Source organism: Amblyomma maculatum, chromosome 11, assembly GCF_055883805.1.
Source record: "Amblyomma maculatum isolate TAMU_Amacu chromosome 11, ASM5588380v1, whole genome shotgun sequence".
Taxonomy (NCBI): domain Eukaryota; kingdom Metazoa; phylum Arthropoda; class Arachnida; order Ixodida; family Ixodidae; genus Amblyomma; species Amblyomma maculatum.
This window is the reverse complement of record NC_139354.1, coordinates 125,608,337-125,680,425: the sequence shown is the minus strand read 5'-3', so window position 1 is coordinate 125,680,425 and position 72,089 is coordinate 125,608,337. Positions and strand designations below refer to the sequence as shown.

Below are 72,089 nucleotides of genomic sequence, written 5' to 3'. Positions count from 1 at the left end.
GCCACAGAACATGAATCTACACATACAAGAAGTTTAGAAAGTAATGCGTGCTCTGCGCCTGAACGCACAATTTGATTTCAAACCTTTCCCGTTCTACACTGATGTCGCAGTTCAGACTCCGTCAGGTGTGTAATTAGCAGTACTTCGTGTGAATTTACAAAATGTATGGGCTCTTTTCGGTGGAGTGCCCATTGACCCCGCAAAGTGTGTCCGCCGATTGTGGAATTTTTAGGCGGCACGCTTTCACAGAGCCGCTATAAAAGGTTGTCGTTTAAGACTCGCGTTTCGCTCGCGAGAGCTACGTCAAACGAGGTATGTCATGTGAACTATCACATATTCTACATCACCGTTGAGATGCCGATCCCATTCCTAGATGCATTACGGGAGTCTCGTTCCACCAGTGACTCACAAATATTTCAGCTATATTTCAGGCGTTTCGAGCGCTTAACTTCTTGGCACCTCCCTGGGGTATCCCGCCATACTGGAAGTGAGCCTACGGTTTCAAGAGTTGGAGAAAATCATTGCCGGCTCTAAATACAGGTATCGCCAGTTCTCTGCTTCAGCAAAGGAATCCATAAAATAGATCAGATTGCACGACAGGTACAGACGAGAGCTACTGCTCGCTACGACCCTAAAGTGAATGCTTGCTTCCAAAATGTGACGAGCTCTGGTCTCTATCCCACAAGGTACGGACGCGCCGTCAAAATAACCAGTTCTCCCCCCCCCCCCCCCCCCCCCTACTAAAGAGGCTTGAGGTATACCTACCTCTCGATTGCTCGAATGCGACTGCATAAGCTTCCTTTGCACTTTGGGCTCGCAAGGCTGCGAATGTTTGCGGTATCCTGAACTAGGGACGCGCACGAAGATGTCGACATTCACCCTATACGCCGGCTCATCCCTTAATTTGCATAAAAAAGTATGTTTTCATCTGTCTAAAAGCGGAAAATTTGCTATATGCACATTATGAAGAGGCTACCACGTCCACTATTAAGAAGCGTCCTGGTTTTTAGGATGCTATTGATCCTAACAGAAATAATAAATGGTATACAATGGCGAGAAAACAAAATTGGCGACAGCATCCCCTGACATGGACAGCAAGGCGCAACAACATCAAGAAAGTGTGCGTATTATCTTTTTATTTTTAAGTTTCTTTCAAGCATGCTTTATTTATCATTCCAAGTAAATGAAGCCGACCGTCTCTTGTGGCAAGGAGCAGGTACGTACTTGTTGAGAACATTGTAGAAAATCGTCTCTCTCATCAATTTTTTGCAACTGTTGCTAACAATAAAAATAGGTGATCTATTAAAAGTTGTTATTAAAGTTTTAACTATAATATTCTGCAAGAACACATTATGTTTGAGAAATTTAGCCATAAACTATCAATGGCTTTATTGATACAAAACAAATTTGGTTGCAGATAGCAAGCAAATAACTGACGTCCGTAAGAATGGGCAAAAAATCTGGAATTTAAGGTCAATATTCCGATACAGTGCCTGAAAACATACGAAAATAATCCTCGAAATACGGGAACGGAGACAATCGTGGTAATAATTTTGTTCTTGAAATATTTGTTGATGCATTCTTGCTACGGTTGTGGAAACACATACGCCGTGAAGAAATTGGAGTATATTCCAATACGTAGTCGCAACACTCATTGATAAATATATAAAAAAAATGAGCATCTTTCACCGTTTGAAGAAAATAACGGTTATATATCTTGAATTATATAGATGCTCCAGTGCAGCGATTTTTAAAAATGCTCTCTTTCCTGCTAAACACAATTGCTTTGAAACTAAACTTCCTTCTTTCTTCGAACACGCAGAAACAGCTGAACCTGATAAGCATGCCTGAATCAAAAGACGTACGCTTGAGGATCGATCATATGAATTTCGTTAGTATTATATAATTCTTAAGAACACCTTTTCCTATTCATTTTCACATGCTGCACATTAGCGTTTCCTGCTGCTGCTGCTGCACCTCATTGTTACAGAGGGATCCTATGATTATGGACGGAGTAACCATTCCTACGGAGATATATGTTGCTGAAATTGTATCGTCAGCTGATGCCAATAGTACTAACTAGACGTTTCTAAAAAGCACCCGGACATACTCATCTATTGCATTCTCTAACGTCTTTTGGCAGTCATTACAGGGTGCCACGCTACCAGATGACAGGAAGGTGGGAAAGCTGGTTCCGGTGGATACATATTTTGATTTCTTCTGCTACCACAACTACGCACCAAATGCATTCATGTCCATTTCATGCAAGTTAAAAGGACAAACTGTTTTTCTGTCTGATCTCTCTACTTGAAATAACTCTTTTCTTCGCATGTATTCAGCAGTTTCCGAAGACTCCAGTTCTGAAAAACGCAAGTTCTCGATTTTACAAATGGTTCAAAAATGGCTACCATTCTGGATCCACCGTATTGCATTTTAATTGATTTTGCAAAGGCATCTGATATTTGCTACACAAAGTTCTACATTTGTGGCTGAGTAAAATTGTCCTAAATACTAATCTTATCATGTCACGTGATCATTGTCGGGAGGGCCGTAACGACTACGTTACAACTAATGACTGTGACACACCCGCATATCCTGTAGCATCCGTCATTCCCCAAGGCTGCATGCTATGACCTCTGGTCCTCCTAATGTACGTTAACGGCATTGCGGATTGCACTGTCTCACAAATAAGCCTCGATGTCGAACATTGTATGTTATATCGAAGCATACCATATTGCAAAAACCAGCGTCTCCCAGCGTCTTCCAGTGCGAAACCAGTATGATTTTCGCGCTGGTTTTGCACTGGATCTGCTGGGAACGCTGGAGGTCTGCGATATTCACTGGAGCAGTAACGGGAAGACACTGGCTGCACTGGTGCGATGGAAGAAAAACGCTTGGATTAGCCTTTTCACACTGGGTGTGTCGCTGGCATCCGCGATGCACTGGGAGAAGCGCTTATGTGCGCTGGGGCCGCACTGGTCCCAGTGGCCCAGTATAGCCGGTGCGGCCTGCGGCGTCAGCCGGAGTAGCATCCCTCAGGGGCCAACATGGCAACAGCGCACTCGCAATCGATCATCGGGGCGCTATATTAAAAATATGGTTCAAGCAAGCACTTTTTGCTGCGAAGTCGTTGCGCACCTGTAAGAAAACGAAGGCAGTATCTTTTTTTCTAGAGTTTCCTTGTTTTGGTAGGTCATTTCAAACGTTTCGAGAGAGTCCGCGACCGCTGCACCTCTGATATCTCATGACACACTGACGATTAACGCACAACTAAACTGGAAATAAATAATGTGGGCTACGATGCATAACAAAATTCACAGCTGATCTTAAGGGCACTGTAACACAATGATACTGCCAAAATGTTCAATTCGGGCTCAATCGCAAGCGAGCGTAGCCTGCACTACGGCCCAGTATAAACAGCTCAAAGAAAAAATAAAACGAGGAAGAAAGTAGTTTACCGAGCGATGAACCCATGAGAGAAAAACAAAAACATACAGCGCTTGTAATACATAATATTTGCGTGTTTTTGAAGCTTTTGCGCTCCTTCTTACTCTGCGTATAAGCAGCCGGGCCCTCCGTCATCGCACCGCTTCCCGAAAGGTTTACATACAAATAAGGTTTAGTTACACGCAAAATTGTGTCGTCGCAGCTGCGCTGGCCGGTATTAAAGCTTGGTCCCAATTTTTTCCTTGAAGGTGTATAATAAAGCTCCGTGTTCAACCAAAATTACGCCCACGGTAGCAGAGCACCAGCGAAGAGCCGGCGTTGCTAAATTTGCCAGCGATGTCGAACTCCACATGTTAAAATGTTTTCAGTGCACAAAATAGCGCGCATCGGTACACAGAACATCAGTTGCAAGTCGTGAGAGCTGGCAGAAAGCTCCAATAATCAAAAAGTTGTAATTGTTAGAGCGGCAGAAATGGCCTGTAGACTAAGAAACATGAAGTCCCAAACTTATAAATGGGGGTCATGACATAAAATACAGACATGTTTCAAAGAACTCCAGTTATCGGCGTGGCCAAGTGTTTTTTTTTTTTTTAGCTGGTGAGCTAGTTATTGAATAGATGGCTAGGGAGCGAGTTCGAAGCGCGCTTGGTTCGCTATCTTTTTTTTTTTACTTTTTAGGGTTTGTTATGTACCTAACTTGTTTCGTTACTTTTTACTTTGTAATTTTTGTCCCACGGCTTTTTTTCTCCGGGCCAACAGCGCCGCCAGTGCGGAGCGTGCCAGTATGCCGCGTCCCAGTGCGCCCAGTTTCCAGCGTCATACTGGGACCATAATCAGGTATGGCGCTGGGGCGCTGGGACCCAGTGGCACTGAGGTTTACAATAGGGTACCTAACCTCTTTTGCAGTCCTTACTTTGCAAGATGGTCTTGATAATATTTTCGTTTGTTTTCACACCAGCTCTGTTAAACTAAATGCTAGTAAGTGCGGAATAACGAGAGTAACACCTAGGCATAACCAGTCTTGATGAACATATTTCCTCTAACTCTGTTATAACATCTGTTTGTGATTATAAGCTTCTTTGCCTATACACTATTACCTCAAAGGAAAAACGCATGCTGAACATTTTAAGGATACGCTTACAGGAACTTTGATTTCTCTGGCCTCGAAATTTCCCTCGTCCTATTGACCATGTAAGCAGCTAGATACGTCTGTTATAAATAGAAACCTGAACAGGCTTCTTGTGGTTTCGTTACCCAGCCGACATCACTCAAGCAAGTAATCGAAGCCATCAAAAACTCTCTCTTCCGGGGTTCCCAGCGTTCCATCAAAGAGAGCAGACGTGTTTTCGAAGGCTCCTGTGAATGTCCCCGCAAACCTCGACCCGACGCCCCAAGCGGGATCCCAGTTCTTGGAATACCGTCTGCGTCTGGCCGGGATCACGCTGCAGCGGCTGTGAAGACGATCCTACCTTGAGATTGACGGCACGTACCAGGCCCGGCGAGCCCCGCTTGCCCAGCTGAGACGCCCCCCTCCGCTCCTAAGAAGATGCACGTTCAAGTCGACGGTAAGACCCTCGATAGAGGAAACTTTAACCCAATGGATGGACGACCATCATGAGTACCTATCATCCATCGAACGAAGCACAGCCGCGAAATCGTGGCTCCATCGACGAGACCAACGTTCACCGATTATGGGGAACGACACATCGCACCCCGTATACCAACTGAACCAAGCGCAGCTGCAAGAGACGCGTGGTGTTCTTTATCGCAATCGGCGCATGGCAAGCTTCCGCAACAGGCGTATAAAGTTGTGTTAAGGTCTCAAGGTGGACTCTACCTGCCAGAATTGCAACCACAGGCCCTTCTTCGCTGTGTGTGCGCCGCCGCCGACATCCAACCCAACAACCAGCTGCAACTCCGCATCCATCTCAGCACCAACACCTGCATGACACTCCCGGAACACTCGAACTAACAATGAAGCTCGCACACGTTAAGGCAAACAGCCACGCAGGAAATGAATACGCCATGGCAGCATATCTCGCCCCGGGCGCCGAAACCACACAAGTAGTTATTAACAATGTGTTTTGGGATGAAACAGAAGCCGAAATCATTGACGACCTATAACGTCAAAACGCCTTCGAGAAGATTGTCACAGCCAGACGCATGAGGCGTTCCAAATCTATAATGATCACTTTCGCCCGAGGACCAGTTCCCAGGAAGATTATATACTTTGGAGGAGTCCACCTGTGCACCCCATATCGGCCAGGACCAGAAGGATGCACAAACTGCCGACACCCTGGACACCGATACGACGGGTGTCCAAAGCCAAGGCAAACCAGATTTCCAAGATGTGGCGACGACCTTCCGGAGAAGGAGGGAGGCATGTGCACTCCAACAGGCATCTTGTGTGGAGGAGCCCACCTCACCGCAACAGGTGCCAGGCAAAGCAGCGTAGCAGCAAAACCTAAGTCAAGACATCGCCAACCGAGAGATTACGAGGACAGAGCAGCACAAGCGGGAGAAGTTCTTCACAGAACCGAGCAGCCACGCTCCGGCACAAACCAGACGGACTACGAACCGACCTCGCATGGGCAGACAAGGTCGCCCGCCCACAGGAACCCCAAGAGCAGGAGCTGGCTCGCCCACGGGAGGAGGTAAGACGCCTTCAACACCTGCTTCACAACCCACCTACACCCCCGCCCCTCACATTCCTCCATTCCTTCCCCAATTTAACAGCAGGCTCAGATTTCGCCTCGGGAGCACCAGAATCCTACCCCCCCCCCAAACACCCCCCTCCAAAAAAGAAGCGCATACAACAGGAATTACCTCTAACTGCACTCGAAGCTCACAAAGCCTGACTCGAAGCAAAACTGCAAGCAAAATTAGACCAACCTAAACAGCAGATAGAGGAGCGATTCTAATCATTAGCTCAAGAATAAGAAGCAAAATTCAACTTATTCTGCGAACAGCTTACCCCAAAGGTTGAATGCATAATCGAGACCGCAATCCTCCGCATCATGCAAGACGCCAGACTGGCCGCCACTCCACCACCCTCACCTCCACATGATTCTTCCACACAACCCCGCCACCATATCCCCGCCGTTGGCACTAGGTGATCAGGAGCATGACAGCTAATTCTTCCCATCCAACGCCAACCGAAAAGTCGTTATGCATTGGCACTGGAACTGTCGCAGCCTACGGCTAAAGCGTGACCTCTTCACACAGCTGTTAACACACTCATGCCCCCCAGACTAGATCCTCCTACAGGACACACAAACGTAGCCCTAAATATACCAGGCTATATCGGATATCTCGCCCTAAATAGGCAGAAACCGGCCATCACCACCTACGTTAAACGTACACTCCGACACTCTATCCGAGACTACACATATAGCTTGGCCCAGGTCACCGTCGAAGTCCTCCCCGAGGATATTACTAAGGGCTCTCTCATAGTAACCAGTGTATATAATCCGAACAGCAGCCCCGCGACGGTCTGCGCTAATCTCATACAACCCATCACGCAAGACGCGAAAAATACACCTTTATTGATAGGAGGAGACTTGAATTGCGCCCACACAGACTGGGAATACCACCGCATCATTGGTAGAGTACAAGCACTCTACAGCCAGGAACAGCAGTCACAGCTGACTACCTTCAACAATTTCAACCTGCCCACGCGACAGGGCGAGGTCGGCTAAATGGACGACAGTTCAGAGCAGACGCTATAGGGGAACGATCCTGAGTGTCTGAAATGGAAACCAACACCAAACACCTTAGACAGTGATTACTACATCATAGCGCTCAACGTCACAGGACCCAAATGGCGGAAGCGTACATATTGTGAGCACTGTGTGGCGCTTCATCTTCCACACGGCTGAACGTGCTGCTTCATCGTCATCCTGCTCCCTCTTGTAGATACACATCGTCATCGCGGAGTGTGTTTGGCTGCAGTGTGCGACCAAGGCTTCAGGTCTGCAAAAAAGCCTGATCTCCCAAGTCCAACCTTCACGTTACCTTACACGTGGTGGAGGTGCGCTTTGATTTCCCCGCTGCTTTGTCACCTGCATCCAACTGGAGCTTCGTTCTGGCCGCCCTTTGACCCCGACCACCATCGTCATGACTCAAGAGGGCCACTCCGCTATTCCGGCCTCTACCAACTCGACTCCAGCTCCCCTTGCTTCTTGGACCGTCAGTAACCGTCAGCGCGACCCGCAGATGTTCGCCGGTCTCCGCGGCGACGACGCTGATGACTGGCTCGACAGCTACGACCGGGTCAGTGCTTTCAACCGTTGGGACGATTCTCTTAAACTAATTAATTTGTCCTTTTATTTGACGAATGTGGCCAAAACGTGGATCCTAAATCATGAATCGACGATTCCGGACTGGGCTACCTTTAAATAAAAGTCACGCGAAATTTTCTGCGCTCGTACTGTTCGCACGGAGTCCGCCAAGACGAAGCTAGAAGCCCGACTTCAGCGGTCCAATGAGACCTATACCTTTTATATACAAGATGTTCTTGGACTTTGTCGGCGCATAAATGACACAATGCCAGAGGCCGAGCGGGTTCGGCACGTCCTTAAAGGTATTGGGCCACTCGCCTACAACGCCCTGGCCGTGCAGAACTCTACCACAATCGACGCCATCATATCGACTTGTCAACGCCTTGACGAACTACAGTCAATACGCCTGCAGCCTGATCCCACTTCATTTGGTTTCACTGCCGACGCTGACCTCCGTGCGCTTATTCGCGGATTAATTCATGAAGAGCTCTCGGCTCAAGGTAATTTGTGCCGCCCTGCATCTGAGCCACATCCTTCAAGTGCCGGCCTGCGTAGCATTGTCAAAGAACAGCTGGCCTCAATGACCTATTCCCCCCCAACATCGGTCGCTCCTACCATCTGTCAGGTGCCAACGTACGCCCAGGTCACGCCCTTGCCGCCCGCAGTTCGAGCACCTACGCCACTGGCGCCTACCACTGCTCATATCGCTGCATTGGCACCACCTACCTTGGCGCCGACATACTACTCCAACTGGCGCCCAGCCCGCCCTGTTTGTTATTACTGCGGGTACTGAGGCCATATTTCCCGCTTCTGTCGTCGCAGGCTCCAGAATGAACGCCGCGGCTACGACTCATTTGAAGCAGACTACCCTCCTCGCTTTTCCGGCTCTAACCACCGTTCATTGCCTGATAATCCCCGACATTCATCACCCCTTCCAGAAAGCCCCGCTCCGCCTGCTGGTTACAGGCCTTCAAGACGCCGTTCTCCTTCGCCTTTTCGCCGCTCAACCTCGCCTCTCCGTCAAGCTTCTCTGACGACCCCCCGCCTATCGTAAAAGTGACCACTGCAGTTTTAGGAGGGAAAACTGCACTCTTCGACCATTTCAAATATCCCCCAGAACGTCCCTGGAATATTATTTTAGTGTGGGTTGAAGGTTTATCTGTGGAGGCTTTGGTTGATACGGGCGCCGCTGTTTCTGTGATACACGCTGACTTGTGCTCCCGCTTGCGAAAAGTGAAAACGCCTTATGATGGACCTGAACTCCGTGGAGCTAATGGTGCGATAATTCGGCCTTTTGCTAAGTGTACTGTGCGAGTTTTTGTTGGTTGGTTGGTTGGTTGGTTTGTGGGGTTTAACGTCCCAAAGCGACTGAGGCTATGAGAGACGCCGTAGTGGAGGACTCCGGAAATTTCGACCACCTGGGGATCTTTAACGTGCGCTGACATCGCACAGCACACGGACGCCACTTCGTTTCGCCTCCATCGAAACGCAGCCGCCGAGGTCGGGTTCGAACCCGGGTATTCCGGACAGTAGTCGGGCGTCTTACCACTGCACCACCCCGGCGGGGCCGAGTTTTTGTTGATGGTGTCAGCCACCATGTACAATTTGCCGTGATGTCACCGTGCGCTCACCCAATTATTTTAGGCTGGGATTTTCTGTCATTTACAGGGTCATATACATGAATGAGAGTGATCCGTCTTCTGAACCTCCCGAGCCCCGTCATCGCCTGCTTGCCGCTACTAACTCAGTGTTGCCCCCTGGATGCGAACAACTTGTCGCGCTTACTTCTACTGACATTGATAACGGAGATGTGCTAATCGTGCCTTCTGATCGCCATCTGACCCGTGGAATCGCGCTATCACCAAGTCTTGTTCGGTTTGAGCATGGCACAGCGCTTGTCGCTGCTTCGAACACTTCCCCAGAGCCCATTGTGCTGACTAGAGACATGTTTTCCTTGTGCCCTGGACATTCACCCAGTGTCCCTCACCAGCCTTACCGCCCCCTCTTAGTCACCAGCAGCTACTTCCGATGCTTCTCTCTGTGTTCTTTTTGGCACCATCAATCCTGACCTTCCTGCAACTCACCGCCAAGCTTTGCAGGAATTACTTCGAAAACACCAAGCCTCCTTTGATGTCACTTCTCCGACCTTGGGCCGAACGTCTTCTGCACAGCACCGCATTATTACAGAAGGTACTTCTATTGTTAGCCGCCGCCCTTACCGAGTTTCCTTATCAGAACGTAAAATCATAGAAGATAATGTGAATGATATGCTCCGACGAGACATTATTCGGCCCTCAGCTAGCCCCTGGTCATCTCTGGTCGTGTTGGTCAAAAAAAAAAGGACGGGTCCGTGCGTTTTTGCGTTGATTACCGCGCACGTAACAAAATCACTAGCAAAGATGTTTACCCTATGCCACGAATAGACGACTCCCTCGACTGTCTTCAGGGCGCCTAATATTTCTCCACTTTAGATTTGCGTTCCGGTTACTGGCAGATACCGATGCACGAAGCTGACAAAGAAAAAACCGCATTCGCTACTCCCGATGGGCTCTACGAATTCAATGTCATGCCTTTTGGACTTTTTAATGCCCCCACTACGTTTGAGCGCATGGACGACATAGTTATTTTCTCTGCGACATTTTCTGATCATTTATGCCGCCTGTATCAAGTAATAACGTGCCTGCAATCCGCCGGTCTCCAGCTGAACACAAAAAAGTGTAATTTCGCCAAGAAAGAAATCAAGATCCTGGGCCACCTCGTCAGCCGCGATGGCATTCGACCCGACCCTGACAAGCTTGCTGCAGTTTTGAACTTTGCACACCCTCAGCGGACTAAGGAACTACGCAGTTTCCTTGGCCTGCCTTCATACTTTCGCCGTTTCATTCGCAATTTCGCTACCATTGCTGCACCGCTCCACCGCCTCCTTACCGACCGTACTACTTTCCGTCCGAAGAATGCGAAAAAGCTTTCCAAACCCTAAAAAATGCCCTCACTTCGGACCCTGTTCTCGCTCACTTCGACGACACTGCTGCTATACATCCTCAACACCGATGCCAGCAGCCTCGGTATCGGCGCCGTACTTCTGCAACGTGACACCGCTTCTCGGGAAAAAGTAATTGCGTTCGCCAGTCGAACTCTAACACCAGCGGAACGCAACTACACCATCGCTGAGCACGAGTGCCTCGCCGTCGTTTGGGCAGTTCAGAAATTCCGCCCCTACCTCTACGGCCGCCATTTCATGATCGTTACCGATCACCACGCTCTGTGCTGGTTATCAACCCTCAAACATTTGACTGGACGCCTGGGCCGTTGGATTCTGCGTTTGCAGGAATACCACTTCGATGTCATATTCAGATCGGGTCGCAAACATCGAGATGCCGATGCTCTTTCTCGCTGCCCGCTCCCAGAATCACCACCTAGTGCTTCTTCGCGCTTTCCTGCGTACACCCTCGATGTCCCAATGTCGTCCAGAGCTCCAAACATCATCTGTGCTACTCCTGCCGCTGCTCCAGATCGCTACACCATTATTTCACACCAGCGAGCAGATCCCTACTGCCGTTCCCTAATCGACCTTCTCACCGGTGCTTCTCACCCTCCTACTGCTAGGATGCGCAGGCAACTCCAAAAGTTAAAACTTGACAACGGCGTGCTCTCCCGTTATGTTTATTGCTCTGAAGGCGCCCGTTGGGTCCCCGTTATTCCGAGAGCGCTTCGCACCCGTATCCTGGCGGCTTTCCACGATGATGCTACAGCCGGTTACTTAGGCTTTCATAAAACTTACGACCGCGTAAAAACCCGTTTCTTCTGGCCAGGCCTCGCCTCAAGTGTGGCAAAATACGTCGCCTCTTGTCTGCCATGTCAGCACCGCAAACGGCCCACTTTTCCTCCTGCTGGCATACTACAGCCGCTACCTTGCCCTGCTACTCCTTTTGCCGTTGTTGGCATAGACTTATTCGGGCCACTTCCATTGTACGCACGAGGTAATCGCTCGAGCGTCACCGCCGTCGACCACCTAACACGCTACGCTGAGACCGCTGCCCTGCCTAATGGCTCAGCACATGAGGTCGCGACCTTCTTTTTGGAATCGCTCGTACTGCGTCATGGCGCCCCTCAATTGCTTCTCAGCGATCGTGGTCGGACATTTCTGTCGACGATTGTAGCCGAAGTTATGGAGGCCTCAACCACACATCACAAATTGACCTCCAGCTATCACCCGCAGACCAATGGGTTGACTGAGCGGTTCCGCCGCACGCTTTCTGACATGTTGTATATGTACGTCGACCAGGACCACCGAAACTGGAACGTTATACCTCCTTTTGTTGTGTTCGCCTACAATACGGCTGTACAGCGGACCACAGGTTACACTCCGTTTTTCCTCGTCTACGGCCGTTCTCCCGCTACCCTTCTTGACGCCTCTTTCCTTTCTACACATGCCAGTTCCCCATCCTCTCTTCCTGACCAGTTCCTTTCCAGAGTGGCCAAATCGCGCCGGCTTGCTCGCGTCAACACGGAAGCTAGCCAGGAAGACCGCAAGTCCCGCTATGATGCAACCTATCGCAGTTCGGTTCCGTTCCGGCGACGAGGTGTTACTTTGGACCCCATTACGCACTCCTGGCCTTTGTGACAAGTTACAGCACCGTTACATTGGTGCTTACACAGTTCTTGAAAAAACCTCCCCGGTCAAGTATCGCGTCTCCCCTGTTTACCCTCCTCCGGACTGTCTTTACCGTGGCACTGAAGTTGTCCACGTTCCACGTATGAAACCTTTTATTCGCAATCCTGCGGACTAATTGCGGCCAGGCTGGCCGCTTCAACTGCGCGGGCGAAATAGTGTGAGCACTGTGTGGCGCTTCATCTTCCACACGGCTGAACGCGCTGCTTCATATTCATCCTGCTCCATCTTGTAGATACCCATCGTCATCGCGGAGTGTGTTTGGCTGCAGTGTGCGAACAAGGCTTCAGGTCTGCAATAAAGCCTGATCTCCCAAGTCCGACCTTCGCGTTACCTTACAATATAAACATCGCGTTACAAACTGGAAACAATTTAGAGAGCACCGTCAGTTACAATCCGCAGAGCTAGAGTAACCACTAGAGGAAGGGGCCCAACGCCTCCTCCACGATAAAGACTCCCACACACAACATTGCATAACACAGCAAGACATCCCCACGCTAGACACGAAGAAGGCTCACTTAATAGATGCCGCCATCTTAAAAAAAACGTCTCACCATTCAGAACCACAATATGAAGCTTCAGCAGAAAGTATGCGATCTTACCGCAGAGATGGAGGCACATAACCACTAGTTGTGCCGACAAAAATGGGCGCAAATGCTTGAATGGTTGCGAGGAAAACTTACTAGCGCCAGCGCATGGCAACTGCTTAAACACCTTCTAGAGCCCCCACCGAGAGCAAAATAATCAAACGTAACACTATCATAAGCCTAACTCGCCAGCACAAAGATGACACGCAGTCACTGTTGGCGCAACTGAAGCATATATACACCACCCCGAGAAAGCTACAACAGCTACCACGCTAAGCTGGCACTACTAATACTATGCTAGACAGGAAGATCACGTTCGCCGCAGTACAAACAGTTCTCCAGAAGCTTCGAAACACCACACCAGGGGAAGGCCGTGTCAGCATAGCCATACTCCGTAGTCTTGACGACAGATCACTTCCTACACTCACAGACCTATTCAACCATCACTAGGAAGCCGGTACACTCCCAAACGCATGGACGCATGGAAAGAGAATCCTTATACCGAAACCGCACAAACCAATCACCCCGACTAACATGCGCCCCATATCGCTAACATCTTGCATCAGGAAACTCATTGAACACATCACGGTTGCACGTCTTACAGCATGGATGTACGAAGCCTCACAGTACCCACATACTATGCTAGGCTTTCGACCTCGGCTGTCCGCTCATGATGCCTTACTACAGATAACTACTGCCGTACTCGACCCGAGCTTGCCAGCCCACACGAAGGCAATTCTAGCCATTGATCTATAAAAAGCTTTAAAAAACGTCAAACACACCGCCATTCTACAAGCACTGACGGAATTCAACGTGGGTACCAAGGTACACGGGTGCGTAAAGGCCTTTTTACAAAACTGAACAGCTACGCTGCATGTCGACAACATCCACACACAACCCTACATGCTGGCCAGCATAGGAATACCACAAGGTTCTGTCCTATCTTGCTTCCTATTTATTATAATGCTTGTTTCCCTTGCTCATAGATTACAATCTATCCCCCACGTTCAGCACACGCTATGTGCTGATGACATTACTCTCTGGACCCTACAAATACCCTACAAATTGCTGCGGCCAGCATAGCTACTATCACACATGCCATCAGTTTGGATTGTTCTCCAGAGAAGTCGGAGCTCCTTATCCTCCTGTCGAAAGGTGAGAGCTACCACACGAACATTGAGATACACATCCAGGGTAGACGCGTCCCTCGTGTGAACACGCTACGTATACTGGTATGTATCTGCAAAACGAGGGGAAGAACAAGGAGACACTAAAATGGATGAACCAAACCCTCGCCGCAACCGCGTAACTATTAAGACAAGTCACGGGCAAAGCACACGGACTCCTAGAAGCTGATACGCTCCGCACTATGCCTACACAGTTAGTCGTATCCTCACTGCGACCCCTTATCTTAGACTTACAGCAGGCGAAACTCAACAGCTAGACGCCATGATTAGGCAAGCGACAAGAACGGCTCTTAATCTACCAGGGAACACAATTAAAAAACCTTAGACTGCTTACCCTGCGGCTGCACAATACAATACGCGAAGTGAAGCACACCTTCATGTCCATAACATATGCCCTGCTGCCACACCCACAGGTAGACAAATATGGCACAAACTCAACATCAGGATGCCTGCCAACGATCCAAAACTAAGCTCGCTTCCTTCTCACATCAGATAGTCTCTCCACATCAAACCGCTACCTCAAAATATGAACCCTTTGCGAGATCAAAGCCGTAGGAATGCATGGGCCAAAGCACTGCACAAGTTGTATGGGGACGCCGCAGATGCAGCTGCAGATGACCGGGGAGCTACGGCTGTAGTATACCAACCAAATACCGACCCCCCTCATTTTCAGACTCTACCAGGAACCACAGCAGAAGAAGTAAAGAGACCACCATCGCGATGGCCCTGACTGACAGTAGTACCAACTACATCATCAGCGACTCCAAAACGGAAATCCTAAATTATGCTAAGGCAGGGTACACCTCTGTTCCAAATGTGTGCTAGTCAATACTGCTCCACCCCCCTACCCCCGACGCGTTGAGCCCATCTGGATGCCTGCGTACTCCTGATATCCCGGCAACGAGGCCGCCGACTCTTTAGCCCGAGGGCCAAGAAACCGCGAAAAGGCGGAACTCGGGAAGGATTTCTCGAAGGAGCGCAATGCATACCTTCGCTGAGCTCACCGCACACTTCCGCGCACAAGGGCAACAATACCCACTACCACACTCTTCTCTCACCACCAGCATCTCTTGCGACGACTGCAAACGAGGACCCTCCCCACTTCCTCCCTATTATCTCACTATCAATCAATCCCGCCAACCTTCCCCCTCTGCCAAACCTTTCAAGCGACACTGACCCATATCCTACTAACCTGCCCGGCGTCTCCTCCCCGCGGCGTATGGGTGCCACTCCGGACTTAGGAAGACTGGGAGACTACAGTATGCTCCAAGGACCCGGCGAAGCAAAAGATCGCAGTTCGTCGGGCTGCCGGCGTCATGGACAGATTGAACATGAACGTTTGAGTGCGGTGGGGCCAGGGGGCCCCGAATACCCTTGTGAAAATAAATGTTTTGTCCTCCTCCTCTGTTTCGGAGATTCATCGAAAGGTGTGGGAACTCGGGCCCAAGTTTTTCCTCCACTCAAACCTACACAAGATGGAAAAGGTTTCCACCGCAAGGTCGATCTCAAGGCAAGTCCCTGTGGAGGATCGTTCCAGGTGCATTGTGGAATGTGTTCATGCAATGAAAATATCTGGTGGTGGGACAAAGAGCAAATGTTGCCTCAAACCCTTTTATTTTTCAAAATTATTTTTCAAATTAAAAGCTGAAATACTTTCTTCTTTTTACTCCTACTTAGATTTTATACCGCATGTACTGAAAACAAACGTTGACGTGGCAAACTGGAAAACTAATTCTTACGTAGCGTTATTTGTTCCAATAACCAGCACAAACGGGGCCACCTTCTCGCCTTTGTCGAGTGCATTTCAGCATCAAAAGGCTCCTAATTTTCTCTACTGTATCATGTTCATTTTATTTATCTATTTCATTCCTCAAAAGTCTCGTGGGAGGCATTACATGAGCGAGTGGTCGTTAAATGGTAAAGAAGTAAAACAAAAACTGTAGTGACATGTTTTCGATGAGCCGCTTGAATAATTTAGGGTCGATGATCACAATGCGATGTTTTAGATGAACCTTTTGAATATTTTAGGGTCGATGATAGTGACACCATCAATGGGCAGGCCATTCCAGTCCTGTGCTCTGCGCAAGAAAAATCACAGCTGAAAAGTTGTAGTATGCGCCTATGGGGATATACTGCATTAATTTAGCCGAAGCGGGTGATTCGGTGGGCTCGTTTCATGTAGGGGTTATCAGACGGCAAAGAATGGAGAAACGTAAAAGTTTAAGACGCGCACTTCTACGCCATGAGGCTAGAGAGGGTAAGTTTATTTGTGCAAGTTTCAATGTTTTGAGGCCGTGGTGAAAACAGTGTTTGGGTGTTTAAGGTTTGATCGAAAGGGCTTCGTTTCACGTATGAGTTGCCAGAGAACACGAGCCTTCAGTTTTTGGATGCGTATTTGCTCTTCCGGGAGGCGCATCTATGTTGGAGCTACAGGCCAGAAGTGTTGAAGTGTTGAAGTACAAAGAAGTGTTGAAGTTTCATTAGGCCCATTCAAAACTGGTAAAACGAGCAATCGCTTTTACTGTCTATGTGCTGCTTACTCAAAGCCGTTTGAACATTTTATGGCCATCAGCGTGCAGGGCCAGATCAAACGCCTGAAAGCCGAAGGCTACCCGAACGAACCAACTCCTGACTTCGGTAGCGAACACGCTGTTGTAGGAAGAGGAGATTGAGGAACGAGGGCAGTCGCAACAATCCAGAAGCCAGGAAGCAAGGCCTGTATCCGTTCCTTATATCCATGGATTCTCTCACCGTCTGAAGAAGGTTGCAGGGAAGTGCGGCGTCAGTGTCATTTTTGCCCCATTCTAAAGGGGCGAAAGAGTGGCATTGACGCATGCACGAAGAAGCATGAACCCTGATTCAGCCTCTATAAAACAGGGGTCATATACACGATCCCTCTGCCGTGTGGGCAAACCTACGTCGGACAGACGGGCAGACGAATAAATGACAGATTGCGAGAGCACGGAAGATCAGTCGGATCTCTTGTAAAGAGCAGCCATTTGGCCTTACACTGCAGCCGCTGCCCTAGCCATACCAGTCCGCCATGCACTCCTGCGGTGAGCAACACATGTATGCTGCGAAGCTTCAAGCAGCAGTTGCTCAGGGAGATCTTCGAGGCCCTTGAGATTTACAATGAAGGTGATAATTGTGCCAGCAGTACCTCGGTTGTGTGGTCATCCAAATAGCTACAATTTTTAAAGAACAGAGGGAGTCATGGGCATAGGGGATTCTGGCACGGCTCTAATGTGCACGATAAAGCAGAAGGGAAGGTTTTAGGCATGCGCTTAAGAGATGGCGTTATATATTTCTGTATATATTTATGTTGCTTCCAATAAACTATCAGCTGAAGTTCAGCGTTCGTGCCTTGTCTGTCTCCTCTTTTTGTCCTGTCTGTAATTTGGCGCAGAGAAAATATGCGCTCTACTTGTCTAATAGGGGCAGAAGCGATAGAAAGGCTAATTTGTATATGACCTAGAGCACGGTTAGCCAAATTTATTGTCTGGTTAACATGCTGTATCCATGTCAGATCACATGAACTATGTACACCGAGGTATTCAACTGATTCAGCTTTTGAAATCTGGATGTTATTGACGTTGTAATCGGGAGCAATGTAGTTACGACTATGGTGAAGGGGCAAATGGAGAATTTAGAGACATTTAAAGATATGAGCTAGTGTTACACCTAGTCCTGGATGCAAGAAAGATCCCTTTGTAACGCTAGAGTCCGTGAGATTTGTTATTGTTCGGTAAACGCGGCTATTACACAAATATCATTTTTATTTTCTGTTTGATTTCGTGCACCCACTCCTCCCTGCAACTCTGAGTGAGCCTAATACTAAGTAAATGTCATACAGCAAGATGAATATTATTTTTATTTCCAGGAAGTTCGTTGTGGTCCCTTTATTCGTTAAGCGAAACGTACAGACTAGGCGTTAGTTGCTGATGTCGCCGGACGAAAAGCACGTTCATTGGTCGACGGACAGCTTTTATGCGAAACACAGTGACCATTACAGCAGTAACCCTTTTGACCTGGAGTGGAAGGATTCTCTAGCTGCAAAAAGGAGAATAAATTTACATCGCTGACGATGGAATCGAATGCTTATAGCGCTACAGGTATCACGGACATCTGAATTAATAGCGTTCGTAAGCGTTCGTTTTTGCTTAATAATAAATACGGTGCTCCAAATGATGCTCCTGGCTGTACAAATCAGCCCCATTACAGGAATAATGTATATATATTATACAATTTATATGAATAAAAAACGTGTGGGACTTACAGCAAGATGACAAATCATATCTCTTTTAGCGCTGTTAGCGCTAGTTTGTGGTGAAACAATGAATGAAAAGGCAAAGGCTGCTTTTGAATGTGCTTTTCTTAAGGTTTTGCGGGAACCAAACGTTGATACTCAGTAAAAGTGTTAAAACGCCCTTTTTATACTGTGGACTGGAGCACTTTGTCAAAAAGGTAGCAATTAAATCCACTTCTTTCCATCTCAGTCCTTTACGGGGGAAAAATCCGGGCACTGATCCTTCCACAAACAGCGGCATGAACACATTATTCCTCTACTGGCAACGTTGCAGCTTCGTTGTTCCACATGATGGCATGGGCAAAGAAAGCATGCTACCAAACTTTAGCGCGAACCCAAAGTCATTGTGCTTGCTATAATATTGTTACGCGATGAAGATGACGAAGTGTGTCCTTCTCTTGCCTCGCGGAAGGGACAAGGTGATGATGAAGTGGGGCTTGTTTTGTGTTGCTGCTCACTGCCATGCTCGTTCCATCTGTGCTGTAAATATGCTGTAAATAAGTCGAGTTTCTACGTAACATCTTGGTGGAGGTGAGGCTGTGATCCCGGCGTCAGCCTCCGCATGATCGCACTCCGCAGCGGCCGCCTGCTTTCCTGCCAAAAGATGCCTTATGATAAAGTCCCCACACCAACGAAGGCCTTGCCATCGGTCATCCTCACCCACCCGCGCGATTCTGGCAGTTTCACTGGTACCGGCACTACGGATGTGGACGAATGGATACGAAAGTACGAACGTGTGAGCACCTGTAATCGCTGGGACCCCACCCTCATGCGAGCGAATGTTGTTTTTTTACCTCAAGGGCACTGCGCTCGCCTGGTACAAGACTCATGAAGACCAGCTGACCAGTTGGGATACTCGTTGGAAAGCCCCTTGGTCGAGGGCTTACCGCGCCGCGAACCCTCAAGCCCCGTCTCCAGACAGCTATCGAATCATACGTGGCCTAATTTCAGGACGTCCTTGCCCTTTGCCACAAAGTAGACCACAACATGTCGGAGTCCATCATATCGTGAAAGGCATCGCAGACGATGCATTCAACTTGTTTGTGTACGAAGACTGAAAAACAGTTGATGCCTTCATCAAAGAATGCCGCCGTTTTGAAGATGCCAAAAGCTGCCGCATAACCAATCATTTTCCCGACTTCCAAATACTGCTATACTGCTCCAACTTCTTCGTGTCAAGATTCGCCGTCCAACACCACCCAACGTCGACCGAAAATGTAACCCGTATCATCCGCCGCGAACTCGAGGCCACCACTTGCGCTACCAGCCGCCACATTTGGCCGGCGGCTTCCACTCAGACGTTCCCCTAATTCAGGCCGTTCTCCTCCAAGAGCTCGCCATCTTGGGACTCAATTCCGACGCCTGTCGCCGACGGTCACTCAGTTTATCCTTTCCTTTTTTCCTTTTATTATTCCTCTCAGAATATGACGAAAAAAATTTAAAAGAGAGAGGGAGCCCGGACCAGCAAAGCTTTGCCAGGCTTAGTCCAATATAAGACAAAATAAAAGGAGCTAAACTGACTTTCGCACAGTTTATCCTGGCCGATTTTCTCATAACCCCGGCGTTCGCAACCTTTATTCTGGCCGACCTGTCTATGCCCAGAGTCGGCGAAATCAGGCGAATGGCGCTCATCCGAAAACCGACTTATTTGTTTTACTTGCTCCTGCATCGGCCATATCGCCCGTTATGCCAAAATAGTTGGTTCCAGCTACAAAGGTCCAGCCTGCCACCCTCATCTGTCTACGATGACCACTCTCGTCCCTTGTTACCTCGTGACGACCCTTCAAGCACAGCTGCTGATACCGAGTCTTCACGCCTCAACCGATCACCCTCCCCCATCTCCGTCAGTCCCGTTCGCCCCAACGCCATCGCTTTTCATCTCCCAGTCTATATGGCCACTCTCCGACGGAAAACTGCAGCGTCTAGAGGTGATGCTGCAGTAGGGACCACGATCTCAAATCCTCGTCTAGCTTTTCGTGCGCGTCGTAATTTGCTAACCTGCTCGTGGATGGCACAGCCGTTCAAGCCCTCATTGATAGCAGTGTGCAAGTTTCTCTCATGAGCCCAGAACTCCGTTCTCGCTTGCGAAAAGTGCTGACCCTGCCCCTGTACAGGTAGTGCGTGTTGTAGTGAAGCAACATCAAATGCCATTGACATGTGCTCTGCCGCGTAACGATTTCTGGCCGCCATACTACCGTCCTCTTCACAGTTCTACAGAATAGTCATCACATCATTCTCGGCTTCGAATTTCGGACCATGGAGCCACCATAGACTATCCTACCAGCGTCGTCGAACTTGACCTGCCCTCTCCTTTCGACTCACCCTCTCGCTTTCCGCGCCGCCTTTGTAGTGTCGACTTTGTCCGCCTGCCACCTGAAGCCGCAACTTATGTTACATTTCGCTCTGTACCCTCTGTTCCCGATGGACACTATATCGTTACCCCAACGCTTCATGCTCCCCTAACCCGACGTGTTGCCTTGCTCGTGCCATCGCCACAGTGCCCGCGACACAAACCTGCCTCCCTGCTCCGAACTTTTCGTCGCAAATCCAGCCCTTCCCTCAAGGCACCTCGCTCGCCACTCTGTGTCCTGTAAATGAATATGATCTCGGTGCTGTGACCATCGGTTTACCACCCTCGTCTGACTGCTCTTTATCTGAAGTTTCCAATCTCCAAGACTACGCCAAGATGATCGCTTCGGACCTTACTCATCCATACGCTCATGTACCCGGTCGTCTACTGGCATCTTTCAAAGACATTTTTTTTTGATCAGCGCCCATTGTCTCGACCAGCTCTTGTGCAACATCGCATACAGACCGACGACGCTGATCCTATTCATCGCCGTCCTTATCACGTATCCGGTGCTGGACGCCAGGTAATCCGGAGGTTCACAAGATGCTCGCTCAAGACATCATCGAACCCTTGACGAGCCCGTGGGCGTCTCCAGTTGTTCTGGTTAAAAAGAAAGACGGCAGCTGGCTCTTTTGCGTCGACTATCGCTATCTCACCAGTGCCACTAAAAAAATGTGTACCCTCTTGCTAGAATCGATGATGCCCTAGATTGCCTCCATAGAGCTAAATACTTTTCTTCCATCGATTTACGGTCCGGGTACTGGAAGATCGCTGTTGACGAGCAGAACCGTGAAAGAACAGTCTTTGTAACAGCAAACAGTTTGTACCACATTAAAGCCATGCTCTGTGCTCTCTATAATGCACTGGCTGCCTTTGAACGAATGGACCACCTTCACCGCAAATTTAAATGGACAACGTACCTGTGCTACCTCGACGACGTCGTCGTTTTTCCGCCGACCTTTCCATCGCACTTTGAACGCCTTACAAGTATACTCAATGTAATTCGTGCAGCCGGCTTCCGGCTCAATTCGTCAAAATGCCAGTTTGGTCGCAGCCAACTCACCATTACTTTAGCCGCTTTATCAAAGATTTTGCCCGTATCGCTCGTCCTCTCATCGACCTACTTAAGAAAGACACCGCTTTCACGTGGGGCCAGGAGAAGCAGTGTGCGTTTGAACGCTTATAAGCTTACTGACGTCTCCTCCTGTCTTGGCTCATTTCGATCCCTCAGCTTCCACTGAAGTTCGAACAGACGCCTGCGGATATGGTATCGGTGCAGTGCTGGCTCAACGCCAACATGGCAATTACCACGTCATCGCATATGCTAGCGGCCTTCTCTGCAACGCCGAACGCAATTGTACCATTACTGAGCGCGAGTGTCTCGCCCTTGTGTGGGCTGCCACTAAATTCCGACCTTACTTATTCTGCCGTCCATTCTCAGTTGTAACCGGCCATCATGCGCTTTGTTGGTTGTCATCTGAGAGATCCCTCCGTCCGTCTTGGTCGCTGGGCTTTGCGCCTTCAAGAATACTCCTACAACGTCGTTTACAAGTCGGGGGCGCCTTCATCAAGATGCCGATTGTTTGTCTCGCTATCCTGTAGAGCCCCTTGATCTCGGTGACGCAGAAGCGATTCCCTTTGTCTGCGCCATCTCTCATCTCGCCAACACAACAGGCGAGCAGCGCAACGACAAATCTTTAAGAGTCATCATTGAAGGCCTGGCATCTGGAAGAACAGTTTCTTCTCTGCAGCTTTTTATTTTACAGGATGATATCCTATACCGAGTAACATTCATAATGACGATTCTTCTCTCCTGCTGGAGATTCCCAAAAAACTCTGCTGCTCTGTTATTGAAGAACTCCACGACCTCCACACAGCTAGCCATCTCGGTGTCTCGAGCTTACGTCCGGGTACGGCTTCCTTTTTTTGGCCGTGACTATACCGCAGCACCCGGCATTACATCGTAGCCTGCGACACGTGTCAGCGGAGGAAACACCATCGTGGTCACCAGCTGGCCTTCTCCAATCTATTGACGTGCCTTTGGAACCATTTTATTGTGTTGGGCTCGATCTTTTTGCCCCTTCACGACGTCACGGTTGGGTCACAAATGAATCGCAGTGGCAACCGATTATGCAACACGTTATGCCATCACACGAGCTTTACCCACGAGCTGCGCTACGGGTGTCCCTGACTTTGGTCTATACAGCGTCATTCTCCATCACGGCGCTCCTTCTCAATAAAACACCGACCGCGGTCGCTACTGTTTGTCCCAAATCGTTGAATACATCCTGCGCTCAAGTTGTACGAAGCATAAGCTCGCGACCGCGTACCATCCACAAACCAACGGCCTTACCGAGCGCTTCAACCGCGCACTTACGGTAATGTTACCTATGTATGTATCACCTGATCACCACGACTGCGACCTCAAGCTGTCATATGTAACCTTTGCTTATAATTATTCCAAGCACGACACGACGGGTTATTCACCCTTCTTCCTGCTCTTTGGCAGGCACTCCGTTTTACTTCTGGACACACAGGTTCCGCCTGCTGGCCGCCGCACAACTACCTACGCACTTGACGTCACTACGCGAGCCACTGAAGCGCGCCAAGTAGCCCGTAGTCGGCTCCTTGCCTCTCGTACTTCTCAGTAGTCTGCCTACGATAGGCGACATCGCAACATAACCGATGACCTTGGGTTGTTGGTTTTTTTGTGCTCTCCTCCACGCCGCATTAGTCTCTCGGAGGAACTTTTGTCCTCCTACAGTGGCCCTTATCTGGTGGTGCACCAAGTCACTGAAGTGACGTATGAACTTTCCCCCTCTTGTGCCCGCATACTCCTGCTCTTGCCCCACCACTGACATTGTCCATAGTTCGCGCCTGAAGTCATACGAATTCATGCTTTTTTGCGAGTTTAGCGCAGGGACGACGCTTAGACCACAGGGGGGTCATGTTACGCGATGACGACGACGAAGTGTGTCTTTCTTTTGCCTCGCTGATGGGACAAGGTGGTTACGACAAAGTGGGACTGATGCCGTGTTGCTGCTCGCTGCTATGTCAGCTCAAACGGTGCTGTAAATATACTGTAATACATCGAGTTTCCACGTAACAATATCAAAGTTTCTGTGGTGAAAATATATATGACATGATTGCAAGTGTCTTAATGGCCAGAACGATCATAGGTTTTCTTTCTTTGTAACCCCAAAAAATATTCAGTCTTTTCACACAATTCATACAATTTCATTCACAGTCACCTTACCTACGTGATTGTACTTTGTGGAAATACAACTGCCATTTGTCGTCTCCACAGCATCTACAAAATTAGGCCATCCGCACTATCACCTACAGCACTTTTTCACTAACGCTCGTCCCTTATTATATGAACATCATACCTTATCAGTCCACCCGCTCTTTCAGTGTCACCTTGTAATCGCGTTCTTTAAGCTATTGAATGGCAGGCTGCATTTCTAGTTTGCTAATTCGATATTACTTTCGAGCTATAACTCTACAGGATTTGTAGCGAATAACAATTTTCTACTCCCGAAAGTTCGTACTGATTAGGGAAAAATGACATCTTTTGCAGCCATTTAGTTCTGGAACTAATTGCCTTTAACACTGAAAACATATATGTCCTTGCCCACATTTAAGCATAACGTCAAGGAGCATTTGTTGAATTGCTGATGGTTTATATTTTTTGTCTAATACCTGTGTTAGTGCCTTTTTTTGTGTAAAAGTACTGATTTGCCATGTTTTGTATATTGTAACCAATCGCTAATTATGTTGTTATTATTTGTTTTTTTGTAGTGATCTTTCGAGGGTCCCGGTGCGGTCTTCTGACTATGGGACTGTCGTCTGTATTTTAATGCACCTTGTAATTATGTTCAAGCTAATAAACTTTCGCTGTCACTTAAAAAAAACTTCTTGTAACTAGTAGAAATCAGTGGCGAATATAATTTTTGTAAGCATTCGTCTTGGGCATCATGGGCACCTCGTGAAAGTTGCAGCTCTACCGGAAATGTTCGAGTGTAGTGACTGAAATGAGGGCGTATTTTAGCGCGTACTCAAGAAAATGTGTTGCATCCGCAGGCTAATGGATTTTGAGGCGTACAGTATAGATTAGGAAAACACCTGGGGTATAAAAGGTATCAGAACACATCATAAAATCCCAATGGGAATAGCATAGAAAGATATCCTCATTTTAGAAATGGAGGTGAAATGGGCCCGTAGAAAAATGTTTCCGTGGACAAACGCGTAAAAAAATGTGTAGGACGAAATGAATAAAAAGGAAATCATAACAGGTCCAACCATTAACATCGCAGGGAGAAACGAAGAAATTAGCCAAAAATAACAAATGACTGAACAAAAGAACATATTTTAAAGCTGTTCTGATAGAGGCAGGCTGGGGGAATGCTCGCTAAGTGTCTTGGTTATATGAAACCTAGACGGCCGGAAGGTTCCATGGCACTACCGCACGCCGTCAGTGGCGATGGCGACACCGCCGGCAGTTACAGGCCCGTGCAGTCCCCCCTTTTTCTCTTCTTTGCTCATTCACGTAAGACTAAAATGGTTCAAAAATGAAAAATTTCGGAAAGGAATGTACCTATGGAGAGAAAAAGGAAAATGACAAATTCTATGCCATGGCCGCAGGCGCAGTAAACGTTTTTATGAAAACACACTACTCCAGGTTTCTGATCCAATTTTCTGGGAACATCGAACGTATCTTTTCATGTCAGCACAAATCTACTTTCAAGGGAACTGAACCGTCTTGAATTTTCAGAGCTACGGGTGTATGTGACAGTGCTAGATGTTGGTTCATAGTGAAAATGTTAAATTTCTTAACGAAGCTTTATAGACGAGACAAGAGAGAGAGAGAGAAAATGGAATAAAAAGACAGGGAGGTTAACCAGACGGTGCCCAGTAGGCTACCTTACACGTGGAGAGGGGAACAAAGGGAGAAAAATGAAACAAAGGTGTCGAAACTATCATCTCTCTAGAGTTCTATAAGAGCGTACACCTAAAGTCTCGAACTCAACCCTGAGTCGTTTAAAAGCTTTAAGAGCGCCTTTACTGATTTCCTTTGTGATAGAGGACTCATCCAAGGGCTCAGAATCTTAGCTACACTAAGAGGGCTATAGTTGCAAGCGGCGGAGTGTATCAGCCAGAAAGGCAAGCTCGCGCCTAAAATAAGGGCAGTCACAATGTATGTGCACAATTGTTTCTAAACACCCGCACTGCTTCTACACACCCGCACACCCGCACTGCATGCGCACTGTTGGAGAGTTTGCCATTCCCATCAGATGAGAATAGGCGTTTGCAAACGCCACGCCTAGCCACAGGTGACACTATGTTGTAGCATCACAGTGGGGAAGCCGAATGGTACCTGCATTGAAGTAAGTGGCGAAAGTGATGCGAGTGGGGACGTGCAGCCTCCAGGAGTAGACTAAGATTATCTAGTCATTTTAGGGCAATCAGTCGAAGGTGTCTTGCTTCGTCGGCTCTTGTAAATGACATCTCGACAATGTTGGTGGTATCGTGAACCGATCGAGCAGCATCGTCAGCTAAGTTGTTGCCAACAATAACAGTATGGCCCGGTATCTACAGGTAGATTGTTTCGTTCCATCTTATAATGCCTGCTGGTACAGATGTTGAACCTCCGCTACTAGTTGCTCGTGGTCGCAATGCCTCAAAACCAATTGAATGCATTTAGGGCAGGTTTGTAACCACAGAACATAGCCCATGTTTAGGAGCTTGTGCACAGATATGCTTTACAGCAGCACAAATTGCTGCCATTTCTGCTTCTCTAAAGGTAGTGTTATGCGAAATTAGATGTTTATTGCTTCCTCGTCTCGTATCAACGATGACGACGCATGCAGAGCTAGTTGAGGTTACCGAACCATCTGTATAGACGTGAATATGATCTCAATAGTTATTGTGTATCATGTGTGATGTCAGTTGCTGAAGGGCTGATGTTGATAAGTTTGATTGCTTCAATATCTCCGGAATAGCAAGGCGCACACGTAGAAGCTGCAGACTGCACAGTGGCGACAGAAGTCGGGCTGCCGGAGTGAGCTGTTTTGCGATGGAAGACTAATGCGTTGCTATGATTTTTGAAAATGTAGAATGTGGTCTCTGCAGATGCATCCGAGAAAAGGCAAGTCAAGAATACACCAGATAACTATTAGGCGCAGGATTGTTGTGAGGAGGCTCTGCACAGTTTAATGCCGTTTCGGCCGCGGGTCCGGCATCCTTAGGAAGGTTTTTTTTATTATTCTTACGCAACATGTTCAAGCGTGCATACGAAGTTATTCCTAACAATATTCACAGTAAGAGTGCAGAAGGAAGGCAATCTACTTTTTAACACATCAGAGGGTGACACAAATAGGCCTTCCTCATAGCGTATATATTGTCACTAGCCTTTACAGTTACATCGACGTAGGAAGAACGTTGGGGCGGGTCGACGGAGAAAAAGCAAGAGCACAGGCAAGAGGACGTTTGTAGGTTCTCCGCTGTCCTGCTTCGATCGATTCCTGTAAATAAACCCCCACGTGCGCACAAGGCACGTCGCAGCTTGGTGAGTGGTGCTTGGGTAAAGAACACAGAGTATTTCACCTATCGAAGAAGCCGTAGACTCACTGGTTTACCACCACTGCCATCGGACATGACTGAAGACTGTCATTCCGAGCAACCAGGACTATCCACTGCGGCCAACTGACCCCGAACGTTCTTTTGTAAAACCTGACGAGGATGTAAACGAGTGGCTGAAACACTACGGAAGAGTGACTAAATACAATCGCTGTAACGCTGGTACGAAACTGGCTAACGTGGTTTTTCTTCTTGCCTCCACTGCCTTCGACTGGTTCGATGATCTTGAGGAGTGAATGAGTAAATGGGCTACACTTAAAAGCTAGATCAAGAAATATTTTGGGGCTGGATCTGCAACGAAGAAACGCATGGAACAGACATTGTTTAACCGGGCGCAAGTTCCCGGAGGAACTTCCACTGCATACATCGAATCCATCTTAAAGTTCTGCAAACTAGTGAATCCCAGTATGCTTGAGGAAAACAAAGTCGGCTACCTCCTGGAAGTAATTTCGGAAGACGTTTATAATTTTCTTATTAGCAAAAACGCCTTGAGCGCCACCACCGATGTTATAAATGATTGTAGAACATTTAAAGCTCTCAAGCTGCATTGAATCCGAGCTAAATTCAGAAGACTGGTCAATGTCACCTCTGTAGCAAGTGTTGAAGCCAGTCCTTCACTTTCTATGGTGATATGAAAAGAGGGATTGTGCGCGAGAACTTGAGATCCAGGCACACCTTCACAGCCATGAAAACATGCGGCACAGTTGTGCACCGCAGGCAGATGCCACCGTCCAGTCCAATTCGTGGGTCCAACCCAGCGGCGCTTCTCATAGGGACGATCGGAGCAACTCTGCTCAACAGTATGCCCACCAGCCGACGGGAAGGAGACCCATCTACTGTGGAGACGTGGTTCGTCGGCAGCGAGAACCTGGCTACAACCAACATCGCAAGTTTGTCAGTCAGGACTCTATGTTGATCGATGGCGCCCTCAACCTGTGTGTTCCATCGTTAGATATTGCCGCTGCCATTTCCCGACTATTCCGACCCCCGGCGAACATTCACGGACGCACTGAAGAGCAGCCTTCTACTATGTCCGCCTGGGACACGTACCATTCGACACATTTGCGGAGCTCACCACCTGATCTGATCGAAGTTTGGCGCCACAACCCAAGCGCCAGTGGCGGTCACCTTCCCCTCGACGCCGTTCTTCCCTTCTACCTCCGGGAAACTAGGAGGCGCGGCCGATGGAGGTGAGGCTGCCGTCCAGTTGATGACAACCATACCTCTAACTGTGTTTATGGTAAAGAACAGACTGGAAGTGTTTATTGATTGTATGGAAACAATTGCTTATGTGGACACTGCAGCTACAGTATCTGTTAAGAGTTTGAATTTTAGGAACCGGTTATGTAGGAAAGGTATATTTGGTGCTGACCGTGCAGTGGTGGTGAACTGCTCACCTTTTAGTGTGTGCTTCATATGTTATGGGTGGCCTAAAGTTTAGAACAGAATTCAAAGTGCTGGCTCCGTCAACGCATGGCGTGACTCTTGGGATTCATTTCCGGCAAGAGTGGGGTGCAAGATTAGACTGTCGTATAGGAGAGATTGCTTTGAAGTCTTCACTACTTTTGGCTGTGGTGGATGAGTCGACACCTGGTGTTGGGGCGTTTACATTTGAAGAAAACACAATTGTACCATCTTTATCTGCTGCATTCGTGAATGTGTGCTTTCCTCGCAACCAGTGCGAAGCATTTGAGGAGGCGGTAGAACCTACAACCCTCACCTTCTCTATGAAGAGTATCCTCGTGCCTCGTTGCGTTCCCGTGACCAAGGGCTGTACAGAGTTATAGACAGTCAGTCGATCTGAAGAGTTAGCTGTGTTGCCTCGTGGCCTGAAACTGGCCCGTTTTGACGAAGGCGTGTCAGGTTTCGTTGTGGCGTAAAACAGGTCTGTCATTGAGCAGCCCGTGTAACCAGGTATGAAGACTGAAATTAGGCCTATGATTATTAAGTCTATTTCCACGACTGAGCTTCGGATTCTAGTGTAACTACTTCTGAAGTACGTGACACTGCTCGACATTGCTAAGACGGCAAAGCAACGCTGCCTACCAGTCGTCTTCATCACACAATCAACTCCGGGTCTGCACCTCCGATACGTCAGAAGCCTTATCTAGTCCCAGCAACTGAACGTAACCCCTACCATGTTACCCCTACCATTTTTCGTTCCATAGCCCTCTGGGTCGTCCTCAACTCAAGTAGAATCCTCTTGGTTAGCCTCCACTTTTCAGCCCCATAGGTGAGTACAGGTAAGATGCAACTGTTGTATACTTTGCTCTTGAGCGATATCGGTAAGCTGCTAGTCATAATCTGCCATTGCTTGCCAACTGCGCTACATCCCAATTTTATTCTTCCTATTATTTCCGTTTCATGGACCGGCTCTGCGGTTACTACCTGTTCTAAGTAGACAAATTCGTCTACTACTTCCAGTACTTCGCTACCTAATGTAAACTGCTGCTCCTTCCTGAGGCTGTTGAACATTACCTTAGCATTCTGCATAATGATTTTCAAGCCTACCTATCTACTTTTCCTGTCTAGGTCATCAATCATTATTTGCAGCTCATCGCCCGAGTTCCTTAGCAAGGCAATGTCATCAACAAACTGCAGCTTGCTCCATCTACCCTTATCCCTAACTGCTCCCATTCCTAGTCTCTAAATACTTCCTCTAAGCTAGCTGTGAATAGTACTGGGGAGATTCCTTCTCCTTGCCTAGCACCTTTCATTATGGGAATTTCGTTACTTTCTTTATGCAGAACTATGGTTGCTGGGCAGCCACTATATATATCTTCCAGCACTTTCACGCACGGCTCGTCTACCCCATGATTTCGCAATGTTTGCATCACCGCCGAGGTTTCAACTGAGTCAAATGCTTTTTCGTTATCAATGAATGCTATGTATAAGGGCTGGTTATATTCCGAGCATTTTTCTATCACCTGATTGATGGTATGGATATGATCAATAGTAGAGTGCCATTTCCGAAAACCTACTTGATCCTTTGCATGATTGCAGTCTAAGGTTGTCCTGATTCTATTAGCGATTACCTTAGTAAATACCTTATACGTAACAGACAGTAAGCTGATTGGTCTGTAATTTTTAAGGTCCTTAGAGTCCCCTTTCTTATGAATGAGGATGTTTGCATTCTTCCATGGCTCCGGTACCGTCGATGACACCAGGCACTGCGCATACAGTGCGGCCAGCTTTTCTAGCACGATATCCTAGCCGTCCTTTAACAAATCTGTAGTTATCTGATCCTCTTCAGTTGACTTTCCTCTTTTCATAGCTTCTAATGCTTTCTTGACCTCGTCCTTCGTCAATGATGGAACGTCTTACTGTTTTTCCCTACCGCCAATCTCAATACGGTCCTGACTACTTTGACTACTGTAGAGATCTGTATAGACCTCCTCGGCTACTTCGACTATTACGTCCATATTCGTGATGACGTTTCCTGCCTTGTCTGTTATCGCATATATCTGGTTTTTGCCTATGCTCAATTTCTTCTTTACCATTTAAGGCTTCCCCCGTTCTTTACAGCGTGCTCAAGTTTCTCCATGCTATACTTCCATATATCGGCTACCTTAAGCTTATTGATTGTCTCTGATATCTAGGCATATTCTATCTGGTCTCTTGGATTGCAAGCTTTAATACTCTTGCATTTCTTAATCAAATCTTTCGTCTCCTTAGACAGCTTACCGGAGTCCTCTCTAACTATCCTACCGGCTATTTCTACAGCGCACTCAGTAATAATATCTCTGGAATTATTGTTCATTGCTTCTAGGGTAATGTTGCCATACTCGGTTAGAGTTGAATATCTTTTCTGTAGCAAGATCCTGAACTCTTCTGCCCTCCACCTTACCACTAATTCGTTGATGGGTTTCTTTCTTACTAATCTGTTGCTTTCTTTCTCCAGATTTAGGCTAAATCGGGACCTCACCAGCCTTTAGTCACTGCATCGCACTTTCCCGATTACCTCTACATCTTGCATAATGGCGGGGGTTGAACACAGTACGAAATAAATTTCAATTGATTCTCCCCGTTAGGACTTTTTCATGTCCATTTCCGGTTTTTTCGCTTGCTGAGGAAGGTATAAATGATTCTTCGGTTATTGCGCTCTTTATACTCAACTAGTAACTCCCCCCTGCTATTTCTATCACCAATGCCATAGTCGCCTATTGCCTGGTCTCCTGCCTGCTTTTTCCCTACCTTGGCATGAAGTTGCCCATTAGTACATTATACTGCATCTTTAATTATCGCATTGCCGATACTACATCTTCGTAGAAGCTTTCAGCTGCCTGGTCATGATAACTACATGTAGGTGCATAGTCCTGTACAACCTTTAGTTTATACCGCTTATTGAGCCTAATTACGATGCCTGCCACCCTCTCATTAATACTATAGAATTCATCTATATTGCCCGCTATATAATTATTGACAAGGAAACCTACTCCTAGTTGTCGCCTCTCGGGTAAACCTCGATAACACAGTACATACCCACCCTTCAGTACAGTATATGCCTCATTCAGCCTCCTAACCTCACTAAGCCCTATTACATCCCATTTCATGCCCTCTAGTTCCTCTAACAGCACTGCTAAACTAGCTTCACTAGCTAGGGTTCTAGCATTAAACGTTGCCAGGGTCAGTTTCCAATGGCGGCCTGTCCAGCGGAGCCAGGCTTTCTTAGCACCCCCTGCTGCGTCACAATTCTGACAGCCGCCTTGGTCAGTTGTTCCTCAGCCGCTGATGACTGAGGGCCGGGGTTTTATGGAACTAATCATGAGAGGTTGCGGCCAATTGCTGCATCAGTGTGGCCAACTCCTGTCGTGGTGAGGGAGTGCGTTGCCCGAGATATTCGGCGGCATCAGGTCGCACCCCAAACCTGTTTATGCAATTCCATCGACACGCCGATATTTAGTTTAATTTGGTGGAGGAATACGCAGCACCAGGATTTGAACCTTGATCCTCTTGCATGCTGGCCGAATGCGCTACCGCTACGCCACCGCTGCACCTCTAAAGTTTTGGCAAAACATTCCGTGTGCAGAACAGAGAGAGAGAGAGACTCTTTAATGGAAAAACAGAGAATTTTTCTGGCGATTAGATTTCGCTGGCATGTTACTTTCTGTGGATAGGGGAATTCGGGAGAGAAATATTGGAAAAAGAATGGTGAGGGAAATAATATAAATGTAGAAGCAAATATAACACGGCCATTAAATACGTGTTAAGGTGCTTCGTGAAGTAATGATATAAAATCAAATAATGAAATGCATGATCCGCCAAATGTGCTTATAGAGTTCACAGCTTGCAAAATAACTGAGGGATACAAGCAAGGTGAATTTAGAGTTTGTCAAGGAGTCCAATGTCTTTCAAATATGTAAATAAAAAGTTCATCCAGAGTCTGTTGCACAGGCCAGGCTAAAGGACCTAAAACACTGTTCCTTGTTAAAGGCAGTGCGGAAAGCTTCTCTGTTGTGTTCATAGTTTGCACGCTCGTCAGCGTACGCAGTGCACTCAAGTAGGATATGTTCCACAGTTTCAATCGAGCCACAGTTGTCCCAATACGGGCGAAACGGTAGCGCAATCCATTTGTGTATGCACAGTTTTGACAAATTCGGTGGCAGAGTTTCTAGTTGGCGAGGATATTTCGGAGGAAGTGTTGATTTTAGATGTGGGTGAATAGAATATAGAAATTGGTAGTGATGCGTCGGCAAGCTCCAAAGTCGATACTTTGTTTCGGAAGCAAATCTTGTAGCCAGTTGGGATGCATCAGATTTCCTGAAGAAGGTTCTAATGTATCCTTGATGTTGGTGGCCTTTTCGAGCCGTTTCATTTGCTATTTCATGGACTTTAATCCCACAGCGAGCTTGTATCCACTGAAATGGTATGCAGTGGCCCGCGGCAATAGCCAAATGATGAAGATACCCTATGTCAAGGGAAGCAGGATAATGATTCTTTTTCTTCAGCAGGTTATTCAGGATTTGCAGAGATGATTTGCAATTAGTGAAGGTAACCCATCTTCCGGGAGTTTGGCACAGGATATAGAAGAGAGCTTCTTTAATGCCATAGAGCTCAGCTGTCGTAGATGTCTTCCGCCTCAGCCGGTAAGACAGGACATTGTGTGTTGAGGGTACACAAAGGCCGCAGGATGAAGTCTCTTGAGCAGTTGAACGGTAGTTGAATATTTGGGTGCGCTGCGTATATTCCTTGACTATGAAGACGAGAGAGGCTTGCAGAAATGCTTCCTGTGGCATGCAGTTTTTCGCTTCCACGCCAGGAACAGACATACTAACCTTCAAAGGCCATCCATCCATCCATCCATCCATCCATCCATCCATCCATCCATCCATCCACTGTTGGCATTGGATGCACTTTGCAATGTACTTCCGCACTGCCTTGTAGACTCCGTGCCAGTAGAATCGCTGCCGTGTTCGGTAGTAGGTATGAACAAATCAAGGTGGACAGCTCCATGGGCGCTAGCAGGGCGACGAGAAGTAGGGCGCACTCTAAACCAAATAGTCCTCAAAAAGCAAGGTTTTATGCATGACGAACGAAGTCCCAGGTGCCGACCTGTGGACTTTGTCAAAGAATTGTTCAAATCAGTGCATATCTGCTCTTCTAGCTCAATTGTGGCGATGCTCTAAAATTGCACGAAATTTGAACACCCGCACGGAAGCTATCTTTAGAGGGTCGGGCCGATGCCGTCATAATCGACAAGAAATCCGAGAACAATTGTTTGCCGCTCACAAAAAATGACATTTCTTGCAGTTCAAAACTAACCCAACTTGTTTAATGCTGGCCATCAAAACACTCAACCGCTCGTTATGCTCATGAACGTTCTTGAAATGAATGATGATGTCGTAAAGGTAACACATCCATACCTCCCACATAAGGCCATGCAAGATAGTGTCCATGAAGCGCTCAAATGTAGCTGGGGCATTGCATAAGTAAAAAAAAAAAATATCACCTTAAATTCGTACAACTCATCTGGTTTAAAAATTGTCGTCTCCCGGTATGATGGCTGAATGAGTATTAGCCAATACACCGACTGTGTGTTGACTGACGAGAACACACTAGCATTTTTAGCTAGCACTCCAAGACTCGTTTGCAACACCGTCGTACAATGTCTATGTCCACTACACGCTAACTTTACAAGTTTAGGATTACTCTACTTGTTTCTACCTGCCGGCGACGTGCACCATGAAGTTTTCTACAACAACAATGCACATAAGACAAGAATGTCCTTGAGCCCCAGTGAAAACTGAAAAGAGGGTTCTGCTGTAGCCCCCAAACGGATGGACAATGCTTGGATATAGCCACAGGCGGCTTCCGGTTCTCGACACGATTGAGAAAAAAAATGAAACAAGGAAAGCCGAGGCAAGCAAGCAAAAAGAGGTGCATACTAAATTACGTAGGCAAGATGGTCAAAAATTTACTCGCGGCTCTCAGGTGTCCTAAAAAACAGTTCAGATGCAATTTTAAATAAAACGCTGTTTCGGGGCCGATTACGAACATTTTCTAAACAACATCCAAAAGAAATAAAGTTGAACTCTCGGGGCACTTAAATGTATGCCTGCTGCAGCTACTGAATCCGAAATAGCAGCATGTGTCCATTATTCTTTTTTAATATATACTAATATCACTGAACAAGTTGTGAAAACCGATGTGAAGGCTTAAATATTTTTTTTTCGTAAAAGAATCATGCATGCAAAATTATGTTCTTTCAGCAATACTACGTGTAATAAAGAACATTGGTGTTGGTTTTTCTTTGGCCTGGTGGCAATATTGTTTTTTTGTCTGGTGGCAATACAAAAAAGAAATAAACTGTATTACCTTTTTTCTAAGATTCCGCTGTGGTTCGCAGTAAAATGTGGTGCGCTTCATGCCAGCTCACTCACAAATGAGACAGCGACGTTTCAAGGGTTTTGTCTTAACATAAATTGAGAAACGTTGAAGCGTCCTTACAAACACCTTAAAGGGCACCATGCCCCCCCATATCCCTGCCTTCCTCCTACTCTCCACCTTTCTATCTTCATGCAGTGAAGATCTTTGGGGCCGTCCCGAGTGGTCATTATTTTTTGATCTGGTCTGAGAGCAGTGTAATTATGACCTGCTTCCCTTGACCATGCCAACCCAGCCATTAACTTACGTTCTTAATACAGTATCAGCAACTGTTGTCGTCTCGTAATGTCACACTGCAGTTTGTTCTGGAAAATTCGTGCTATGCTCTGAGACTTGAAGAAGCGTGGTCATGTTGAAGTTGGTGCTAGCCTTCCTGAAAGTGCCTAAACACAGTACTAACTAAGTACATAAGGTATGGTTGAAAACTGTGGTTCCTAATTAGTTGCATCATTCTCAATAAAAGTAAACTGCATGTGGTAAATGCCATGTAAATTACGCAGAAAAAAATGCGCGAGAATATTGTCCTAGAATAGTAAGAATAGCCATTTAGTAACAGAAAAATAAATTACACTAAACTGATTGAGAGACTCAACTACTGAAGTAGAGATCAACCAGATATAAGGCACACAGAGAGCTACTACTGGTTTTGGGAAGACAATCTGGGAGAAATTGGTAGAATTTCCAATTTCTCCACGAAGTGATCGGAATAAACACAAATTTGGCATGAAATATCCTGAGAAATGAGCCTAAATTGGCAGATACGTTTATGGTTTACTTCCACTTCCACCTTGCTATATACTGACTTCCTCGCAGTCTCTCGCGCTCTCTGTGCCTCTTTCGACAATGAAATTATAGTGCCTTTAGTATAACGCCTCGAGGTTGTTTATGTTTGAAGAGAAAGGAGGTATACACTGTAAAAGGCAGACTTATTAAGAAAATTCATTGAGGAAAATGAGTATTTGAGCATCTTCCTAAAAAAATAACTCAACTTTAACGTAGGAAGAGGACTATAGAATGAAATGAAATTACGGAGAATAATTCTAAATAAAGAGAGGGTCAGAAACATAGGTGGTGAGTGTACGCCAGGCGATGACCTTTCAGCTACGAACTATTTGATAAAGTTGAAACTATACAATTATGAAAATACATTTTTTTGTAATAAATGAAATTTAAAGTAAGAACGATTTAGAACGAAATAAATATGAATAGTCGATGAAAAGAATCGATGAAAATTTGTTTTATGGAAGGACAGAGAAGATTTGACGGAGAAGCCTCGGTTCCCTGTGTACGAAATTTGACATAACCTCAAGTTTTTCGAAAACTGTAAGAAGAGTCATATTATATTTATTCGTAAGAAGGACAAATAGAAAGCAGGACAAGCCGTGCGGAGTAATGTTGACCGATAACCACTATGGGCAACAAATTGGTTTCCGAGGGAAGATGGCGCAGTTGGGGCAGGGTAGCATAAGCTAGACACAAGTTAGGTCGACGGATGAGATTAGGAAGCTTGCAGGTATCAAATAGATGCAGCTGTTAAAGACCGTTTTTTTTTTTAGGCTGCTGATTACATGTACTATACAGAAGAAATAATGAAGACTGTAACTACGCCGAAATTCAGAAACGAGAAAAGTAATGTGAAGTGAAGGTGTTAAGCATATGTGAGAATAAAGGAACCTATCTATAGCCACTCCATGTCCACTACGGGCTCCCTAAAGAATTATTATTGTAATTGGGATGGCAGATGATAGCTTTCTCTCCATGTGATATTCCATTCTTGCTTGAAGGGAGGAGTGAGAGACATCGCTTCAAAGGTGCTAGGTTTAAGGGGAAAGCAGAATATTTTAACCCCCTGTAATTTTCAGTAGACGCGAATTCTGCAGAAAACTTTCAAGGCATAATATACATAAAAATAGTATTAAACCGTGTCGAAAGGACACGAAACTATCCGTTCAGGGTAAGCGAATGCGGTATATTGGAAATAAAAGAGGTATAATCGGTTTATTAAAATTGGGTGAAAAGCACAAGCAAAATACATTTAGAATATGAAAAGCAGTTTACCGGTATCCCTCATAAGAAACGTGTACTGCATGTGCGTCTTCCGACAACTGTCTTTGAAAAGAAAACCTGAAGACTAGCACCAGAGAGGGATAATGACGTCAACGCTTTCAGTTTCGGGATGGAATTCAATGGAAACAGCTGGAATGCAAAATGGCTTTTAAAAAGATGAGGATTCGGGAAATAAGCATTCTTAATATTAATTTGTTTAAATTATTATCCGAAAATATGCACTGAAGAGGCGTTCGGTGTGAGGCCGAAAATTACCTATGGCAACAGAGGAAAATGCACCACTATCAAGATGAGATATTTGGAAGCCATGGCCGCAGAAATTTAAGTGGGTGCATGAGATAAGGAAATCTGAGCTGAGTCGTCACAGGTGCAGTTTAGTCGAAGAGTGCAGCAAGGACTTTGTCCGTAATTTTGGCATAATCAGGTTGATGACGAGAGTGGATATAAAACAACTTCAGTAGAAGGCTGAGTTGGGCGAGTTGGTCGAAGTTCATTTTGCAAGGGAAAAAAGGGCAGGATAATTTTGCTTGCTACTCTCTTGTTACTTTTTCCTTCGTCCTTTTGCGCTGTTTTCCCTTGGAAAACAAAACAACTTGCAGTACGCGATCGCCTTTTTTAACGTGTGTAAAATTATTTGAAGCACTGATATCACATATCGAAGCAACTCCTGTACATGAGTTGTAAAATGTTCCCGACCACAAACTTTGCCCTCTGAAACAGTTGTGCGAAGATTATTTTTTCTTTTGTAGTATTGAATTTAGTTTTTGCCCTTCAACGTGCGTCGTATGCAACAACCACTTGTGCATAGCCAGTATTTATTTTAAGGTCTGCAGTAGAATGAAATAAATATATGCAGTAGAATTGTGGCGCAGATCGGTAACATACTCACCAGACACAAGCTGTTCTCGTTGCTTTTGTAGTAGCCATAAAACCATTTACCTTCCTTCTTGCAGTAATGGTAGCAGCTGAGGAGCACATCTTTCTGCAGGAAATTTAGATACGGCATATTAGGTTGAAATCAAAGAAAGACACAAATATATTGAATTTCCTCTTGGTCACAATGTTGAGCAAGATAATTCAAACTTTGCTAGAGCATTTATGTTACATGGAGTCAGGGTTCCATGCACCATGAAATAGGAGGTTGTCGGTATCAACAGAGCGCAACAATCCTTGGTTTGACTGCTACGAGCAGAGAGCTGTTTGGGCGGGATAGAATATAATGTAAAATACTATACAATGAAAGAAAACTGCCAAGCATCGGTGATGTCACAGCGGCAATGCGAGACGAGTGGCGCTTGCAGTCAATTGTATGCGAAAGTGACAACATATATACTGATATAGAACCAGAAACCATAAATAGATGCAGATGGGAGCGGAACACGGTGAGCTCTACTAGCTCCAAAATACCGGAGCTTCTCCTCCTCTTTTCCTTTCTCCTCTTTGGCGACGCAATGCCTCATCTTCACCAGTAGCGTTACATTTCACTCCCAGTGAGCGTAAGTCCTCTGGGCGTGTTCATATGTCGTGCGAGGCTGATACGGCTTTAAACGGGCGACGTTGCACAGTTACGTTTTCTAGTAGTATCTGTCACCATCTATGTGTACACTTGTTCCACGCTGGAGAGGTGGCTGCTTTCACCTTCAAAATGAAATGTTTTATACTTACGAAAAGCACATTATCTTCACAACTTTTCTTTGCATACCCTAATCGTGCTGTAGAGGTATTTTAAAAGCTTCATTTGACTTCACCTCTGCATGCAATAAGAGATGTTTTGCCCCAAAACAATAGACAAAGCAGCGCTATCAGATTTGGGTAAAGGCGTGCAGCTCCGCACAGAATTATTTTCTACGGGGGGGATGTGAGGCTGAAGGGATCAACTTTGGAACTGTTGCAGCAGTTTCAATAAGCAATTGATGTTATTTTCCTCTTGCTGGAATATATTCTATGGCTTATCGCATTACAACATATAGAAAAACAAGTTGTAGCTGTTACAGTAAGTAAATAATTGTGTCAGCTTAGGAAAATCAGCATGTTCAAAATCATAAATAAATGTTAATTTTGCTGCTAGATAACATTTAAGTTTTTAACGTTACGGGTAAGACTGAATGCTGGTTATTATTACATTCTTTAATAATGTGAGCACATAAGGACGACTTCATTTTTCTGTGGTCATTATATGACACATATTCGATACTTTTGTTTTCCTGAATAATAGTTGAGAATCCAAAAAGTTCAATGTCTTGTTCCCAACAATTGTTTAGTACGTGAGTGGGAGAGTTTGGAAATTATAGTTTTCCTATTAGTAGTGCTCTGAAATAGACTCAAATGAGAGAAATTGTTTTCAAGAATTTCTGAAAATGGTATTCAATAGTAGGGCCTAATAATAAATCAAATTGGTCTGGTGCGCAAATTGGGCTGTTCTTTTCAGCAGGACACAGCTCCGTGGCGAGGGCTTCGAGTTTTTGATTTTTGTCTTTACAGCTGTCCAGCGCCCTTATCTGCGCTCGTCTAGGATTGTATTCTTTCTCCAGCTGGTCAAGCAATATTCTTAGCCAGGCTCCCAGGGATGCGAAAAAAGGCGTTCGAACGTTACGTGCTCTATTTCAGTCAATCCAAGCTTCTACAGTGATTTAGCGACTAATACGTGGTTGCCATGGTTGAATATGCCTTTTTTTTTTCTTTTAGAGGTCTGCTGTGTTTTCTACAGCTGGTCCTGTTTTTTCTTTTTTTTTTTTTGAGCTTGAGAGCGCGAAACACAAGCGTTATAACTTCTGGATACATTTTTCGTTCAGTTTCTTGCTCGATAGGCAGCTGCATCCTGAAATCACCGCTCCTGGGTGCTTTCGTTACTGAGTGCACCCCGCCCCTAAAAATATTCCTAATTTTCTACAAACAATAAACAATTTAAACTTGTTTTTTTTCTCTTAAACTTAATTTTTCCATGTGACATCTATTGAAAGCATAAATAATCATATGTTAAAAAAATTACCTCAGCAACGGTCGGCAACGAGTATTACTTTGAAGCTATGGTGGAGAGTTTACGCCGCCCTTTTTAACAAAAATGTCATAGGTGTTGATCGCACTGGTCTTTCTATCTTACCGATAATTAGCACTGAAATAGGTTTATACACTACCATTAAGAGGTTTATGGCCAGTCACAATAATTTTAAAGATATGGCGCCGGAAGATGAGCCCCCCAGGTTGGGGCGTCCCACATGTTACTGGGGATGAACAAAGCGCGATTCCTAGTAGCTCCAAGACGAATGAAGCAGCTGGGCTAAAGCCAAAAGGACCCTCAGTTGTGGATGTGTCGGGAATCGACCGGAAAGTCCGATGTTGCAAGGAGATATATCACATAGCAACATGGAATGTAAGATCTATGACGCAAGGTAAACTGGATGTTGTCAAGCGAGAAATGGACAGATTGAACATTGATATCTTTGGTATCAGCGAGCTCAAGTGGACCGGAATGGGAGAAGTTAACTCCGGCGACCATTATGTCTTTTATTGTGAGCACGAATCCAAGAGAAGGAGTGGGGTCGCTCTCATAGTAAACAGAAGAATGGGCAAAGCAGTGCTAGGATACAACCCCAAAAACGACAGAATGATTTCACTTTGGATCCAAGGTCACCTTTTCAGCATAACAGTTATCCAAGTCTATGCACCGACCACTGCTGCCGAAGAAGCTGACGTTGAGAGATTTTATGCGGACCTGCAATGCCTTTTAGACCGCACCCAATCATCAGACGTCGTTTTTCTCATAGGTGACTAGAATGCTAAGGTCGGGAGTGAAGAAATATCCGGAATTATAGGCAAGTTCAGTCTTGGCGAGCGAAATGAAGCCGGACAGAGGCTAGTAGAGTTTTGTCAAGAAAACAACCTGACCACAGCGAATACTCATTTTCAACAGCACGAGAGGCGCCTGTACACATGGACTTCACCGGAATCAGGTCGATTATATTCTTTCCCGGCAGAGATGGAGAAGCGCTATACAAGCATTAAAAAGAAGGCCTGGGGCCGATTGTGGCACCGACCATCAGCTTCTTGTTGCTAAAATTAAGCTTCGATTGAGGAAAACGCAGAAAACTAGAAGGCCTTTCAGGTATGATCTGGATCAAATTGCATTAGAATATGCTGTGGAAGTGAGGAATCGATTTCAAGAATTAGATCTTGAAGACAGAGAGCCCGAAGAGATGTGGACTGATGTTCGTGATATAATACAAGAAGTTTCTACTAAGGTAGTTCCAAAGCAAAAGAAATGTAAGAAAGCGAACTGGTTATCTGAAGAGGCTTTGCAAATAGCTGAAGAAAGGTGGATGGCAAACGTTATGGGGGAAAGAGAAAGATACAAGGTTCTCAATGGAGATTTTAAGAAAATAGCAAGGAGAGATAAGAATGCCTTCCTGAACATGCAGTGCCAAGCAGTTGAGAACAACCGCCAATTAAGGAACACAAGAGCTCTGTATAAGACAATCAAAGATATCAAAGGAAGCTTCTGTGCTAAGCTGGGCGTGATAAAGGACAAACGAGGCAAGGACCTCACTGAAGCCTCAGAGATAAAGAAGAGGTGGCAGGAATACACGGAAGAACTGTACAAGAAGGACCCGAATGTGCAAACCCAACATAAGACGGTTGTGATTACTGATCTCGAGCCAGGCATCCCGAAGAGTGAAGTTTAATGGGCCTTAGCCAGCCTTGCTAAGAACAAAGCTAGCTGAATTGATGGCATTCCTGCTGAGTTGCTTCAAAACCTCAACCATGACGCTGTTAACATTCTGCATACATTATGTCAGAAGATTTGGACAACCCTGCAGTGGCCACAGGATTGGAGGAGGTCAGTTTACATCCCCATTCGAAAGAAAGGCAGTGCCAAAGATTGTTCCAACTACCGCACGATCGCGCTTATTCCGCATGCTAGCAAGGTGATGTTGAAAATCCTCCAAGGAAGGCTGCAGCAGTATATGGATCGGGAGCTTCCGGACGCCCAAGCTGGGTTTCGCAAGGGCAGAGGAACTAGATACCAAGTTGCCAACCTTCGCTGGATCATGGAAAAAGCAAGAGAGTTCCAGAAACCCATCTACTTCTGCTTTATTGATTATGCGAAAGCGTTTGACTGCGTAGATCAGGAGCAGATTGTGGCAAGCTCTCCAAGAGATGGCAGTTCCTATTCACCTCATCTGTCTCCTCAGAAACCTGTATGAAGGACAAGAGGACACAGTCAGAACTGGTCATGGTCTTACTGATTGGTTTCCGATTGAGAAAGGAGTGAGACAAGGCTGCATACTGTCGCCCTGCCTATTTAACCTATATGCACAGTGCATCATGAGGAAGGCCGGTCTGGACGAGTCTTCAGCTGGAGTGAAGATTGCTGGAAAACGTATCAACAACCTTAGATATGCGGATGATACCACTTTAATGGCAGAAAGTGAAGTGGAACTCAAGAGACTTCTGATGCGCGTACAAGAAGAGAGTGAGAAGTTTGGGCTCAAACTGAACATTAAAAAGACAAAGATCATGGCGTCTTGCCCTATCAAGTCCTGGAGCAGCAAGGGACAAGAAGTGGAAGCTGTGACAGATTTTCTCTTCTTGGGCTCCAAGATTACCTCGGAAGGAGACTGCAGTCATGAAATTAGGAGACGCCTGCTTCTGGGAAAGAGAGCAATGGTTAGCCTTGACCGCCTAGTAAAGAGCAGAGACATTAGTCTGCCAACCAAGATCCGTATAACTCGTGATATGGTCTTTCCAGTTGTGATGTATGGATGCGAGAGTTGGACTGTGAAAAAGGCTGACCGCCGAAGAATTGACGCGTTTGAATTGTGGTGCTGGCGAAGACTCCTGAGAGTTCCTTGGACTGCCAGAAGGTCAAATCAGTCGATATTGTCGACCATAAACTCTGACTGCTCATTGGAGGGTCAAATTCTAAAGGTAAAGCTACGCTACTTTGGTCATCTGATGAGAAGAGAGGAGTCGCTGGAGAAAGATTTGATGTTGGGAAAGGTTGGGGGTCACCGGAGAAGGGGTAGGCAGCGAACGCGATGGTTGGAAGGCATCCTCGAGGCACTGCAGATGAAGTTTTGTGATGTCAGGAAGATAGTGAGAGACCGGAAAGCTTGGCGTGACATGGTCCATAGGGTGACGAAGAGTCGGACACGACTGAACGGCTGAACGGAACTGAATTGACGAGGTTTATACCCTACCCTGGCGCTGTGGTGCAGTGTTTAAGATGCCCGACTACTGTGCTTGAGTTCCTGGGTTCGATCCTGAACACCTGTTTCAGGGTTTCGATGGAGAAGAAAGAGAGAGGCGCCCATTGGCTGCGCGATGTCAGTGCACGTTAAAAAATCCCAGGGGATCGAAGTTGCTATGAAGCCCTCCGCTAGGGCTCCTCTTTCTCTCTTTCCACTTTCACTCTAACCTTTCTACCAGTACTTTCGGTGCGGTGCATGTGTCCACAAGACAAGTGTGGCAGATATTGAGCCTTTACTTTCCTGTTAATGAATTATTATTATATTAAGAGACTAAGCAAGTAATGCCAATGCAAGGTAACGTGAATATTCAGTGTGGTTGTGCATTTCCTGTATTTGATAAGAATGCCCTATTGATCTCTTTTGTAGCTCATGCTGTTGAATAAGAAAATATAAAGTTATTTTGCCACTTTCTTTTATATTATTGCTATTTAATTTTCAATACCTTATAATTATTTATGTTGTTTCCATTACTTTGTAATCTGCTTCTTCACTTGAACCAGCTGCTATAAAGGGTAGATAAATATTTTTTGTGAAAAACGGCACTAGATATACCCATAACAATAATTCTCATCTTTTAAATAAATATTATTTAGTATCTAATGACGTAACTGAACAAGCAAGAAGAATTAATCAGTTTAAATACTTACTGTTTCGTGGTCTTTATCTTCGCACTGACGCAGGGACGAGGGGTGTAGACACGGTCGCACTATGTCCACTGTAATTTGAAGGGGCTCATTAAATATTTATCTCGTAAAATTTTTCGAAAATTTTCTTGTGGTTACTAGGTGAAGCTGAAAGAATGGCGATGTTCGCATGAGTAAAACGTATGACTTTTTCTGGTAGACCTAGGTCGTAGGAGCTCCATAGAGATACCGAAAAGGTAAAATTCATTTGAGTAATTTCTTATGTTTAACTTCTCAATAGGATTGTGGCGATGAGCGACATTGTATCAGTAAAGTCAGGAAATTAATACTTCTGGATTTTACCTAGTCCCATAGCACAGTGCACGGGCACCTTCTATTAACCTGCATTGGAACGCGGCTGCCCCGGATAGAATCAAACCGACATTCTGGAGTGTGGTCGTGGTGGATAGGGGGGGGGGGGGGGGGGGGCTAGCCTCAATGCACAATGCAGTACCACTATGGGAACTATGTCCCGTTCTGTGCTTGATACCACGCCTTAAAGTGAAAATCCGCAAGTTTTAAAAAAATCACCTCTTAGTTCGAACCGCAATGCCAGATAAGCGTAAATGTGTCAGCTTAATTCCAAGCAAGAAGCTTCATTACATTTCAAAAATTTTTCTTAAACTACGATCGTTGAAGTGAGCTTCTCGCAGTTTGTTTTGAAAACATCTGCCAATTGCATAATCGACTGATTGAAAACCATATTACAACTGATAAGTTTTTCAGTGTATAAGTTCAAGGCTTGCATCAGATGTTACTCCGACCGAGGTTTTCTAATTGTCATTCTTGCCAAAATTCTTGCCTCAATTTGTCTACACAAACTTACGGTTCTTTTGTTCTTTATTCCGATTCCGCGCTTGATTAGTCCGAGTTGTAAAATTATGTTACTTTACTACAGTCCGACTTGAAGATCTCAATTTTGTGGAGGTTTTTGCGGCTAGAACCAGAGCCGCTTTTTAGCCCTGTCTGATATGTCTGTCAGTTTTGATTTTCTTCGTTCTATACAATTCCATCTAAGGCAGAGCGTAAATATTTTTCTAGTAGCGAAGAATTTCATTCATTGGCAGAAGTCTTTTTCTTTAAATACTATCCATCCTATTGGCTATTCGCCGGAATATTATGAGTGTTTGCTGGACCGAAACGCTAATTGCTTCTTTCGTTTGTGTGTTTTGAATTTTTCTGGAGGACTTCTAAAATGATTCTTATGGCGTTGACTCATTTAGCCCTCTGTGTATTTTGCTCCGACAATGCAATGCTTTGACAGAAAGCCTGACGTGGTGTGCTCGTTAGGATTTCAGTGTAAGCACAAGCCTACCTGCAAACCCAAGTTTTCCGTTTGCATAATGATGCCCAAACGTGCATGCAAAACAACAAGAAAGATTGTCGAGGCAAAGGGGGGGGGGAGGGGGGGCTAATGTGGGGATTTCATGCGTCAGGACACCGTCAATTCTGCTATCTCAAAAAGAGTTGCATATCCTAAATGCCTGAAGGTCACCTTTCATTAAGGGTTCCTAGGGGTCCGCATATTATCCGTCTTTGTTGTGTTTGTTTTATTCCAGTTGATTCGTATATATTCTGACGCGCTCCTGAATAAAATTTAGTTGCAAGATCAGCGCTTGTCCCTCTTCCTGTATGTGTTTCTTGGTGCGCTGCCTCATATTCAAATGTTTAGAAATCACTTCAATGGGTGAGCAACGTCAACAAAGCGATGTATAAAGCGTCTAAAATGCGAACACGGCACTAGAAAAGTGCGCAACTCCTTCACTGTCTTCGGGGGTTTAAAGGCCTCAACAACGGCAGTTTTCGGGGGATCCGGCATAACACCATCACCATTGACAAGGTGTCATAGCATCAGCGCTTGGCGTTCTCCAAAGCGGCAATTTTTAGAGTTCAGAATTAGGGCGGCTGTGCAGACAGTTCAGGATGTTGACTAGGCTGTCATTATGTTCTAGGAAAGACTTGTCAGTTATGAAGACATCGTCCAGATAGCAAAAGCAAATATCCCATTTGAAGCCGCCGAGAATTGGGTTATAAACCATTAAAATGTGGCAGGCACATTCCACAGCCCAAATGGCATAACATTAAACTCACAAAAACCATCTGGCGTGACAAAGGCTGTTTTTTCCTTATCCGCAGGGTACACTGGAACTTGCCGGTAGTCAGATGTGAGGTTAAAACAACAAAAATAGGACACGACAAGAGAGGCAGTCGAGGGCATCATCTATGCGAGGAACAGGATAGACGTCCTTTTTCGTTACAGAATTTAGACGTCAGCATTCGACACAAAATCGCCACAAGCAGTTTTTGTTGCGCACGAGAATCACAGGATGTCCCAAAAGCTACATCACTCCTTTATCACCTTCTTCCGTAGCATGTCCTTCCCTTGCTCACGAATGACTTTGCGCTCATATAGGACCCGCAAATTGGCTTTTGACGGATGGGACGAGCCGAACCAGTGTCGATGGTATGATAGGTTCGAGGTGCAGAGCAACAGGTTGGTCAGATTGTATGAGAAAAGTCAAACATAGCCAAAAAGGGTAGAAGGATATCCACAAGAGTACGGCATTGAAGTTAGGTCAGATCGGCTTTGATCAAGTGGAAGAGCGAAGATTCATCAGCGGCCGGAGATATGGGGGCACTCGTAGCATCAGTGGCCAAAGCAATGACGCGGAGCGCATCGGCTCCACATGACGCAAGCTTCATTATGAATGGTAAGACTGCAGGCTAGGACTATAGGTTGATTGTCCATAACGAGTGACTACCGTGATGCACGGAGATCATACAATGAGGAATAACTATTTTCATTAAGCATGCTGAGTGAACGGGTGCACCCCTGCCTGAAATGTAACCTGGTCAATATGTGCAGCGGACATGTGGACAGACATTGCAGCCAAGCACGGAACCTCTTTGTCTTTGTTAATAGTAAAAACGTTTCTTCATTACGGCAGCTTTAAAACAAACTCGGCAGATTAGAGCCGTCCAAATGAACATCTTGGTTTCGGCAGTCCATGGTAGCGCCACAAAACTTTAAGAGCCTATTCCTAACATGATTCCATATTTAGATTGGGGCAAGACAAAGAATTCGGTTTGCAACATTGCACCACCCACAGACGCTTGTGCACTGCACACACCCAGAGGTCGCAACGCCTCTCCACTCACACCACAAAACGTTGAAGCACGGTCATATTCAAACAACACTTTGCGTCCCAACAAGCGCCTAAACTGATTACTCATCACAGACACAGTCGCAACCGTATCTACAAAATCTAATTTATACACGATCAACGAACACACGAAGTTTTGTTTCTGAGCATTATACTTCAAGGAGGCATATTGGCACACAGCACATTTCCAGCGGCCTCATGGCCATTGGTCACGCTGTTTAGTTTTGTTGACGAAGTGACACGGAGACTCGCCGTGGTGATGAAGAACGGCGCACACGGAAAGCGGATGGAGGAGTAACACTTCGAGCAGATTCTAGGGAATGGTGGCGAAGATTCTCGCTCGGGATGTTGCGGTAGTACCCACGCGGAGCATTTGACTGCTGGAAAAAGGGGCTGTATTGCTGAACACCACGGTACTGTTCGAGGCAGCGAGTGGTTATAGCGTGGCGGCAGCGTACTGCAGCGCGACACCTAGCAATGCGACCGTCGACGCCGCAGCGGTAGCAGATCGGTGGGGAAGGTAGCAAACTGTACTGTCGATAGGAGTCAGGAGCAGCAGCGCACGTCGTAGTTGTGACGGCATGCTCGTACTGCTCAGGAATCCTGGTAGGTCGGATTGAAGTTCGAGATGTACTTGAGGCGAAGTCGTACCATGGGGCGTCGAGCACCGACGCAGTCGGGTCGGTGAAATAAAATATGCGGGTAGTCAATCGAAGCTGTAACTTCAGGAGCTCGGGAGAAGGACAGTGCGGCAATCGCTTTTGGTGATGAAGCTGGCCTTCTACTGGCCCTGCGGGCAGCGACTTCAGCACATTCGTACTGGAGAAGTGGGCTGAGCGTTAGAAGTTCTTCCTACACGATTTCTCGGATAGTCGAGGGAAGCTCTAGTAGGGTATGGTCATCAAGGCTAGCCACGGTAGAAACGTTGGCCACCCGCTGCAATTTCGTCCCAACACGACGTGTTTTGAGAGCTTTAAGCGCGCGAATGTGTATAATGTCATCGGAGATATTGTCGAGATTGTCTTTGGCAATTACGAAGTTGCACATGTCCTTCACGATGACCTTCAAAATGTGGCCGACTCTGCCTTCCCTGGGCTTGTTGGAATGTTTCATTCTGTGTCAAAGCACACAGAGTGAAACCCATTGCATGACGATGCTAAGCAAATGTAGAACTAGCGATTGTTCAAATATGTGAAAGAGTTGAAAATTAAAGGCGTGTTCAAAGGTGCCAAACTGCACAAAATGAAACGTCAATGCTTCCAGACGATAAATACTGTTATACAAAGATTATAGAACTAAAAAAAAAATGCTTAAAAATTGAAAAGTAATAAAAATCGCTCGTCTCTGTGTTGTACACGCTATCGGCTTGTACTATTAATCGTCGATCTGAATGACCCCCCTTTTTCTCTCCGCCTTTCACATATTTTAGCACCGGAGCCCTGCTTTTATTTTTGATAGAACTTTGCTAGAATTTGTTTTGCTAATCACTCTTTATTGATCGACTAAATCAGTATTTGTATTTCAGTACCCACGGAATTGATAATAATCAAACTCCGCAAAAGTTTCAAAAGCCTCTCAGGTGCAATCAAGGTCAGGGCATTTGTGAATTTAGTTGTCTGGCCACAGCACAGTTACATTTGAGAATTGTGAAAATATGAAAAAACTAAGCTCCGTGTATCTGTTAATAATTCAGATAAAGACCGATTATCTATATCGAACAGTTTTCTGTTATTTTGGAGGAGGAAAAGCAGTGATCTTTAGAACAGTAACGATTATGAAATAACATATATATTTTATTTAACAGCCACAAACCTGAAGCCAATGCACACCGCATTTTATGGAATTTGGCACAAATCTTTTAAGTCTCAAAACGTTCATAGATCTCGTCAGATACGTTACTCATTTTAGTAAACTTCTTAGGCACTGCAGGTTTTATTTGTTCTGACAGGTGAGATACTTCTGTGGGAGAGTATTTTCTTCCTTTCAACTAGATTCTTTACTTTGCGTTTAATCAACTGCAAGTAAACTAAAGCGTGCTGCAGAACTTCAGCTGGGCAGTAAAGACTACCATGTGTGCAGGGATGCGTAGAAACAGGTAACAGAGGAAATGTTTAAAATGAGGGATATCGGAGAGTCCTTTGCTCTGCCGTGCGTGCAGTCAACCTCCGGACGGAATGGTTCAGAAGTGTAAAACTAATGACGTCGAACCCGCCACACTAAGGTTTTTGAACAGTATTCTCAGCAAGGGATCAAAGGGTTTCAGTAAATATTATTTACAATACAGATTTAGACAGTTTATAGAGAAAACGCTTTGTTTTTAAAATTTCGCTGATCTTACATAAGCTGCGCCCAGCAAGTCGCTCTTATATATTAAAGCTCATTTGTGGGCCTCACTGGCTTCGGCTTAAGCACAGGACACGGACCTAGGTGGCTGTGGTTGTTGTTGTTGGTTACGAATAAACTAACATATTACGAATCCATCAATGATATGTATGGTCTCCTGCTTTGCTCCATTTATACAAATCGTTTGTTTGGTTAATAATACAGCGTTAAAAACTGGTTTGTTCGCAATACATTGTAGCTAGATACTCTATCATATTTAGTATTGCTATATCAAGTTAGATACCTATGCTATATATATATATATATATATATATTGTAAGGAATAAGATGATACAGCGCCGACACTAACGACGATAAAGACGCCGATCAGCTGGTGCGCGCACTGAGAGCTCGGACTGTCTTGTTCGGAAGAGATTGTGCATCAGTTGGCACTGGCAATGCAGTGGGAAGTTCAATGGCGCAAAATATTTGCGAAACTTTGTACTCTTTAATTGTTTCGTATTAGAAAAGGCTACTTTTAGCTTGTTAACAGTAGGCACAAATACTTACTGAGGTCACGTAGCGGAGTGCACTTGTTGCCTTTGCAGAGACCGGGTTCGTCCTTTTTTTCTCCCCCGTGAGTTACAGGCTGTGCATAAAATACAAAACTGCCTGTCAAACTACGAACGTTGAAGCAGCTTGAAATTGTTTTATTCCTTCAATGCCGCGCATGTCCGCATAATAAATAGCATTTTCGCTTGTCTCTTCTTATGCGCTTTCACAAGACATCTATAAATATATAGCCAGAAAATGCAGCACTGAAAACACATAAACATAATCAAAAGATCGAGTATCTTCGGTTTTTCATGATGAAATGTTCGAAAAACATTTGCAGTTTTTCTTCAAAATACCACGGCCTGGCGGTATTTTGAACAAAAACTTAAATACGGTCACGTGACCGTATTTTAATAAAAACCTCCAAAGTAAACACGCTCTCTGAAGCGATACTAAAGTAAAATGCAAGAGAAATACTCGCCATTACGCAACATAGAAAGAAAAAAGCCTATGATGGCAACCAATGCAAGAAATATGACGTCTGGAATAGCAGATAAGCATTTCAGATTTTTTTGTTAAATGATACTGACAATCTTTATTACCTTCCAAATACGCTTAGCATTTTGAGTACTCAGTGCACTAAATTTCACTGAATGAAGATGAAGGTTTTTCAAAATTATTTTATTTCATCACCCTTTTGCCATTTGTGAGCTAAAAAATAGGTTTCGAACACTACACTAAAATGGCCAAATAATTATTGTTCTTGTGTAGTGGTAAGTTTAGCTCTAATTGGTGGGCTGAGATGGCTTTCTAGTTTGGGTATTCAAATCAGCCTGTTGTATCCTGCAGGGTATTGGTCGCTGATCTTGGAGATGATAAAATTTGTTCAGCACTCTAGGAGCGAGTGGTAGGATCTATAAAGTGGATGGCGAGGAGACCTAAATAGTTTTCGAGCAAATCAAGCGTGCCCTAAATGAAGGACTCCTCATGAGAATATTGCCTCGAACAATGTAAGCATTTTTCTTTCAATAGCCTCCAGCATACCGCCGTGTAACTCTGATTGTAGCGCCCGGATCAATTTTGCGCTCCTTATTTCTTCATTATCGGTATCGCGTGCATGCTTTTGTCACTTTCATTGTAGGGCGAAGTACGCCCAGAGTAGTCTGGAATGATTGCAAGCAAGCACCACTATTTCCGTATTATTCCGCATTTTTTAAGTATCCCTTGGCTGCAATATTTAGATGTTTCAGCACCGAATTTAAATTGAGCACTGCTGAATGCAAGGGGCATTCTCTGTTCGAGGACCGGCGAGCATGTTTGCTGATATTAACGCTGTGAGTTAGTGCTTCTGGGAGGGATTTAAGCCCAATAAAGACTCCAATGCTATTACGCCTGCCTTCTCTATTGCGCCAGCGGCTTTGTCACTAGCACGTGAAGATATTAATTTCATACTTGCTGTCCAAGTTTTGTTCTGCAAATGGATCCACTACACAAATGGAGCGACAGAAGTTCTAAGGTTCCTATCTTATGTCTTTATCGCAACTTGCATGAAGATTTCGCCACCTGATAACTCCACCGTCTACTTAATATGTGCATGATATCACAAGCCAAGTACTGGTCTTTGCTTGGAATAAATGTTAGTGAAAGATACCTTGATAAACCACTTCATTACATAATTTCATTATGCAGGCACAAAATGATGCAAACAATAGGGCCAATTTTTACCCTACACCCTCTACACTAGTGTGGCTAATCTCGAATACCTCCAATGGTTTTTTGCTACACTAGTGTATCTGGTGTAGGTTAAAAAATAGCCCTAATTACCGCGCTAGTGCATAAAAAACTGCGGACTCACCATGCATGGCATACCTTCCGGGTAAGTCCCTGTCGCGAGTTTGCATTTATAGCTGTAAGCCTTGGCGTATCCTTGCTGAAAAAATCCTTTGCAATGAACAAATTTTCTCATGACTATTGACATCATGTATTATTGTGCTGCGAAGGCTGTGATATTCAGACAGACACTTTTGCTACGTAAAGTAACGATGATGCATTCGAAGTTCAGTGATTTAAAAAATGACCAAAAGAAAAAAAACATATATACACGCTCCAAGCTATCACCAAATTGTCGCAAGGCAACAACATTCATATGTCTATCCCGTCTTTCACACAAAAACCACGCACTAGGTTCACACCTGTATCTTATCAGCCGACATAGGTAGTCCTCTAAAAGCCCCGTTCCTTCTTGGCCTTCCTCGCCTTGTCTGCCTCATTGCGATAAACGAACCCGTACGTGATCCGAAACGTCTTTTTTCATGCTGTCATGATGTGTGAAAAATTCTGTTACGATACTGCCATTCCTGACCAGACTAACTTTTGATGAACACTTGACTAATACTTCATGTGTGAAAATAATTACGGTACTCTCGAAACGTCTTCGGCAGGAGTGTATAGACTGTGCTTTCTTTTTCTTTTATGAGTCTTGATTTCGTTTAGTTTTATTGTCACTTTTAATTTTCTTTCTGTTTCCTTCTTTATTTTCGCCTTTTTATTCATGTAATTTTTTTATGAGATCTGTGCCACGTTATGACGTCTTTTCGTGTGTTCAGTGAATGATCTCCTTCTGGGGTCATAAGAAGTTGAAGTGAGCGCTTGTTGTATGTATATATGTCTCTATGCGTAATGTTGCTTTCTTGCGCTCTTGTTCGTGATGTGGGGTTGATTCATCGGTCGAAGAAAATTGAGTGTGGTTAAAAAGAAAGCACTCAAGCAATGGAAGCAGTTCGATATCAATATTCAGTCGATGCAACATACTAAATCATGTGATAATAAATCGAACGCTTTCGACAAGTATGAAAATATAATTCGGAGTATGAGGAGTGGGCAAGGATGATAATTAGCTTACGCTTAAATGATACTTGATGCCTTTACCTTATATATATTATGCAAACAGCCACGTTGCGATCCTACAAAGAAGACATGCATTAGCTTCTAGAAAGCTAGCAAGATTTGGGGCATTCATATGTTTCAGAATTTCACATGGAGTGCTAGTAACAGAAATAGGACAGTAGTTATATAAAGAATACTTGTCAACTGATATGTGGAGTTGAATCACCTTCCCTACCTTTCATTCAGAAGGCAGAGAACATTTCTCTGGCGAAAATAGAGTATTAGCTGTAATATTTAAAAATTCGCATAATTATAAGGGTCTCGAGTTGTTGAGTTAAGACGTTAAGAAGGCGTTTTAAGAATGAAGGTCGCCTGTAGTAGTCATAAATTCAGAGATATATAAAGTTTCTAATCAAGAAATAGTAGCCCCCTTAGGTGGGTTATCTCACATTATATACTTCATGAGTGCAAAGCTGTTTTGAGCACATGTGTAAAACACGACAATCTCAATATACAAAATAAACCTGCGCACATAAAAATGAAACCGTATTTAAATGTACGTAAGTTGCTCTTCGCTATTGCTAACATACATGAACCTAGCGTTTACCTACGACAAAATGAGAGCCAGTATCTAGGAACCTTTTCTCAGTATTAAAAAGCATTTAGTCTAAACATGGGATGCGCTTACTGATTCTAATTGAACCAGCAAGCCTGTAGCTGGCTTTATAAGGGGTATTTTCATTTATTGAAATAATTCATTTATTGTACATATCTCCATATGTTATACTTCAATCTCTATAAGAAATTGAGCATTTGAACCATAAATGACATTGGTGTACATTTAGGAGGGGTGAATGCAATAAAAACAAACTGCCATGGACTCACGATAAAGTATGCAAAAAAGTAAATTATGTTACGGTCAAGGAGGCAATTGAGAAGGTTGAGAAGAAGTCCGCGATTTTAAAGATAATACTGAGACGACACGGCAGCCCTCTGGTGCACAGACGATGGGGAGCCGGTTTTGCTCTTGCAGGTTTAATACCGATGCGCGAAAATCTGGTGGTTCTCACTCTTGGACGCTGTCACACGACCACTCGATGAAGTGGGCTGGTAGGCGCATGTTCCTGGAACGCAATCCCTCGGGGTGCCTGGATAGAAAATAGTGTCAGGCTGTGGCAAACATTTGCCGCCGATTGCAGAAGGTTGAGAAGCAGTCCGCGATTTTAAAGGTATTACTGGGAAGACATGGCAGTCCTCCTGTGCTCAGACGATGGGGAGCCGGTCTCGCTCTTGCAGGTTTAATACCTATGCCCGAAAATCTGTTGGTTATCCCTCTTGGACGCTGACAGACTATCGCTCGATGAAGCGGCCCGGCAGGTTCATGTTCCTTGAACGTATTCCTTCGAGATGCTTGTATAGAAACGAATGACAGGCTGTGGCAAAGATTTGCCGCTGACGAATAATAATAATAATGATAAAGTCTTCCTACAGCCTCAATAAACGAATTCTATATGCGAAATGCATTGTGTTAAAGAACTACCAAATCTTATATCGAGAAATGGAAACTCATATCCACGTCGTAAAAAAGACTCAATACAAATTGTAGGAAATCTCGTAAGAAACTGCATAAAATCCGCAAGGGTCGGAGTGGATCATAATGTACAGAACATTGAGAAGCATCGCAGGGGATTTTCTCTTTTTTTGAATAAGAAGTCCAGAATACTGCCCAAGACGAGACGTTCAGTGTACTGCACAAAAAGAAATTGTAACTAATCTCTATATTATGTTGTTTTGTTTTCGCTTTTTAGGAATAGTCAGCGTTATCATTCACATTATAATATTAACCGTGTTTTAAAATATCTTGAGGAGGCAAAGGTTTACATTTATTTCTGAAAGCGCTTCACGCAAAAATCATCATTAAAAAGCCCCTAATTAAAGCCTCTTTCACAAATTGCATAAATAAAACAGGGCAATACAATAATGCAAACACGGGGGCCAGTTGGTTGATCATTCTGTGGAATACTGCGCTACTTGATATGCAGAGACAAATGGAAGACGACACACGAATGAAGCGCAAACTTACAACTATTTATTTTTATCGACAAAGCACGTACATATATACAAAAGGCATTCTTATCAAATCACAAACACATCACGTGTGATCACGCACGTTATCATTTCGACCACAACTCCGCATCTGCACAGCTATCATATCTAGCTCCTTCTTTGTGAGAGCCACAGAAGATGTACTAACGCAGGTATCTTTTTCTGCTGACTCTGTATATCAAGTAGCGCAGTATTCCACAGAAGGGCAATACAGTTCTAATACTCATGTTATTTCTCTCTACATGCGGGGTGCGATCATATTTAGGTTCCATAGTATAATGAATCTACATACTCGACAAAAGGCCGCACGTCTTTCTCATCATTTTGGTGGTGTGCAGAATTAAGGGTAGTAGCATGGATTTCAAATTAGCTATTCAATATACTGTCGGGAAGCCTCTTCAGTGCGCACTACGCACAGACGCTATTTTTTGTACAAGTTATAGACATGTTTCTGCTGCGTTATCACATTGGTTATTGTTCTGTTACTCCTCATTCTCATAAATGATTGCATACTTAGGGGTACTATTCGCCATATCAATTTATTCATATGCAATATTTAGAAGACATATCCAGGCAACCTTCATGGCATGATTTGAAGACGCTAGAAGAGAATAACTGTTATTTCTGGAGACAAAACGATATCTGATGTCGGCAGCTGCTGTCTATCTGAGCATTCGGATTGAAGCTAATCACCAAAAAACAAACATGAAGTGGAAATTGGCCAACATATACTCTGAGCCGCTTGTCACCTTGCGGCTTCCTCGGCACCATGCCTGTGAAATATATTCGGCATCAAGTGAAACATTTATTTTCAAACCAATTGCTTTTAAAGTGTAGTAACATAACTATTGGAAAAGAAATCTACGTAGGAACTCATCTAGCTGTATATTCGCCCTCTAAAGTTCCGAGTGACTTCTTTTCTACCCTGTGTACTTAACTAGACCTACTCGCGTGAATATTGTCCCGTTAAAATCTCTTGTTATTTACAGCAGTGTGAGGGGAGCTGCGCCGCCTTAACTTCCTACCCTCGCCGTTGGTGCTGACTCCTTTCTGCCTTCTCCATCGTTTTTCTCTGCTCTTCACCTCGTGGACGCGCCGCAACTCCGCCGCATTGGAAGCACACCGCGGCTAACACATCGTATGAGTTGTCATTTCCCATCTCTCGTGTCCTGCGGGCAAGGCCGTGTGCGCATTGGCAGCTACCGTCGAAGTCGAAGAGTGAGAGCCCATCGTGAGACGCGGAACGAAGCTGATGCAGTCACGCAGACAATCGCGAAGCTAACACTTGTGTGGCGCCTATACCGGCGTGTATCGCCGGGGTTCCTGCTTTTTATTTGATTTGTTCTTTTCCGTGGCCACATTTGTGGTTCTAGCCGTCTGAGTGGCGTGTGGCTCCAAGAAAAGAGATCTAGCCTCCGCTGAAAATCCAGAAACCCAAATTGCATCCTCGCCATCTTTGGAGTACATGCTCTAGGTGGTTCTAAAGCTTTAGCTCTATTGAATGCAAAATTCGAGCACCAGCCAGTTCCTGTGTTTGACATTCGTTAAATATTTCTAAAAGCATAGATTGTACTCCGTGTTGAGCCTGTTCGTCTTGATAATCCAGCATATTTGTGCGAGTGTTTAACATCTGTTATCGATGGTAAGTGTACCGAATGCGAAGCACAAATAAAATTGATACGAACAGCTGTTTGGCACATTTAGACACATAAAGCATTTGAGGAAACTATCTTCCACACGCTTCTGAGGTGCGAAATCTACTGGCAGGCTGTGCTCGCATGCTGAAGCATGTCGACGTGCATCGCACCTCGGTAGGATTAGCTAAGTGAAAATAGAGACAATAATAAAAAGCGACATTGGTGCTTTAGGTGCCCGCTGCCTGCGTAATGTAAACTGAACATATGGCGACTGTAATGATGCTGATGCGGTCGCAGAAACACATTTTTCAATTCAATAACATTGATAAAACGAGCAGCCCCTAATATATCTAGGTTGACTCGTCGACGATAAACCCTGTTATTTTTGTTTTGTGAAAGCAGCACTAAGTATTCGTAATTTGTCGATCAGTGGACAAAGTATGCATGTCACCCCATGCTCTTAGTTCATCGAGCATTGAGGAAGGGCTTCATTCGACATGTCAAGGTTGTGCCTGTGCTCAAAGATTTCAATTCAAGATTGTTATATTTAAAGCCTCCATCCCTATTGTAGTGGTTTACATTACAACGAAGTATTAGCAGTTTGATATAGTAGGGCATATATTGAATATATTGACTGCGGGCAGATTTCAGTATATGGTGGCTGATGTATAAAGGCGACATTTTCCATCCATACCATCAATGATGCATAAGTGCATTTGGGACACATAGTTATTTCTTGTGGAAATTTAAAATTTGAAAGCAGTGATATTCAATGCTTAAAACTCCTGATAAAGAAGACAGGTAATAAGATTTGGTGCTAGCGTTGATTATCTGTATTATTGTAGGCCCCTCAATATTAGTTCATGTAAGGTACTAATGATTTGTAACCACGCAACAAAGAGTGAAAAAGAAATGTTACATGACCGCGAGAAAAGGAAAACCGTACTTACGTCGGAAAACGGTGGAGTGCATTTCACTGAGACACGATGCCAACTGTGAGCTGCATATTTGTCATCTGTGGAAGACAGGAAGAATTGAACGTCAAGTTTTCTCTTTCAGTTCAGTGAAGCAAATGTTTTTCACCCTTCTTCAAAAACAAAGCGACATTAATGGGAACCTTCGCCAGAGCAATCTTGAAGTATGCACTTCATACTTTACTCTTGTCTTGAATACAGCAGTGCATTGCAAAGTGCTAGCAGCGTAAGGCTACGTTAGATATGCAACAACTATTCAGTGTCACCATCTATCTTGAAATTATATGAAGAATAGTACCAAACGGCCGCGGAGTGCGCTTATTCTCAAATGAAACAAACCGCGAAGCAAAACAGGCTATAACATATGACCTTTCTGCATATGTGTTTACTAGACACTGTCCTTGTGAGTGCGATTCATTTCGTTATATCTAGTTTAGTGAAAATATTGCAGGCTCACCAGCAAATACCACACAAACTAATGCAAAATATACCGGCAACTTCATTCCCAAACCAAAGCAACCTCTACAATTTGCGCTATTCTCCTATAGCTTGGTATGTACATAGGCGGGATAAATATATAGGACCGCTGTATCCATCCACCTCTATACAATATAGACAATTCTGGTTATGTATTGTATCTCCATATCTCAACCACAGCTTTGACTGCAATACATGATTGCTATCTTGAGTCAGACATATACTAAAATTGCATTGTATTGCCACTCATACTAAAACAGAATGGATTGGGTGTACCTCCCTTCTTTTCTGAACGTCTAAATCTTTATTGTTTCACAATATTCAAAAGAAGAGACGTCCTGCGTCAATAAGTCGATACAATGCAGTAGAGCCAATAGCAATGGTTCACCTGTAGTACGGAGAGCAGAAATGTTTTGAAATCCCACCACCTGAAAATTAGTCATGGTGGCTATTACAGTCGGTTAAGCATGCATTGCGAGCAGCGGTTTCTACACTTCTGTGTTCCACATTCCCATTTCGGGTCAGGTTTCATGACTTATCAGCCCTTAAAACACCAGTATGAGGGAAATGTTTGTGGGGACTGCCCTTTATCCGAATTTTAAAACCGATGATTGCGGAATATGTAAGCAACAGAGGGTTCAAATAAATTACGATATAATTTACAGGTATCAACATATTTCTTATTGTTACCAAAAAACCTCAAGAAGTAGCAGAAATGTCGTCTCTTTTTGTGAAGAGGACACTTTCTGAGGATTTTTTTTATTTGAGAATAATAAAATGGGTTTGTAACTTCAAATGAAATGCCATTCTCAGGCAGCTCCTATAGTTTAAACCTGGTATACAAACAAAATGCAAATTAAGGTTATTGGAATTTCTGGTGTAAACGTACAATTCAGTGCACATGTTGTAAGCAATGAACAATTAAGTACACACCGCAAGATGTGTAACATTATATGTGGTTTGGTTTAGGGGCTTACAATTACAAAACAACTCAAACTATGAGAGACGCACTAGGAGCGGGTTTTTGACATACCAAGGAGCCGTTGTTTTACTACGCGGCCTGATATTATTCAGCGCATGGGGTTGTTGCTTTATGGATTCATCCAAAAGGCGCCTTCGAGCCCCGAATTAAACGCTGCTACTTGGATTCACCATTCGAGAGCATGAAACAATCAGCATATCCGGCGGTGTAGAAAATGATATTCTATTGGACGGTATCTTTGGCATCGAATGGTATGAAATTTTAAGGGGATGAATGGGTTGCGTTGTAGTGTGGTGTAGTATGCTATGATTTATTTCACTGGCCACTGACCATGGTGAAAAACAAATGACATTGTGGGAGAGCTACGGCTCCGTTGTTCACAATCAGTAACTGGCCGGAAGTCCTGGTCTTTTGGCAACGGTTATTATCGTTCTTAAAGGTTTTACCTAGATAGAGTGCGAAAGGCCATTATTCTCGTTTACTGTGTTAGCATAGTCTGGATGATTAGTGGCACCATATTTCGGCGGGCTGGTATATTCTCTTCCGTTGTCATTATATCTACATCATCCCAGTTAATTTTGTGGCCAGTCTCCTGCGCTTGCTCCGCCATTGCGTTCGTTGTAGCATTTCCTTTACGTTCATCGTACTGATGAACTTTTAGGCGTCTTGTGAAATATTTTGTTTCGCCTATCTAAAATGATTGACAGTCGGCGCAGGCAATTTTGTTAACCACGCTGGGAAACTTGGCACAAGGGAGATTGTCTTTCGCGTTTTATTATTTCTTATTTTTGTTGTTTGGACATGTGCGACACGGACACCATGATTGTAGAACATCCGCGCCAGCGCCTGCTTATCCCTCAAGCATAATGGTTCGAGGCTCGTTGCGGTTTAGGTGCGTTAGCACTTTCTCCTTTTTTGGCTGTAGACTTCTTAGATGAAGCAATCCTCTTATATTCCGAAGGAAGGAAAGGGGATAGCCCTTTCTTTTCAAGTAATTTTCGATGGTTTTCATTTCATGGTTTTAGGCTGCGTCTTCACTGCGTACTTCCTTAACACGGTTAATTAGAGATGCAACTATTGAATGCTTATGACTGACCAGGTTCGCAGAAATAAAATTTGGTATCTTCAAGAATCCATTGGTTTCCAGTAGATGCGAAAACCAAGACCATTGAGAGTACGAGTTACCATGGTGTCGGGTAACGAGAGACCGCCGTCTGACTCTCTCAAAAGTAAAATAATCTGAGGGCTCAATGGTGTTGAGGTGATCGAGGAAAGTGCGCTTGGAGTTTCGGTCTATGAGGCAGAAGTAGTCGACCACACATCTTAAAAATACTTTTGGTCGCTTTTGGAAGGTGGCTAAAGCTTTGCTTTAGATGGCCTTCATGCCTTTGATGTTAGCCGTTGCGGCCGAGAATTGCTGCACCCGTTGCTGTGCCAAATGTCTGTTGGTAGAAGCTGCCGCTGTACTTAAACTACATGCTGGCGAGACAGAAGAACAAAAATTGGCAAAGTACCTCTGCTTCTAACGGCGTCTGATCTTGCCACCAGGTATAATTTTCGAGGCATTATTTACATATCTCACTGCGAGATCAACAGGTGCGCTTGTAAGTAGCAAGTAGACATCTAAATAATCAATCTCTTCTTTGGCTTCTAGGGTGATCGCTTAGACCTTGTCAATGAAGTTAGATTAATTCTTGATTTCCTTGCCTGTCTCGTCTAGTAGCAGAGCCAGAACTCCATGAAGGTACTGTGACAATGAGTACAACGAAGACTTTGTAAATTTTACTATGTGTGTACCTTTGGCAATCCGTATATGGGGGCGCTGAATCATTTCTACATAGTAACTGATAATAAAGCCATTTTATAGGCGGAGGGAGACACTTGAAGATTTCTTTGAGCATTTTTAAAGAGATCTGTACATTGGGAGTAGGGTCTTTCGGGATCCGGCAGTACGTGGTCTCGTCTTGAAGCATGGCCTCCATTGTTTCTTAAGAAGACCGCTCAAAGATAGCAGTAACATTTCCTTAAGCTGCAGATAGAATCGCTATATCCTTAATAGCCTGGAGGTTTCAGATTGCTAAGCGTTCATCTGAACAAGAGAGCTGTTTGATGACGTCTTCTTCACGCGCGACAACTCTCCTATCGCCATCGTTCGAACTTTTTCCTGAACGTCTCGTTCCAGAAATCGTACTGCCCCTTCTATAGCGCATGCAACCTTTCGCGGGGAAGGTCCCTTCCCTTGTTTCAAATCCGAACCTCGGCTGACACCTTAGCTTCGGATGTGTTCAGATTTTAGGATGACAGGTTCCGTGTTTCGAAGATTGGTGGGGCCCTGATCGCTGTCCCCTTTTTCGGCAAGTAATGCATGCAGATTGTGATCTCTCAATTTCAGATGCATCTCCTCTCTTCTGTACATTTGTTGGTTCGCAAGCAACTGAATGCTGGCGAAGGAACTTCTTTGCTGGCTTACATTCTTCAATCCTTGCCTGAAGGAGATGACGTTCAGCTTTTGCAACCAAATAGAGACCAAAACGAGTTTAACGGTTTCCTTTGAAGCAAATACTTTGGAATAACTTCCTTCGACGACTTTCGAGATGGAAACGCAGGTGCATGCGCCACCAGTGAGTCTTGCCAAGGTGGTTACAAAACAGCGTATTGCGGTGACGGCCGGTAGCCCATATGTATATTGTAATATGTGATATGGTGGTGTAATGTATGAAATGCTATGGCGCGGAATGCTGTGGTATGTAAGCTATATCATATTTGATACACCCAGTAACGAAATTAGGTTGTTGTAATTATTTCGATTTATTACCTTTCATAAATTCAAGTGCAATGAAATAATTTGACTTGTATATTGGACAATTAATGAATTCCATTTGAACAATAATTTCCTAGCAAAAGTAAAGATTGCATTCCGGAATTACTTGTATAGGCGAAACAAAATACACGGTATGGCGCCTCGAAAGCAAATAAAGTGCGGCAAGCATAAGTCCTTGTACATATAAGCAAAAAAGGATAGAACTGTTTAGCACTGCGTGGCTGAAAGCGATGACACTGCAGCTGGGTTTTCTTGCAGTCGTGCAGAATACTACGGGCAATCGCGACCATCAAAAGCAGCAAAATTTAGGACACCGAGAGGCCGCGGAGGGGATGATGGCGCGTGATGTAGCTCATAACAGGCGAGGATCCGGCGACTGCCTAAATTATGTAGGCGAAGGATGGAGTGGTCCTTGTGTAAACTTGAGGAAGGAGGCGGGGAAGCGGCACAGGTAGAAATACCCGTGACGTAAGCATTACCGAGAGCGGAAATTGTCGTGGTCAATTCCTAGGCCCCGATGCAATAATGTGCGCCGCCGGCTTCAAACAATGGATCTACAAGACATAAGGCTCTGGATTCGCTGCTAGTTGATAAATTGAGCACATTGATGAGAGAAATCTTCGCCCATGCATTCTTTTTCGCCGTTTCGTTGGCACTGTCGGATCTTTGCAACGGCGAATGCCTTAGGAAAGAAGAGGGAAGGAATAGTTATCTTGGAAGACATTTGATGTGAAGAGGGCAGAATGTGCCCACCGTGTCAGGAGAGAGGCTGTTGCTTTTGTACGCTCTTAATATGCGAGAAACCAAGATGTAGTTTAGGAGGGATTCCATTACTCTGAGGAAGTAATTGTAAAGTTATGAGGTTACTCTAGGAAGCAGTAGTTTTGATGCAATATAGTTACATTAGTGAGATGTTTACAAAAGTAATTGTTAAGCCGTCGCTATTCTCCACCTGAGCTCCCATGAATTCTCTACGAAGCCCTTCATTTTAAGAAAGGTAAACATATTCTTCATTCCGGTTCTACGAACATTTTCCGCGGAACCATACTTTTAATTCCATGCCATATTGACTACTTTCTGCATATGTTTATGTTGAGAACCACGATGCGATTCTGCGTACCAAAATATGGCCATGATTTTGCTGTAACTAATGTGACCATCTAAATATTGGCAGAAATTATAAATAAGATGGTCGTCATTTGAATCCATGTGTGATTGGCACGCTTGGCTCCACAGCCATAGGCATAGCTTCAGGCGTTCTGGGCTAGAAAGGCTTACATGTGCGTGCTGGGCGTCTATGTACATCAAAAGAAAACGCTTGATTCAAGACGAAAAACAACCCATTTGGCGCAGTTTTGACTCGTGACAGTGTCAAGTCGAAATTGCAAACACATTGGGGATCCTAGCATCATCCTTGTTTGTGACTAAGAGCCAACACCAAGCTATCGCAGCCGCATGGGGAAAAATGTAGCTTGGTACAGACAGCAGAAGAATGCGCACAATGTATTTCAGAAAAAACCGACGGTGATTTAGCCAGATGGCTAATATGTCTATGATCCAGAAACTTTCTGGTTTAGGCCGCATGATTCGATAGAAGGCCTTAAAATCGCAGCGCTTTTAGATATTCCCGGTGGTTTTCACACAAGAAGGGGAATTGCTGCATTGCTTTCCGAATCGCTAAAATCACATATAAGAGGTGAAATATATACCGAGGATACCGCTGTTGCAAAACTGAGGGGAGAGGAGCGACATCATTTGCTACTAGTGTCTGGATTATGTATACACTGTGGCCTAGGCCTGGGCGTTTCAGTAACTACTCCCGAATAAAAACTCCAAGATGAGAATGCCACAAATGTTTTGCTGCAAGGCTTCGGGTTCGCATAGGATGAGACGTTTTGTTATCGGTCGCTGCGTCCGCCAAATGTGATCCCATGTCATTGAAACTGTAATTAAAACGCCTGGATATCACGTGAAGTGTTTGTGAAGTGAATTGTAGGGGACAAAATGGAGATGGCTGAACAGGATTGAAGATTGGCTAATGTTAGACAACTGCTCTGGACACATATTTACGCACGTCTCAGCAACTAGGAGGTGAGTTTCGCATGGTAAGCAGCGCTTCAGTCCAACTACTACTTGATATTATCTCCATAAATAGGCAACAGTACATTGCAGGTAGCATGTTGTGCTGCGGCGTCTAATAAATAATTAAATACTAAAGCCTGAAGCAATCACTGGGCTACGGCAGGTAAAACAATCACAGGTATGGGCTGCGAAGCTCATGACTGTGAAGTGTTTTCCAAGCTAGATAATTTTGCAGCTCCTCATCCTTGTTTCCAGTGTCTACATTGAATCACAACCTGGTCCATTTGTAAGGCCATTGAACCTTAAAACAAATAAACTCCTGGCCTTGACGATATAAATTACTTAATCTTTAATCATTATGCTGAAATGATTTTTCATTTTCTTATGATCTTTTTTCGGGCTCCTCTTTCGTCTTCAAGCCTACCATTCGATTGGAGGGGGGCCCGTGTTTCACTCATCCATAAGAAAGAGGATGTCGCATTGTTTAACAATTGTCGCTTCATATCACTGACCTCATCATGCTGCAAACTTCTTATACACATTATAGCTAATTATATAGAAACCTTTCTTGACGACAACATATTATCGCCTTTGCAGCATGGATTTTGGATATGCTTTCCTCCAGTCACCCAGCTCATATCTGTCGTTAAGAATTTTGCACAGGTTCTTGACCATTGCGGCCAAGTAGACGTCATATTTCTAGATTTTAAGAAAGCCTTTCGTTTAGTTCCGCACAGTGCGCATATCTATAAAGTTGAAACTCTTGATCTCCCTTTGTTGATTATTTGTAGGGTTTCGGCTCTTATATGTGAAATGTTTTAACATGTAAGTATCGATGGTAGCAGTTCAAGCCAACTTGGGTGACCTCCGGTGTCCTGCAGGGCATGATCCTTGGGCCGCTACTGTTTGTTACCTATATCAATGACATTACCGAAGCAGTTACTCTACCTCCCTGTGCAAATTCAATTTTTTGGCGATGATTGTGTTCTTTATAATGAAATTATGCTCCAGGCATCCGGATTTTACTTATTTCTAACCGACATTGTATTAAGGAATGGTGAAATAAATTGGAAACGAAACTAAATGCTGAAAAGAAAGTATTTATGCGCATCACTAACAAAAAAGAACAGTGTTTCTTTTTATACAATCTTCCCACCCGTAAAATTTCAGAAGTGCAAGAGCACAAATACCTCGGTGTAACAGAAACGAATAACCTTAGCTGGAATAAACATCGACACCGTATGCTCGTATTCCTTTCGTAACCTTTGCTTTCTTAGACATGAGCTAAAACAAGTTCCTTCCAACATCAAACAGTTGGCATATAGCACAATAATTAGATCTAAACTTGAGTATACATGTATTGTTTGGGATCCGCACATAAAAACTAATATTCAGTTCAGTCGTTCAGCCGTGTCCAACTCTTCGTGACCCTATAGACCATATCACGCCCCGCTTTCCGGTCTCTCACTATCTTCCTAACATCACAAATCTTCATCTATAGCGCCTCGAGGATGCCATCTAACCATCTCGTTCGCTGTCTACCTCTTCTCCGGTGACCCTCAACCTTTCGCAACATCAAATTTTTCTCCAGCGACTCCTCTCTTCTCATCAGATGACCAAAGTAGCTGAGCGTTAACTTTAGAATTTGGCCCTCCAATTAGCAGTCAGGGTTTATGGTCGCCAATATCGACTGATTTGATCTTCTGGCCGTCAAAGCAGCTCTCAAGAGTCTCCGCCAGCACCACAATTCAAACGTGTCTTCGGCGCTCAGCCTTCTTCACACTATAACTCTCGCCTCCATACATCACAACTGGAAAGGCGATAGCACGAGATATACGGATCTTGGTTGGCAATCTAAAGTATCTGCTCTTTACTAGGCTGTCAAGGCTGTCATGGCTCTCTTTCCCAGAGAAGGCGTCTTCTAATTTCATGGCTGCAGTCTCCTTCCGGGGTAATCTTGGAGCCCAAGAAGAGAAAATCTGTCAGAGCTTCCACTTGTTGTCCCTTGATGCTCTAAGATCCGATAGGGCAAGACGCCATCATCTTTGTCTTTTTATAGTTCAGTTTAAACCCAAAATTCTCACTCTCTTCTTGTACGCGCATCATTAGGCTCTTGAGTTCCACTTCACTTTCTGCCATTAAAGTGCTATCATCCGCATATCTAAGGTTGTTGATACGTTTTAAAGCTGAAGACTAGTCCAGGCCGGCTTTCCTCATGATGAACTGAGCATATAGGTTAAATAGGCAGGGCGACAGTATGTAGCCTTGTCCCACTCCTTTCTAAATCGGAAGCCAATCAGTAAGACCATGCCCAGTTCTGACTGTGGCCTCTTGCCGTTTATACAGGTACCTTAGGAGACAGATGAGGTGAATTGGAACTCCCATCTCTTGAAGAGCTTGCCACAATCTGCTGTGATCTATGCAGTCAAACGCTTTCGCACAATCAATAAAGCAGATGTAGATGGGTTTCTAGAACTATGTTGCTTTTTCCATGATCCAGCGAAGGTTGGCAATCTGGTCTCTACTTCCTCTGCTCTTGCGAAACACAGCTTGCACGTCCGGAAGCTCCCGATCCACATACTGCTGCAGCCTACCTTGGAGGATTTACAACATCACCTTACTAGCATGCGAAATAAGTGCGACCGTGTGGTAGTTGAAACAATATTTAGCACTGCTTTTGTTTGGAATGGGGATGTAAACTGACTTCCTCCAATCCTGTGGCCACTGCAGGGTTGCCCAAATTTGCTGACATAATTTATACAGAACGTTAGCAGCGTCATGGTTCAGGTTTTGAAGCAACTGAGCTGGAATGCCATCAATTCCGCTAGCTTTGTTCTTAGCAAGGCTGGCTAAGGCCCATTCAACTTTTCTCTTCAGGGTGCCCGGCTCGAGTTCAGTTATCACAACCGTCTTATGTTGGGTTTGCACATTCGGGTCCTTCTTGTACAGTTCTGTGTATTCCTGCCACCTCTTCTTTATCTCGGAGGCTTCACTGAGGTCGTTGCCTCGTTTGTCCTTTATCACGCCCAGCTTAGCACAGAAGCTTCCTTTGATATCTTTGATTGTCTTATACAGAGCTCTTGTGTTCCTTAATTGGCTGTTGTCCTCAACCGCTTGGCACTGTATGTTCAGGAAGGCATTCTTACCTCTCCTTGATATTTTCTGGAATTCCGCATTGAGAACCTTGTAGCCTTCTCTTTCACCCATAACTTTTGCCATCCTCATTTGCTCAGCTATTTTCAAAGCCTCTTAAGATAACCAGTTTGCTTTCTTGCATTTTTTTTTGCTTTGGAACTACCTTAGTAGCAACTTGTTGTAATATATCACGAACATTAGTCCACATCTCTTCAGGCTCTCTGTCTTCTAGATATGATTCTTGAAATCGATTCCTCACTTCCACAGCATATTCTGGTGGAATGTGATCCGGATCATACCTGAAAGGCCTTCTAGTTTTCTGCGTTTTCCTGATTCGAAGCCTAAATTTGGCAACAAGAAGCTGATGAATGGCGCACAATCGGGCCCACAGCTTGTTTTTACTGCTTGTATAGCGCTTCTCCATCTCTGCCGGCAAAGAATATAAGCAATCTGTTTCCTGTACTAATCGTCTGGTGAATTTTATGTGTACAGGCGCCTCGTGTGCTCTTGAAAAATTCAACACAAGGCTGTTCGGTTTATATTTTATAAATATCGCGTCACTGACTCACCATCTACCCTGAAGCTTCAACATAACATACAGTCCTTGAATCTTGGCGCAGAATACAGACTAAAATTTCACTTTGTACTAAAAGATAATAAATTATCAATGGCTCCAGCAACGTCTAGGGCAACAAGAAATACACACATCGAATGATTATAACTTTACTTTGCGAGAACTGAAATCTTAAAATTTTCTTTTTTTCCCGCGCACCATTTCCGAATGGAATAAGCTACCGCTATCATCACTTCGTGACGTTATGCCTTAGAAAAAGCCGTTCATTGACATTGTTTTTTCTGCATCTTGCTTTGTACTTGTCTAAATTTTATGCCCAAGTTTTTGTACTTTATGTTTTACCCTTTGTTTCGCAATTGTTGCCCCTTCTGCCAGGCCGATTCACTGGGCCTGCAGTATCCTCAAATAAATAAATAAACAGTGAGCTGCACGAAGGACGCAAGCCAACAGGCTGCAGATCGGCCCACGACCAATCTCGAAGACCAATGCACCGATGAGGATAATGACTCTTCTGACTGAAAATAATTCTCGAAAAGACCGGCATTTTGAGAATTATTCCACCTGTTACTATCTGGTTGAAAAGACGTGAAAAAAACTTTTGTGTATGTGCTAAATTATGCGGTCTTTTGACTATTGGAAACAGTGAGCATTCCTTATTTAAAACAAAGTGGAAATTTCTTCTGGGATGTTGTACAAGAGATATTGAAAGTTATATTCTCTCCTACACTGCTGCCGGCACGCTATTTCACGGCCCTGTAATTTTTCGATGAAACCATAAACAAGTAATTTGCAATTTTACTACACTCTCTTGAATGTGCTCATGTGAAATCCTAGTTCTGAGCACTTTTATCTGCAACATTTTACTGAACTATAATTGTTATTTCGGTATGATAAGTCATGAAAAGAACTATTTCGAAACGGAGTGGCTGATTCTGATGTACTATGCATTCTTTTTTGATCAGCTCAGTTGTGCAGTCGCGTCCGACTCTCTGTGACCCTAAACACTATATTATGCAAAGCTGTTCATTCGCCCATTACCTTTTAAATATCACACAAATTCAGCTGCAGTGCATCGAGGAGGCCATGTAACAATTTCGTTCGCTGCCTACACCTTCTCCCGCATCACTCAATCTTGCAAAGCATCAAGGCTTTCTCAACGTGTCCATCTCTTCGCATGCAATGGCCATAGTAGTAAAAAACTAAGCCTAAAAAACTAAAATTAGGCTTTTCAGTGAGCAGTAAGGGTTTATGTTCGTCGCTATCGACTGATTGATATTCTAACAATAAAAAACTCGCAAGAGTTCAGCCTCCATCACAATTCAAAAGCGTTAAGTATTTGGCAATATATCACCCTCCTTGACAGTCAACCTCTCACATGCTTAACATTCACACATCGCAACGGGAAAAGTTATAGCACGAGCCAGCTGGATCTCGGTTGGCAGTTGCTCGGTTGCTCTATACTAGGCGGTTGCGGCTCGCTATGAGCTTGTTTCCCAGAAACTGGCGCCTCCGAATTTCTTGATTGCACTCACCTTCCAAAGGAAATCTTCGAACCCAAGGAGCGATAATTGACGTGGCTTCCACCTCTTGTCCCTGCTTTTTGTAAAATTTAATAAACAAGGTGCTACCGTTTTATCTTCTTAGTTTTCAAACTTCTCGCTCTGTTTTCACGCGCCTCAGAAGCATCTTAAGTTGCCTTTCACATTCTGCAATTAAAGTGGTATCATCCGCACCACTAAGGTTAGTTTCTCGTTATCCAGCTATCTCCACTCCAGCTAAATACTCATCAATCCCGGCCTTCCCCGTGTTGCACTCATCATATATGGTAAATACCCATTGCCAAAGTATGCAGCCTTGTCTCATCCCTTTCCTAATCGAAACCAATCTGCTTCATTTGGCTCACCAATCCCAACCCTGTCTGGAATTGCGGCAACTTCACTGTCTACTTCAGCATTCCAGTGCGCTATTAGAAAGAGAATATCTGATGATAGAGTGCGGTCTAGAAAGCACTGCAGACCACCACAGAATATCTCAGTATCAGCTTCAGCCCCACAGGGCACATAGACTTGGATAATTGTTATGTTAAAGTGTGACCTTGGATGCGAAGTGAAATCATGCAATCCTTTATGGTGTTGTACCAACTCCACTACTCACTCTTCTACTGACTATGAGAGCGGCCCCATTTCTTCTAATGATTCCTACCAGATATTAAAAATATAATGGTCCGCGGAGCTAAATTCTTCCTTTCCAGTCCACCCCAGATCGCTGATACCCAGAATATCAGCGTTAAAACTGTCCATTTCTCTCTCGACGACATCCAATTTACCTTGCGTGGCGGATCTTACAAACCATGTTGATATGTGGTATATCTTCATGTATATTTAAATTTTTCTCTCTCTACCAGACATATCCACACCTGAGCTGGCTTTATGGCGTATTTGGATTTATGCCCGCCGCTGGATACTTCCACGAACTACTAGTATTCGCCTTTGTTCATCCCTGGTAGCATGTGGATGCCCTTGGAAGGCTCATCGTGCAGTGCCATATCATTGAAGGTTTGGTAAGTGGCCATAAGGTTTTCTTGGCAAAACTACTGGAGTGGATGTATTCGTGTTACCATATTTTGCATCGCGCTGATCTTCGAGTGCTGCCCTATTTCGGAACACAGTTCAAGTAAAGTGAGCAGTCTTTCACAGCAATCAATACCATGTCGTAAACAACAAGCGGCCATGACGCATGGAACATATAGGCTACCCAGCAGAGCTGATAGACTCTCGCTCCCCTTGGATGGAAACCCAGTTGCGCCCAATATTTATATCTGTTGAATTTCACAGGGGCCGCAAAGGAAAACGCCTTTTGAGCTGAGTAGAAGCCTCCCTGCTCACCAGCTAGAAGGATTTGTTGAACACTTTGTACGGATTGAAAGCGTCGTGAATCCTGTTCTGCAGCTCAGTTTATGTTTCACATGGCCCTTTCTCGAATCTACTGTGTTGTCTCATACGGCGACTTTGTGGAATAACGTAGCACTTGGAATTCTGGATTAAACTGTGGTCTTCTTGGGAAGCTTCTGTTCCCTGTAAGGCTTTTTGCTTTCTTATATTAACTGTTTTGCTTTCTTATATAGCTCACATCATAGTCATAGCGATCACATGCGAAACAGTGACAATCCAGCATGACCAGCCGGTACCTCTGCGCCGTCTGTCTAATTCTGATGCCTCTGCACGGCACGCTTACTCGTGCCCCAGGCAATATTCAGACGGCCTTTACCTCAACAGAAACGTATTTTCATTCGGAAACCAAATACATACACCTCGCTTACGAGCATTTAAAACTTAAAACATTTTTGCAGCGAAAACTGAATGATATAAAGCGAGCATGGGCCTGTTTTTGCGAGTCATTATACCACAATAAGAAGAGTAGCACAGCGGAAACACGGACATGACACGTAGAAAAAAAGGTTTAGCGGAGACTAATAAGATAACTTGTATTGGTAGACAGGCCGTAATTTATACTCCAACTCACACAAGGCCAGTAATCGGAAAGTACGAAGCACAATCTAAGTCGCTGCTAGCAAGGCAGTCATCTTATCATCCCAGGAAGGCCACAGGCTGTCAAAAGGCTTATATGGCAAAGGGAAAATAAACAAAACAGGATAAAGATGAGAGAACCCGCGTATAAATTATGGCCTAGCTATCTTTCAATGAAAGTTTAGTTGGTAGTCTGCGCTAGTTAGGCTTTTCCGTGTCTATTGCGTCCATGTTACCACTGCGCAGCTCCTCTCAATAATGCCTCAACGACTGCTTCACAAGAAAGTATTATGATTATAGCAATTTTCAAAATTTACCATCATTGATTGTTTAGTTTCTACGAAAGCGCACTCAAGTTTAGCCGATAATAAAGAACAACATAATATGCGTAGCTCTGCGTTCAGATATCAAGATGATTTTTTTCCTTTTACAATCGATTTAAAGGTACAATGACGCAATTAAATTTACGCACGCAACGCAATGTGCAATCAGAATAT

At 44.7% G+C, this 72,089-nt stretch overlaps 1 protein-coding gene across 2 annotated transcripts; it reads right to left on the bottom strand.

Annotated features, from left to right (window-relative positions):
• Positions 1–18,031: 18,031 nt before the first annotated feature.
• On the bottom strand, positions 18,032–69,765 carry LOC146174909 (uncharacterized). 2 transcript variants are annotated; one of them, XM_084583273.1, is made up of 7 exons: positions 69,598–69,765; positions 57,971–58,035; positions 52,247–52,321; positions 50,407–50,485; positions 44,315–44,382; positions 38,309–38,401; positions 18,032–18,223 (listed from the first exon to the last, which is right to left on the bottom strand). In XM_084583273.1, the coding sequence occupies exons 3-7, from the start codon at positions 52,256–52,258 to the stop codon at positions 18,098–18,100; spliced, it is 378 nt and encodes a 125-aa protein (XP_084439399.1). In that variant the 5' UTR covers positions 52,259–52,321; positions 57,971–58,035; positions 69,598–69,765; the 3' UTR covers positions 18,032–18,097. The 2 variants fall into 2 exon arrangements, with proteins under 2 accessions (XP_084439399.1, XP_084439398.1); XM_084583272.1 differs by lacking the exon at positions 69,598–69,765 and adding an exon at positions 58,452–58,539.
• Positions 69,766–72,089: the final 2,324 nt, after the last annotated feature.

What these genes read in the sequence shown, in the direction of transcription:
- LOC146174909 (XM_084583272.1), bottom strand. Translation starts at nt 58,497, where the DNA reads ATGAAGTTGCCGGTATATTTTGCATTAGTTTGTGTGGTATTTGCTG. An exon ending in CGGAAGGTATGCCATGCATG is followed by an intron (nt 50,486 to 52,246) that starts GTGAGTCCGCAG and finishes TTTTATGCACAG; the next exon opens with CCTGTAACTCACGGGGGAGA. An exon ending in CACTCCGCTACGTGACCTCA is followed by an intron (nt 44,383 to 50,406) that starts GTAAGTATTTGT and finishes TTCAAATTACAG; the next exon opens with TGGACATAGTGCGACCGTGT.